We start from the raw sequence: 72,089 nt of genomic DNA, 5'->3' as shown, positions 1-72,089 counted from the left end.
AGTTCACTCATTCTTCCAGATTATAGTCTAGATTTGTATGTAGATAGTGAGACACATTTTTGTGTTGAGCAGTGTGCTCTAGGTTGTAAGCCTTCTTGGATGTGTAGGCCCCCATATTATGTAATATCTTTTCATATGGCCAGTGGATTGATATTGTGGGCCACAAATCCCACCATTGTTTTTCCTCTTTGAGGTTTTCCACATATAATTCTCTGTGTTATGGTGTTCATTTGTGTGATTGGCATATTAATTTCTTTACTTCTTTCAATCTTATATGTATCGATTTACGGGTTGGTGAATGCATGTTATAGTAAGGTTAAAATTGAACATTCTGGTAGAACACTGATTCATCCCCCCCCCCTCTCAATGTTCTTGGATTACAACCAAAGGTACCTATATAAATTGCTTGAATATGGAACAAGGCTACCCCATAAATTTTTTATGAATAGGCCTTCTCTATTAATTAAAAATATTAAAATACATATTCACAAAAAAGGCAGGGGATACAAGATCACCCCACAAGAGTCACATGACCAACGACCAGAGTCAAAAAATAAAGCTATTCATCAAAAAAATTCCTCAAGCAGCCAAAGTAGAGGTAGCCGAGGGAGGAGGATCAGGATCATCTTTATGCCCCAAACATTAGCGAGGTTAGGAGTCAGGTCTGGCATGGACCACCCATCTTCAGGATCTTTGTTAACTTCTCTTTCCTCCTGCCTAGGAGGTGAAATTGCCAGATCTAGGTGAGGAAACTTGGAGGGGGTGGTAGAAGGCCACTCAGAGCCATCACTAGCAGGAGGAGAAAAAGTCACAAGAGCAACAGAAGGCCACCCCGAGTTAGATGTGAGACCCTACCCCATGCCATCATAGCAATTCAATTATTTTCATGTTGGACCTATTATTGATACTACATTTTGATTCATTATGGACATAGATTTTATATGATTCAGTGTTTTGGATAACATTGATATGATTATGTCATTTACTTGATTTGTAGTACTTTGTTTTGATGCTAGAAAAATTATGGATGCATGCTCTATAAACGATTTAATTCCATGATGATTATGATGATGCCGTTTAGTATATTATTTTATGTGGATATTATTAGATAATTGGAAACTTGATTTTTATAAATGAAATTATATGTGATGTCTGAATTGTATTCTTTCCATATGATAATATTATATGTGATTTTTGGAATTACTAATGTGTAGGAAAATTATTCCACGTGACCCTGGAAACTACTTAGAGAATCAAGCCTAGACCTATGTGTGTTTGTGAAGCCAAGGGTTGTCTATTTGGAGAGATAATACCTCATTTGTAAATGTGTTTTAATTTGTAAATGTTATGCTTGGATGTGTGTTTAATTTGGAAATTGTTTAATTTATAAATTCCAAAAAAAAAGGGACATTTTCCATGTGTATTTTAGTGATGTGTAATTCTTTTTGTAGTGTCACTTGACACATGTGTTGTAGGATGAGTTGGCAATGACATGTCCCTTTGGAGAAAATTTGTTTTACCAATGCATATTTTTCAATTATCCTAGTATGGTCCCAAGAAAGTGTTGGATAGGGAGCCATTAGAAAGGTCAACTTAGGGTTGACCCGTAGGTAAACTTTGGGTAAATTTCTAGGGGGTTAAACTAACTCCTAGGGTCAAGTTAGGGGAATTTTTAGTGGGCCATATGATGTACCTATGGATGAAGGCCAAATTTAGCCATGTGTCCACTCCTTAGGGCCTGTTTAGCCACCCCAAAAATTGAGTTTCCCAAGTTGGCCGAATTTCAACTTTAGAGGAGGCTTCCTAGGTTAGACAACCCTCCTCATGAGTGACATTTCTCTTCCCCATTCCTTTTACCTTTTTTGAGGTGTCTTGGCTAGAGAGTTTTTAAGGTATTGGGAAGACCAACCAATGAACATCCTTCACCCTTCCCAAGTGGGTTGGAAAGAGTGAGGAGTGTCTTCTTAGGGAATAGTTTGGGAGGGAGAAGTTTGATCACCCACTCTCCATTTTGGAGACTTAGATTCTTGAGTAGTTTTTTTGGTAAGTTTTTGGAGGATTTTTGGCTAAGTCTTGAGAGGAAAAGATAGTGGATTTGGGTAGTTCTTCTACAAGATTCATCATCCCTTTTGGTAGATTTAAGGTTTGTTGTTTTTCTAGCTCTTGTATGTTGTTGTACATTTGAAAAGATTGCTTGTTATACTTGTTTTCATTGTTGATATCTTAGTGTGTTAGGAAGATGTTGAGTTCTTCCCTATGTGTTCTTTTATTTTTTTATTGTGATTTTTTTGAGTTTTGTTTTGGGAGTTTTCAAGGCCAAACTCACCCTTGGGAGGGAACAGTGGCCTTGGGGTGAAGGGTTGTTTGATATCCTATGAGTGTAGAGGCTCTCTTTAGAAGAGAGTGATTTACAAAGGGTTATGGGACCTTGGATAGTATTCTATTTATGCAATGGGGCTCATAAGGGGAGTTTGTTGGCTTGTATGCCTTGGGGGACATAAGGAATTATAGGGACAAGTTTGAAACTTGTGGATGTGTTTATTTTGTAGCCTTGCAATGGCATTATGTTCTACTTGCAAAATTCTCCTCTAGGTATATGGTCCACCTTCACCCCACTTGAAAAGTCACACAAGTGACATTGTTTATTCTTGGTATGGGAGTGTTAATGTTGTTATGATTTTTCTTGCTTGTATGTGTTTTGAATGTGTGTATCCCATCTAGCCTTGGTTCTCCTAGCTCGGGGTGGCTTCTTGTAAGCCTAGGTTGGGAGGTGAGCCTCCATGGTCACAACCTAAAAACTTTTTATTGCAGGTTTGCTTGGGAAAAGAATTGGAAGGGAAGTTGAAATAGTCCTATTGTTATTGTATTTTAGTTGTAGAAAAGAAAAATAAATTCTTATTGTATTTAGTTGCAGAAAGGAAAATGTAACTATTAGAATATTTTTTACCATGTAATAAAAATGTATTTTACATTTGAAGTATTTATATTTTTGCAAAAAGAAGAATTTGAGTTATTTCATTAATTCTGTTTATTGCTTGTGAAGGATAAAAATAAACTTGCTTTCTGTTTTTATTTAATAGTAAAATGAAAACCTGTTAAAAAGGAAAAATAGATGTAGCTTTAAGTTGTTTCATTTTGCTTTCATGTTATTCCCCAAGAAAAAAAGAAATGAAATCATCTAAATGTTAGTAGTGCAGTTTTTAATAAAAGAGGAGAAATATTTATTTTTGTCTTTTGTTAAACACCAAAAAATATTAGGCAACTTAGAAATGGTATTTAATCTTACAATGCATCTTGTTGTTAATAAACAAATGGATTTTAGAAGAGGTTAATTGTAGTTGTAAATAAAATCATTTCTGCTATATCTACTATTCTGTAAATACATTTATTGCTGTTGTATATATTTTTTAAATCTAGAGAAAAGCATGTGTAGTGGAAAATAGACTAATCTAGATATTATTATTTCATATCAAAAGAAAACTGCATGTTAATGAATGAAAATAAAAATTATCTATTATGTTATTTGAAATCAGCCTGTTAAAAAATCAACCTATTAAAGCTATTGAAATATAGATTTAATCATAGAAATATATTTATAAATAAATATATACTCAAATATATATATATATATATATATATATATATATATATATATATATATATATATATATATATATATATATATATATATATATATATATATATATATATATGCATACACATTATATCAAGTTTATGCCTGATGTTCTAAACTATACATCTAATCTATTGTTTCTTCTTAGTTAGATGATTAATAAATAGGTTCTTGTAATAAAAATGCTCAGGTACATATATACATACATACATACATACATATATACATATATACATACATACATATATATGTATATATATATATATATATATATATATATGTATGTATGTATGTATATATGTATATATATAACTTTGCTTCCAAACTATGAGAAAGGTGAATCATTAACAACAAACAATGGCAAAGGTAAAGCAAAGGTGAACTATGCTCATACATATGACAATGTTGTAAACGTAATTGTAGTTAAAGAAAAACAAAATCAAGAACATGCTCATGCTATCACAAGAAGCAAAGCCAAAGTTGTTTTGCCGAGTCCTACAATAAACACATCACCCAATAACAAACAATACAACCTAGTGGAGCTATATATATATATATATATATATATATATATAAACTATTGGATACATTATAATTTGGAAATGAAATATGCTACAAATTATAGTTTTGGCTCATTCTAGATAAATCTGTTGTTCTCAGATATATGTATATATACATATATATGTATATGATAGACAGAAAACCCTAACACAATTTTGGGTTAGGGTTAGTGTATATGGTGAAAATGGATAACAACAATGTTGAAAGACTAAATGAATTCAACCACAAAATGCTAGCCTAACAACAACAAAGATCCACCATAACTTATGAAGATTACCTAAGACAATGCAAATCAAATGAAATCACAAAGATTATACCATCACATGTTCAATAGGGTTTGGATCTCCATTCTTCCTATCTCCATTGATCTTGTTTGATATATTTGCTCTCAGATTTTATGTGCACAAGAGCTCAACAAAGAATGGAAATGTGGTTGCAAGTAGGATCACATATGAAAGTGCAAAAGGCATAGTGTAGCCAATTGATCAAGTAGTTAGGGTTGATAATGAAGGAAGTATCCTCTTATATAGAAGACACTATATGAAATGGAGGGATGAAATTGAGAGGTGTAAAAGATAAATGGTCAACTATGATTAGAGGGTAGGTAAAGGAAATAATAAAATAATGAGAGGGTAGGTAGTGTATGAATTAAGAGATGAATGACATGTGTCATAGGTAGAAAAGGTTAATGAATTAATTAAATAAATAAAGATTTATTTAATTAATAGAAGAAGTGGGATCAATTAAATAAATAAGATATTTATTTAATTTAGGAAAAAAGATAATTTAAATAAATAAATGTATTTATTTAAATGAAAAATAAGGCTAGAAGAGGATAAATGAATTAATTAAATAAATAAAGTTTTATTCAATTAATAGAAGAATTAGGCTAAAGTAATTAAATAAATAAAGATATTTATTTAATTAGACATGACAATTTTAGGTGTCTACATTTTGCCCCTCTTTGAGACAATGCAGCTTGTCATGTTGTTTCAAAGAAGATAATATGAACTGATACAAAGTTGCCCCAAGATGGGAATGATACGCCCCCTCGAGAGATTGGATGAAAATGTCTGAAAAGATCGCAGACAATCTCTCGATAAGAAAGAAAGGCTAGAAAGGACTGACCGGATAGAGTGATAGAGTCACGGGATAAAGAAGACTGACTCGAGAGACGAGGGCTAGGGATAGGGCTAGGGTAGTCTATAAGATAGACCATGAGGGCAAAATATCATCATTGTCATCCACACATCCAAGAGATCAGAGTGCAGAGAGAGAATAGAGCAGCAGCAGTCAGCAACAATGGCATTGGTTCACAGATTCGATCGTGTTCACTGATTTCAGAGGCCAGCAGATGCAGGAGAGCCGGTAAGTACCACAAAACCTCCTTGTACTTTGTTGCAATAAATGTTGTCATTAATGCATGCTAGGAAGTGCATTTAATGCACTTTTAGGTAATGTCAAAAAAATGTCAAAGATGTGTAGGTGTGTCTGCATTGGTGCCAGGCGCGTCTAGGTTGGATAGGCGCGTCTGTGTTTGTGCATTTATGTCTTCTAGGAAAAATCAGCAGTTCTGTGATGAACATACACTATCGATTGGATAAGTTGCTGAGAGGATACACTCAAGCAGGTCCTCTAGGGAAGACTAGAATAACAAATAGGGCTAGGATTGACAATTCTATGATAGAACATATGTTGCCATTTGGGAAACTACTCAAGAGGATACACTCAAGCAGAGGCCCTAGGATAGAATAGATCAAGGCACCTTGTGATGAACAGGGAGTACCAAGACATAGTACTTTGTGATGAAGAGTGAGTACCAATATGAGCAACACTTTGTGATGAATAGTGAGTGTCAAAATGAATAGCACTTTGCGGTGAAGAGGGAGTGCAAATATGAGAAGCACTTTGTGATGAACAGGGAGTGCAAAACATGTAGTACTTTGTGATGAATAGGAAGTACCACTAGGATAGATAGCAACAGTTTGTGATGAACAGTGAGTGTCACTAGGATAGAAGCAACACTTTGTGATGAACAGTGAGTGTCACTTTGACAGACATGATTGCTTTTTTTGACTGCAGGAGTACCTACCTATGTTGGAGTCACGGGAGAGATTCCCATCAACTCAGAGGTTACGACTAGAGATGACATTCGAGGATAGGGCTGCCATTGAGGTTATGGGTCTGAAATACATTTTGTATGTGCATGAGTTTTGGGCGAACATGGGTTTGTTGACTGCGCTGGTTGAGAGGTGGCAGTTAGAGACATGCACTTTTCATTTGCCTATGGGTGAGATGACAGTCACCTTAGAGGATGTGTATAGGATTTTCAGGATACCGATCGATGGAAAGTTGATACCCTATGATCGAGACAGAGACAAGGATGCACTGAAATGAGAGTTTTAGGATCTGGGACTAGAGACGTGGCTTGGGATACCATGACATGAATAGGATTGGCGCTACCATCAGTACTGGCATGAGTGATTGTAGGTCCCAGAGACAACTGAGAGGGGGGGATGAATCAGTTGTCTAATAAATTCAAACCAAAAACTTATTAACCAACTTAATGCCGGTAAATTAGTTAAGTATGCTGGTAGACAATGTTAACAGAAAATTGTTGTACCGATAAGAATTAATGCATGAAACATAAGCACAAAGTCATCCACAACACATGACACCAATATTTGTACGTGGAAACCCTGTAAGGGGAAAAACCACGGTGGGAAACCTTACCCATAATCAGATGATACTACTGCAGATAGTAAGTGTACAAGGAGGGGTCTACACATGCAGAAAGGCCAATAGCCTAGAGCTCACTGCTCAATCACAAATGGGAGTCACACTGACTATAGTTGGATGGTTAAATCCAATGAGAATGTACTGCACAAAATAGCGTCTTCATATGCTCGATTCAGTACTGGTGTAATGCTGATATGCTTCTACAAAAACCTAACTTCACCTTCAAATGATGTCTTCATGTATATCCCTACTTGATCTCGCATATACCCTTACTTAGATATTTTTTCGCATTCCACACTTGATCTTACAAATAAGATCTTACATTTATACCATACCCTAAGACCAATTTTAGTAGGTCGGCTCTACAGGATATTACAATAAAAACATTTTACAAACAATACAATATCCTATGCAATAACCGATTGAACATGTCGGCTTAATGCATTTACAACAATAATAAATCATCTCCATAGCGTGCCATGCTGATCTGGACAAGATAAACCTGCCGGTGTAACCCTAGATAACCTGGACCTATTTGCCAGTAAAAGCAAATATGCAAATGAGAATATACCAATGATTATTACTTCAAAGTAAAGTGTCCACATGACTTTTTCGACATTACCAAGTGCCTTCCATGTCAATGCAGGTATTGGTGAACATTATATCCTGCCGGTTAACCATATACTAGTAACTGTTTGCACAGTTTACTATTTGCTGGTGAATGTTGCTAGATCTCCAAAGTAGGTGTATTTAGCAGGTGTTGACATCAATGACAAAACCATACCAAAATACCAAGAATCTCCCCCTTTGGCATTGATGCCAACACAAGATGGAAAAACCATCAAATTGCCAAAACAGAAATGCCAAGTACAAAAACCAACAATCTCCATTTCTCCCCTTGGGAGTAATATGTGTTTATACCAATCTCTCATACCAATCTCTCCTCAAAAAGATAATGCATTTTTCATACATCTCTCCCTAATGTTTTTCCATATATCTCTCCCCCTTTGACATCAAATGCCAGAGTCACAAAAGGTCAAGTTCATACAAAATACCAACCAAGTCAATATACCAACTACTCCCCCTAGGAGGTAGCTTCCTCATCAAATACCAGAATAAAAGATTTGTCCATTTATTTCTACCGATTGATGACAATTATCAACTATCTAAGTCTCTACCGATGGAGGTAAGACTCCGAGCTGATCTCTGAGATACTCAAAAGTTTCCTTAGGCAAAGGTTTTGTGAAAATATCTACAAGCTGTTCTTTAGTATTCACATAAACCAGTTTTATCTCCTTTTCTTCAACTTTTTCCCATAGAAAATTCAGTTTGATAGAAACATGTTTTGTTTTAGAATGTAATATTGGATTCTTAGATATATCAATTGCTACAGTGTTATCACAATATATAGTAATAGGTTCCTTGCATTTTACCTTTATGTCTTTCAACATTTTCTTAAGCCAAAGTACCTGAGTGCAATTTGTTGATGTTGCAACATATTCTGATTCTGCTATTGATAAAGATGTACAACTCTGTTTCTTACTTAACCAAGAAACTAATCTTTTTCCAAGAAAGAATGCTCCTCTAGTGGTGCTTTTTCTATCATCCACATCTCTTGCCCAATTTGCATCTGTGTATGCATATAGATCAAAATTTTCATCTTTAGGATACCATAATCCAAGATTTGTTGTGCCTTGTAAGTACCGGAAAATCCTTTTTACTGTTGATTCATGATTTTCCCTAGGATTACTCTGAAATCTAGAAACTATACATACTGCATTCATAATATCAGGTCTGGTTTGTGTCAAATACAGTAAACCTCCTATCATAGATTTGGATCTAGTTGGATTAATAGGTGTAGATTCATCCCTTTGAGATAATTTGTCATTTGTAGTCATAGGTGTGCTTACCAGTTTAGAGTTCTCCATCCCAAATTTCTTAAGTAGTTCTTTCAAGTACCTAGATTGACTCAAAAATATGCCTTTATCAGTCTATAAAATCTGCAATCCTAAAAAGAATTTTATTTCTCCTATCATAGACATTTCAAATTCATGCTACATTTTAAAAGAAAATTCTTTGCATAATCCATCTTCTCCTCCAAAGATTATATCATCAACAAATACTTCCATAATCAAGATGTCATCATTAGTTACTTTGTAGTATAAATTGCTATCTGCATTTCCTTTAGTAAAACCAATCTTTAAAAGATACTTATCCAATCTTGCATACCAAGCTCTTGGAGCTTGTTTTAATCCATACAGAACTTTTCTTAATCTGCAAACCATATCATTGTCATCTGTCAAGGAAAATCCATCAGGTTGTTCAATATAGACCTCCTCTTCAAGATCTCCATTCAAGAATGCACATTTAATATCCATTTGATAAACTTTGTAATCCTTGTGAGCTGCAAAGGCCAAGAATAATCTAACTGCCTTAATTCTGGCTACTGGTGCACAGGTTTCATTGTAATCAACTCCTTCTTTCTGAGAATATCCCTTACACACTAGTCTTGCTTTATTTCTGACAACCTTACCTTCTTCATTGAGTTTGTTTCTAAATACCCATTTGGTTCCAATTACATTTTTGTTTTTAGGCCAGGGAACTAATGTCCAAGTATTATTTTTCTCAATTTGTCCTAATTCTTCTTCCATAGCTTTAATCCAAAATTTATCTTCACATGCCTCATTGATAGATAATGGTTCAATTTGAGAAATAAGACATACCTCTTCATTCACCAATCTTCCTCTTGTCATGACTCCTTTAAATTTGCTTCCAATTATCTGATCTTCAAAATGATTCAGTCTTACATACCAGGGTGTCTTAGTCTATTGTTGTTCTTCAATTACTGTGGAATCCTCTTATGATACCGGAGTAACTGGATCATCATTCTGTACCGGTGGATTTACTATTGGTTCATTTGTCATAATTTTTGTTACCGGTTCAGAGTCTATATACCTTGAAGTTCCTCTGAATTGTTCATCAATCTTTACATTTGTACTTTCAACAATTTTCTGTAATCTTTTATTAAAACATCTATAAGCTTTACTCTTAGATGAATAACCAAGAAATATTCCTTCATCACTTCTAGGATCAAACTTGCCAATATACTCATCTCTTCTAATATAACATTTACTTCCAAAAATTCTGAAATATTTAAGAGTGGGAGTATTACCAAACCATAGCTCATGAGGGGTCTTACCGGTTTCACCTTTGATGTGAACTTTGTTGAATGTATAGACAGCAGTGCTTACTGCCTCTCTCCAGTACACATGTGGTAGATTTGCTTCTGATAACATACTTCTTGCTGCATCCAAAATAGTTTTGTTTTTCCTTTCAACAACTCCATTCTGTTGTGGTGTCCGAGGGGCTGATAACTATCTTTTGATTCCATTTACTTCACAGAATGTATTAAAATCTCTAGATGTGAATTCTCCTCCTTGATCTGATCTTAAACATTTAATTTTCTTACCGATTTCATTTTCAACCATTTATTTGAATAGCTTGAACTTCCCAAGTGCTTCTATTTTTTCTCTGAGAAAAGTAACCCAACACATTCTAGAATAATCATCAATAATTAGCATGAAATATCTATCACCTTGTAAGCTTTTAGTTCTAGCTGGACCACATAAATCAATGTGAATTAAATCAAGAGCATTATTGGATTTTTCTGGAATACTTTTGAAACTAGCTCTAACTTGTTTTCCAAATTGACATTCCTTGCAAATTGTATTCTAAGGTTTCACTATTTTAGGTAGATCTCTAACTGCCTTAGAAGTACTGATTTTTATCATGCAATCAAAATTTACATGACATAGTATTTTATGCCATAGCCAACTTTCATCTGTATGTGCAATTAAGCATGCCTTTTCACTGTTATTCAAATGAAAGATATTACCTCTAGTCTGATTACCAGTTGCAATTTACAAACCAGTTCTATTCATGATTTTGCATTTTCCATTTTTAAATTGTAACTGAAAACCTTTCTCAACTAATTGACCAACACTTAAAAGATTATGTTTTAATCCTTCAACATAGTAGACATTGTCAGTGTTATGTTTACCATCAAGAGATATTGAATCCTTACCTTTGATTGAATAGGCTTTGTCATCTCTGAATCTTACTAAACCTCCATTGTATTCTTGAAAGTTCAAGAATTTACCTTTGTCTCCAGTCATGTGATGTGAGCATCCTGAGTCAATAATCCATTCATCCTTTGATTCAACTTTAGCTACTAGGTCTTGTTCTACCGGTCGAACAATAGGTACTAGTTGATCTTCTGTTATAGCAACAAAGACCCATCTGTTGTCTGCTGGATCCTCATTAGAATCATCAGTCACACCTTCATCAGCAATGTAACAAGATTTATGTTTGTTTTTCTTAAATCTGTATCTCTGATATTCAGGATTAGGTTTGTATGTCCTTCTAGCTTCTTCTCTTAGTCTAGCATGTCTATCAGGGCATCTTGAAGCCATATGACCAATCTTAATGTAGTTGAAACATTTAAAGGGTGCTTTACCTTCATACTTACTTCCAACTGCACCTTTTGGCATTTTTCTTGCAAATAGTGCTTCAAGTTCTTCAAGCTCTTCATTCTCCTTCCTCGTTTCTTCAAGTTCTCTTGCATAAAAGGCTCTCCAGTCTGATTTGTCGAAGGATGGAGTAGATGATGTTGATGCTTTGAAGGCCAAATTAGTTTTTATAGTAGCAATAGGACCAAATTCCTCAATTTCAAAACTTGAAAGTTTTCCAATCAATGTATCCCTAGTTACTGAGGTATTAGGCATTGTTCTCAACTCATTTATAGCAGTAACCTTCATTTTATATGCCCATGGAAAACCTCTTAATATTTTTGAAACAATCTCATCTTCACTCAAGGTTCCTTCACAACATTTGATACCCAAAACAATTTCATTTACTCTTTCCATAAAAGCAGAAATCCTTTCATCTTCTTCCATTTTCAAATGTTCATACCTGACTCGGAAGCTTTCAAGTTTTGCAATTTTGACTATGGAATCCCCTTCATTCAGTGTTTCCAAATGATCCCAAATAGCTTTTGCAGTGGATCTATCTGATAAACCCATGATTTGTTGATCTGATAATGCACTCAAAAGTGCTTCTCTTGCTTTGCAATCATTTTCTTCATCTTTGGCTAAAGTAATGGGAGCAGTCTGACCAGCTACAGCAGCAGTTTAACCATTCTTAGTAACTTTCCAGATGTCTTTACCAATGCAATTCAGATGTGTCTCCATTCTGATTTTCCATATCCCATAGTTGGTTCCATCAAGTTTAGGACTATCCTTTATGAAATAATTAGTAGACATTGGATCTCCTCAAGTTGTTAAACTTCTGCAAAAAGAGGACTAGGCTTTGATACCAATTGTAGGTCCTGGAGACAATAGAGAGGGGGGGGTGAATTAGTTGTCTAATAAATTCAAACCAAAAACTTATTAACCAACTTAATGCCGGTAAATTAGTTAAGTATGCCGATAGACAATGTTAATAGAAAATTGTTGTACTGGTAAGAATTAATGCATGAAACATAAGCACAAAGTCATCCACAACACATGACACCAATATTTGTATGTGGAAACCCTGTAAGGGGAAAAACCACGGTGGGAAACCTTACCCACAATCAGATGATACTACTGCAGATAGTAAGTGTACAAGGAGGGGTCTGCACATGCAGAAAGGTCAACAGCCTAGAGCTCACTGGTCAATCACAAATGGGAGTCACACTGACTATAGTTGGATGGTTAAATCCAATGAGAATGTACTGCACAAAATAGCATCTTCATATACTAGATTCAATACCGATATAATGCTGATATGCTTCTACAAAAACCTAACTTCACCTTCAAATGATGTCTTCGTGTATAGCTCTGCTTAATCTCACATATACCTTCACACAATTCTTTTTCGCATTCCCACATTCGATCTTACAATTAAGATCTTACATTTATACCATAACCTAAGACCAATTTTAGTAGGTCGGCTCTACAAGATCTTACATTTATACCATAACCTAAGACCAATTCTTGTTTCAAATCAGAATATACCAGTGATTATTACTTCAAAGTAAAGTGTCCACATGATGTCTTCGACATTACCAAGTGCCTTCCATGTCAATGCAGGTACCGGTGAACATTATATCCTGCCAGTTAACCATATACCAGTAACTATTTGCATAGTTTACTGTTTGCCGGTGAATGTTGCTGGATCTCCAAAGTAGGTGTATTTAGTAGGTGTTGACATCAATGACAAAACCATACCAAAATACCAACAGTGATCAATGGGTTCCTCTATTTGGATAGGGCAACACGAGGATTGGCTGTGTAGCCATATGTATTTTGACATCATTGTATCATGACACTTATGATTATATATATGAGATGATTCATCTTTGTGGCAGCTATATTCATGCATACCTATGTGATGTATGTTCTTATGTGATGCTTATGATATGGATGCAAATATGTACATGATGAAATGCAATATTTTTGTTCTTTTATGTTTTAAATATGTTATGCTAATGCAAATGTGAATGTATGAAATGTGGATGAATATGATAATGCAAATGACTATATACATGATGAGAATTTAAAATGTGCTAACATGTGTTGTGTGTAGGATGTGATGCAATTGTGATATATATATGTATGTATGAAATGCTTATATGTGGTAATGCAGGTGAAACTACATGAGATGCAAATGTTTTTGGTGTGTCATTATACTCAGTCATGTGATAGAAGGATACACGGAGTCAAGAAGGACAATGGAAGTCAATCAAGAAAGGGGGATGGAAGATAGAAGATATGAAAGTGAAAAGAGCTTCTTTTGTATTATCATCATTGAGCTTTATTATGGCAAGTAGGTTATGAAAATTGAAGCATATGTTCGACCCAGAAAGTCATTGTACCTGTTTGTATGGAGATAAGACAGTCGCAAACAAGGAATGCCTCAGTTCATACTAGACTCTCAGTGTCCTCATATCCTTGGACAAGTCAAAGCATTACTAAGAGACCATCCACAGACAGTAAAGAAAAATAGGTGACGATACCCCATCTTCGCCTTTCTAGTCAGAGACATCCTAGAGATAGAACCCCTAGTCAGAGACATCCCGGAAAAGCTAAAAGACATGTCACCAAAAAGATAAAATCAAAAGAAAACCAAGACTCGACACCAACATCCACTGTAGTCCTCAAGTTTAGTGTCTCTTGTCACTTGTATAAGTCTTATTTGATTGTGGTCACAATGTTTACTTTCACAAAAAGGATAGATAGCATAGAACCATAATATTGTCTGAGTTTGAAGAAAGATTTGATTTGTTGAAGCCCATTGTTGCTACTATACCTCATCTGAAACTAACTGAATCCATGCAACTGATACTTTATTGCGGAGAAGACAAAACTTTATTGTGGATTGGCGATGCAAGTGTTGCTTTATTGTGGATTGTGCACAGATAGACTGCAAAAAATTGGAAGAAACTGTACTCCTTGAAACATGTGATGCTCTCAGTTCCACACCCATCACTAGACGTAGGATTAGCCTTAGCCACAGATAGGAGCTGATTTATTATGGATGGAAAGGGTTGTGAAAAAGAATGTTTATTATGAATGGTGGACCAATCTTAGTTAGATCAATGACAAGCCATGATGGGAATGTTTAAAGTTTATTATGGATGAAGAGGTTGTGAGTGTGTGCAAAGTGAAAGGATGAAAATGGAATCCTGAAGGAGGGAGGAGCAATGTCTCTACGCATGGCGCTGGTGACCCAGTTTTCACCATGGTACTTGCCCAGGGTGCCACCAAAGTGGTTTTCACCATTGGATGAAATGTTTTTCTTTACTTTTTTGATTTTTTTGATTTTTTTGTATTTTTGAATTTTTATGATTTTTTTTGTATTTTTGTATTTTTGTATTTTTTTGTATTTTTGATTTTTTTTGATTTTTTTGTACTGTTGAATTGGGATACTTTGAAGAGCTATGTGTAAAACCTACGAAGGTGCATGCTATTGATAGGATCATCCAAAAGTTCACCCTCTATGGTTGAGAGGTGCATGGTTGAGAGTTGATATGGACCAGATCCATATGCTGCTGTGATGATGTAAGGACCAAGCCAGTTCGGTTCAAACTTGCCCTTCCTCCCTCTATCTTGCTGATTTTTAGGATTCTCTATGAGAAATAAGTCACCCACCTCAAAAGTGCGAGGCTGAACCTTATGATTGTAACTGCAACGCTCCTTGACTGAATGATGTGTAGCTTGAGTGACTATCTTCCTTGATAAAAGAACTGAGATAGAATTACTAGTGTGTGGACTACGCAGGCCCATATGCGTGTCACCTAAAGAAGTTTGGGCATCCCTGATAACAAAGTCCTTTGAGGAAGCTCCATTAAAGGTCCATGATGTATCACCAAAAGGGGATGGATGTGTGGAACAAGTGGATGAGTTATGAAGGCTTATGATTGCGAAAAGAAGTGAAAGTAGGATAGCATGATGGAGACTTAGGATCAACAAGTATTCTTTTTGACTTGAAATTTTATAACTTTTGCCCCCAGTTATTTTGATATTAGGGGATATCGACTCTTGCTCATTTTGCTTCATAGGATTTTTATCCTTGACTTTGATTTTTGCAGAGTCCAATAGCTTTTGATTTTGACTAAAAGATTTTTCTTTATTTTTGACTTTTAGATTTTTCTTTTCAAAGCTTGATTTGTCATCCCCAATGAGTAAGGGCTTTTCTAATTCTTGTTGATCCAAGTCTGGGAGAGGAGTGGAAATAGAATGAGTGGATGATATGGTAAATCTATGTGATTTCTCAAGAGGGCTGGCGATATGCTTAATAGATTCTTTGTTGGAACCACTCTTAGGACTATTGATCTCAAGAGATGCTTGCACCACTAGAGGAGATCTGCATTCAAACTTAGTAGCCACAACACTAGGTGGTTCATACCCAATTCCTTGGCATTGAAAATTGTTTATAGGTTGTTCCTATCGACTGAATACCTTAGGAGATAGTGGGAGTTGATCAACATGAAAGATATACTCACCACATTCCAAGTCTTTAAACTTGAACTTGTCTTTGATCTCTGCTTGTTTTGATGTAGAAGCTTTCAATGATTCTGGATCCACATAGGCTGATGAAGGAATAGCTTGTCGATTGACTGGAATTATTATTTTTGATCGAGGTTGCAGATTGTTGCAATATATGAATGGATTCGGATCACCTTTGACAGTCGCTTCAACTCCATTGTGTGTAAACTTGATACATTGATGATATGTAGATGGTACTGCGCCCATCTCATGAATCCAAGGACGTCCCAAGAGTATGTTGTATGTGAGATCTAGATCAAGGACCTGAAAAAACCACATCCTTTGTAACAGGCCCAACTTTGAGTGGCAAGGTGACTGTGCCTTTGGATGATCGCTCTTCATCATCATATGCCTTGATGGTAATTTTGTTTGTAGAATTCATAGCTTTATCTGAATATCCCAATTGTTTAATAGTGCTCAATGTACAAATGCTTAGACCTGCTCCTTCATCAATCAGGACTTGTTTTATTCGATGTTTATGTATGAAGGCTTCAATGTGTAAAGGTGCATTATGTGGTTGGCTCATGGAGGTGTTGTCAGCTTCTATGAATGTAAGGGAGTGTGGAACGGAAAGGTATCCCACAATGGCTTGAAATTGGTCCACGTTCAGATCAGTAGGGATAGAAGTGTCTCCCAAGATTTTGTCAAGAATGGCTTTATGTGCGAGGGATATGCATAAGAGATCAAGGATTGAGATAAGTGTGTGTGTCTTCCCTAACTGTTCTACAAGGTCATACTCAACTTTGGTTGATGAAGAAGCGGTGTTTTTAGTTGGAACACCTTGCAAAGTGAATTTACCTCGACGAGTTGTAACATTACATTCAAAGGTAGGTTTGGAAGAAGATTTGATGCCTTTTAGGATAATCTTGGGTCTTTGGGTAGAAGTCTCAGGTGTTTTGTCCTTGATGATAACGGTAGAGACATAATTGTCCATCGAAATGTGATTGACATTTGAATCATAGTTATAGGATGCTCTGGTATAGCTGGTCTTCTCATCTGTGGCTTTGGCTTTTCCCTTGTCATGTTTTGGGAATGGTTCCTTAAACATTTCATGTTCTTGATTGGATGAGTGTCCTTCAATCTCAATGTCACCTCTATCAATGAGATCTTGTGTGATGTCCTTCAGTCGATGACAATTTCCTATTTTATGCCCTTTGCTCCTATGAAATTCACAATATTCATCATCATTGCACCAATTTGGTTTGACCTTTGGCTCATATGGAGGAAAATCTGGAACTGTGATTACTTTGTTTGCCACTAGCTTCTTGAAAACTGACTCAAGTGGCTCTCCCAATGGGGTGTACTTCCTTCGTGATCTAGAAGTTGTTTGAGTATTTGAAAGGAAATACAAGAGCAAGGAAAGAAAAATAAAATCCAAGAAAGTTTATGATGAAGTAATTGTTACCAAGAGAAAAGCAAAAACCTTGGAGCATCACCCAAATGTGAAGAAGGAGGCACAAGAACTTTTGAAAGGGGAAAAGCAAAGAAAAACCCCTTGTGATATTATGAATGAGGCAATGCCTAAAATGAGCGAGAGAGAGAGAGAGCAAGAAGCTCTTTACAATATTGTCATTAAGAAGAAATGAGAGAGGAGACATCTCTTAAATAGAGATGAGGAGAGGAGTTACAAAGTAACTCCCAAATCTATGAATGCCACCATTCATAAAATGTGTGTGCCATGTGTCCACATCCTCTTATGGAGGAAATCTAATATTCCTTAATAAAGGAAAATAAAAGAAATGACTTGTCCTCACACATGTACTAGAGGACAAATTACATGTAGGAATTCCAAAGGAATATCCTAAACTAAATACAAATAAACCTAAGCTAAGTAAAGATTAAATATTCTAACACCCCCCCTTAAGCTTTACTTTGGGAGCTTACATCAAACCCTTCAATGGGTTGCAATCCAAGATTTTTACAATGAAATTGGAATTTTTCTTTACAAAGTGGCTTGGTCAAAATATCTGCAACTTGGTCTTCCCCCTTGCAATAGAGGAGTGAAACTTGCTTCTCTTCAATTTGTTCTCTAATAAAGTGGTGTTGGAGAGCAATGTGTTTTGTCCTTGCATGGAAAACTGGATTTTTAGCCAAGGCAATGGCACTTTGGTTGTCACAATACAATGGAGTTGGTTCGTGTTGAGGTAGACCCAAATCTTCAAGTAGTCTTCTAAGCCACAAGACTTCTTTGGAAGCATTAGTGCATCCTTTGTACTCAGCTTCAGTGGATCCAAGAGAGGTAGATTGTTTCTTTTTACTATTCCAAGAAATTGCTCCTGAACCAACAAAAAAACAATAACCACAAGTAGATTTCCCATCATTGGGATCTCCACCTAGATCAGAATCAGTAAAACCTTTTAAAGTAAAATTGGAATTTGCATCATAAAACAAACCTACATTAATAGCTTCTTCAGGAGTTTTATCCTTTAAGGCTTTGGTAGGTGTTCTATTAATTAAATAAGTTGCACAAGCCATAGCTTCAGCCCAAATCTTGTAATCCATATTTTTACCATTAAATAAACATCTAGCCATTTCATCAATTGTCCTATGCTTCCATTCTGCCAAACATTTTGATGGACAATTATGTCTCTACCGTTATCATCAAGGACAAAACACCTGAGACTTCTACCCAAAGACCCAAGATTATCCTAAAAGGCATCAAATCTTCTTCCAAATCTACCTTTGAATGTAATGTTACAACTCGTCAAGGTAAATTCACTTTGCAAGGTGTTCCAACTAAAAACACCGCTTCATGACTCGATACCAAGTTGTCCTTATACACATACGCAACATCATTATAGACCTCCTCCATATGAACATGTGTATGATCAATACCATCCATATATGCAACATGCTCCTCCTCCACCCAGTGGTTCAGGCATGGGGTATAGTCCAAGAAGTCGGTCTCCACCTAAGAAAAATTTGGAACAACAAATCAAGAACATACAAAATAAAATGGAGGACATAAATACACCAAAGCCAACATACACAATGAGAGACATATGTCCTTATCCATTTGACAAGAGCATTCAAATGCCTCCTTTTCCTACACACTTTGTGACGCCTAAGTTTGATAAGTATACAGGAAAAGGGGATCCTAAGGCACATATAAGACAGTTTTTCATAGCTTGCATTGAGGTAGCAGCAGAAGAGACATATTTGATGAGATTATTCCAACAAAGTTTAGGTGATCAAGCTATGGAATGGTTCCGTTCTGAGGAGTTTTATCCTTTAAGGCCTTGGTACTGAGTTTGGCGGTAAACCTTCCAAACTATGCACACTAAAAAAACCCAAAATCTTTGGTGGCAAGCCTTCCAAAGACACAAATTTAAACTAGAAAGAAGGAACTTTGGCGGCAAGCCTTCCAAAGCCCTTTTTTTAATAAAAAAACTAGAATAGAAGATTAAACCTGCAGGCAAACTTGTTAAGAAGTTTGAAAAAAAGTTAAAAATCTGAAACCAAAACCTGCACAATAGAAAATATTAGAAAAAGAACTTCTTCTCCTCTCAAGAATGCCTCCAACAAGGTGAACTCCACAGAATGGTAACCTTCATCAATGTCAACTTAAAACAAGGATTAGAAACCTGCTCTGATACCATGAAAGGAAATACAAGAGCAAGGAAAGAAAAATAAAATCCAAGAAAGTTTATGATGAAGTAATTGTTACCAAGAGAAAAGCAAAAACCTTGGAGCATCACCCAAATGTGAAGAAGGAGGCACAAGAACTTTTGAAAGGGGAAAAGCAAAGAAAAACCCCTTGTGATATTATGAATGAGGCAATGCCTAAAATGAGTGAGAGAGAGAGAGAGAGCAAGAAGCTCTTTACAATATTGTCATTAAGAAGAAATGAGAGAGGAGACATCTCTTCAATAGAGATGAGGAGAGGAGTTACAAAGTAACTCCCAAATCTATGAATTCCACCATTCATAAAATGTGTGTGCCATGTGTCCACATCATCTTATGGAGGAAATCTAATATTCCTTAATAAAGGAAAATAAAAGAAATGACTTGTCCTCACACATGTACTAGAGGACAAATTACATGTAGGAATTCCAAAGGAATATCCTAAACTAAATACAAATAAACCTAAGCTAAGTAAAGATTAAATATTCTAACAGTATTCACTTGATTGTTTGTAGAGCTTGATCTTGAAAAAATGATTTTGGGTTGCACTGTATTGGCATCAACAACACCATCATTAACTGTGTTCTTGTTTTTATTCCAAAATCTTGGCTTATGTTTTCCTTTAAATTCATCTTTGTTTTCCTTGAATATCTTAATGACTCCTTTTTCAATTAGGACCTTCTCTATTGCTAAGCCTTTTTCAATAACATCCTTGAAGGTGGACAAACAAGCTTTTCTCAGGTAATAACCAATGTCTTTGTTAACATTTTGGGTGAACATCTCTACCATTTGTTTTTGTGGAATTTCACAAGAGCATCTGCTGGCTATATTTCTCCATCTTTGCAAAAATGATAAAAAAGATTCTCCATCCTTTTGCTTGGTGTTGCACAAAGTAGTCACCGATATGTCTGTCTCTATGTTGTATGAGAAATATTGGATAAATGCCTTTTCTAGATCACCCCAAGACTTAATTCTAGGTGGAAGTTGGGAGAACCATTCCATAGCTTGATCACCTAAACTTTGTTGGAATAATCTCATCAAATATGTCTCTTCTGCTGCTACCTCAATGCAAGCTGTGAAAAACTGTCTTATATGTGCCTTAGGATCCCCTTTTCCTCTATACTTATCAAACTTAGGTGTCACAAAGTGTGTAGGAAAAGGAGGCATTTGAATGCTCTTGTCAAATGGATAAGGACATATGTCTCTCATTGTGTATGTTGGCATTGGTGTATTTATGTCCTCCATTTTATTTTGTATGTTCTTGATTTGTTGTTCCAAATTTTTCTTAGGTGGAGACTGACTTCTTGGACCATACCCCATGCCTGAACCACTGGGTGGAGGAGGAGCATGTTGCATATATGGATGGTATTGATCATACACATGTTCATATGGAGGAGGTCTATAATGATGTTGCATATGCGTATAAGGACCACTTGGTATAGAGTCATGGTGAGGGATGGAATATCTGCTTTGTCCATGTATACCATACTCTATAGGCATGTCATGAGTTTGTTCTAGTGTGTTGCCCCCAAATTTGATGTGGGGTTTCCTTGTGTCCAAATTTTGAGCATTCCTTTGAATATCGAATTGCTTTGGTGGTTGATCCTTAGCATTGGTATGTGATTGAGCATATTTTTCTGCATAAGACTTCCATAATGGTCTGCGAAGGTGAGTATCATATGCTTGACCATGTGTATGTGGGACCTTTGGTTTTTGAAACAAAGATGATGGTGATTCAGGCACCATATGTGGTCCTCTATTGCCTCCACTATTAGGTCTCCTTTGATCCATGTTGGAGTGAGATTGTTGCAATGGTCGATTTTCCATTATTTGAGACATGTCAAAATCATGAGGGATCTTGGCTCCACTTTGTGCCATCACTTGTAGAAAGTATTGTCTATCTCTCCTCATTATTTCCTCAACCAATCGATTAACATGAGGATTCATAATGGTGTCTTCCACTTCTACTGAATGTACGGAGTTGTTGTCCATATTGTCATTGTGTGTATCATTGTTGTTTGTAGTGTCCATGTTCTCAATATTTGGAATGTTTCTATAGGCATCCATGTCAGGTAATGTAGTATGATCAGAATTGAAAAAGACATCATTGTCATACTCATAAGAGCTCATGTTTGCAGACTCTTGAGCCTCTTTAGTTTCTCTCCTAGATTTTTTGGAATGGGTTTCAACCATGAACTAGGTATTGACCAAGATGTGTGAGACTAGATGAAAATGGAAAGAGTATGGAAGACAAAGAGTTGGATGGAATGTAAATGAATCTGAGGTTTACTTGCAATGTCCAAAGTGTAAGACCAAGTATGTATGTAGTAGAGTAGGTGTGGCTTCCAAAGAAATGATAGTTTCTCATGATGAGGTAAGTTGACCTTGACTCTAAATAAGACCAAATGAGACCCAAAGGTGATAGACCCTGATAAGGGACCACTTAGCAAAATGTTGTTGTATGTAATGTGTTGACAAAGTATGATGAGGACAAGCAAGTGACCTTTTGACTCAAGTTTAGACAAATGTGAATGTAATGTAAGGTGTAAAGCAATAATGGATTTTGTGAGACCCAAAGATAGGTTGAATGATAGATGAAAATGTAAAGAGATAGCCTAGGAAGCTCAAGAATGCTAAAACTGATTGCTCTTGTTTGCTGTACTGTAAATTTTTCCAATTTGTGAAGTTGTTTGTTGTGACCAAATCTAAATGTTTGACTATTTTTCATGACAAGAGGACACAGTGTTGATGAAGACTCAATGTTTGCAAGTGTTTAGATTCCAAAATGACTCAAAGACAAGTGTGTTGTTTGATGTAAAATTTGTTTTGCATACACTTGAAGACACAAAAGACACAATGTTTTAATGTTTGGTCTTGAATGTTTGATAGTTCAAAATAAGACAAGCACAATTCTTATGGTTAGCCAAGACAACAGTTGTTGATCCCACATGGAGTTTCCCTCAAGGCTACGCTATTCAAAGCGGATACTTAGATGCTTGACCCCACTGGCTCCACCCTTGGCACTCACTTCTCGGGGCAACCAAGCATTAGTTCCCATGAAAACTCCCCGTGGTGAACTTTGTATCTCTACTAAGAACCGTATGTGTGTGGACCGCTACTAGAGGTCCGACCTCCTGCCCCAACAACTAGAAGGATTTTGGCTTCTAAAACAAAAAGGTGCTAGTAAGGGCATTCGCTCATGTGGCCATATATGCAGCACTTTCAGCTCTGTAAATACAGAAGGCTCCTAGCCAGTAGGGTTTATGCCCTACAAATGATCAAATAAATTTGATCAAATGGGTTTATGGGGAGACATAGTGTCGGTATGAACTAATCAGCACATGTTATCCATAGTTTTCACCATGGATACAGTTATTTATAGTGGTTTGGAAGAAGATGGATTTTCTTTTGCTACCACTTGGGTCGTTCTCTCCTCACTAGTAGTCCTAATGACCACACGGGGAGACAGGCCCTCTAAAGATGAAACAAAAATAGCCTATTGCTCAAGACAAAAAAGACAATGGTTCAATTTTACTGCACCAATTGAAGTGTTTGCTAGTCTATGAGAACAAGGCACACAATAAAGATAAAAAACCCTTGCCAAGGTCCTGCAACAAAGATCTATTAGTAGTTTGGATTGTTTCAAATGATCACCCCTTCCTGCAAGCACACAACTTAGGTAAATTTTAGATCCAAAAGACTTTGTGAAATAGGGGCCTTCAACAATGCATTTTGTTGACCAATTCAAAGATCTGATTCATCATAAAAAAAATACCACCTGTAAAATTTCAAGAAATTTCCAGAAATGTAAGAAAATCCAAAAAATTTGCTAATTTGCTCCAAAAATTAATTTTTTATGAAAATCATAAAAAATTCATATAAAATGCAAAATTGATCCAAAAATTCTGCAAGTTTTACTAGAGAGTCCTGATGGTCTTCCAAACCTACATAAAAAATTTTATGCAACAAATCCAAGTAGTTTGTGAGATATGAGTAAAATAATGCAAAACCCTAATTTTCAAAGATCCGATTGTTGAGGAATGATTTTGCATCACATTTAAATTCACAAAAAATAGATCCTATGTATAATTCTGAGATATTTCTAAAAATGTAAGAAAATCCAAAAAATTTGCTAATTTGCTCTCAAAATTAATTTTTTATGAAAAATCATAAAAAATTCATATAAAATGAAAATTTGATCCAAAAAATCTGAAATTTTTTTGAACACTTCTGATAATTTTCTTGACATGAAAAAACATTTTATGCCAAAATTCAAATCCGTTTGTGAGATCTGATCAAAATAAGGAAAAACCCTAATTTTTAAAGATCCAATTTTTTAGGAAATATTTTGCATCAAAATTAAAATCACAAAGAATAGATCCTCTGTATAATTATGAGAGATTTCCAAAAATGTAATAAAATCTGAAAAATTTGCTCATTTTCTCTCAAAATTAAATTTTTATGAAAATTCATAAAAACGTCATAGAAAATTAAAATATGCTCCAATAGATCTGAATTTTTCTTTGCAAGCTCTTGATACTATCTTCAACCTACAAAAAACATTTGGTGCAAAATTTCCAAGCCATTTGTGAGATATGATCAAATCTCTCCAAGATCTTGATTTTGTGTCCAAAACCCTAGCTGCACAAGGTTATTCTCCAAATTGTTTTACAAAACAGCAATATAGGGTTAGAGAAACCTACAAAAAAACACAGATCTAACAAAAATCCATGTCCCAAAGGGTGTGCCAAAATGTATATGGTGAAAATGGATAACAACAATGTTGAAATACTAAATGAATTCAACCACAAAACACTAGCCTAACAACAACAAAGATCCACCATAACATATGAAGATTACCTAAGACAATGCAATTCAAATGAAATCACAAAGATTATACCATCACATGTTCAATAGGGTTTGGATCTCCATTCTTCCTATCTCCATTGATCTTGTTTGATATATTTTCTCTTAGATTTTATGTGCACAAGAGCTCAACAAAGAATGGAAATGTGGTTGCAAGTAGGATCGCATATGAAAGTGCAAAAGGCATAGTGTAGTCAATTGATCAAGTAGTTAGGGTTGATAATGAAGGAAGTATCCTCTTATATAGAAGACACTATATGAAATGGAGGGATGAAATTGAGAGGTGTAAAAGATAAATGGTCAGCTATGATTAGAGGGTAGGTAAAGGAAATACTAAAATAATGAGAGGGTAGGTAGTGTATGAATTAAGAGATGAATGACATGTGTCATAGGTAGAAAAGATTAATGAATTAATTAAATAAATAAAGATTTATTTAATTAATAGAAGAAGTGGGATCAATTAAATAAATAAGATATTTATTTAATTTAGGAAAAAAGATAATTTAAATAAATAAATGTATTTATTTAAATGAGAAATAAGGCTAGAAGAGGATAAATGAATTAATTAAATAAATAAAGTTTTATTCAATTAATAGAAGAATTAGGCTAAAGTAATTAAATAAATAAAGATATTTATTTAATTAGACATGACAATTTTAGGTGTCTACAATTAGAAATTGGAGATTGTTAGAAATGAAATCTAGGTTAAGTTATAGATAAACAATTCTAGTTAGGGTTTGTGATAAAATATTAATAAAATGAAATGAGGGGGATATTCTTTTTAAAATTTGAAAAAATAATTACCCCCTCCATCTATCTATAGCCAATATGTAGGACTAATTAACCCCTAATATTGACTAGGGTAAAATTAGTTTTTAATATAGACTTTATTTAGGAAAATATGAGTAAGTATACACACACACACACACACATATATATAATTCTCACATATATTTAAATATGGTTGTTGGGTTAAAAATATTTTGGGAATTTTTATTAATGGAATTTATTAAATGCATCATGTAAAATTTTAACCTATGAGGTCATTGTTGACCAAATATTTAATACTTGAGATTTAAATATCTAAGGGGATTTAAATTCGACTTTAATATAAAATGAAATTATTAATTTAATATTATATCTGATTTGGTTAACTCTATTAATTTAAATTACAAGATGTTTTCACGTTTTGCTCAATTAATTATTTTTAATATGAGTTGACATTATTTTTATTGTCTTGAGCATATTAATACTTTTGAGATGATTAATGTCTCTTGAATAATTGTTGGAGAAATTTTAATTAGCGGATATTAATTAATTTAGTTTAATTAATTAAGTAGTGACGACCATTTTTAGGGAATAATTAGTCTACTCTAAATGTTGACACTATATTGATGGAGTTGATTAAACCAACTTTAGGAAACCATTTTATTTAATCCTGAGTTAACCTTTAGTTAAGACAAAACTTATTTATTCCATTTTAAATGTAGATTATTTAATGTATTTATGTTGTTTTAAAAAATAATTTGTTGTTCCGTTTTTTTCCCAAAAGTTTGGGCATGATAGTAGAGCCACAACATGGAGGAGAAATTGAGCGACACCTCCATGCATCGTCTCTCCTACCAGAGGAGTAGCGAGGAGCTTGGGACAACGGGGTCTAAGAGCAACGAGCAGAGGAACTATGGTCACGGGGTAGAGTGAGGTCAGCAAAGATAGAATGCAACGACACTCTGGAAACCACACAAGGGGTGTTTCCCTAGTGCTAGAGGAGTTCCTATAAGTGGCCCACCTCTAGAGCCACTTTGTCAGCTTGTACCTGAATCTACATTAACACATTATTACAAATGCAAGCTTTAGCATAAAGTGAGACATTAATATCGAAAAAGTTGTGAGTAAAAGAACTGCATTTCTATACTTCCAAAGAGTGAATAGGATCTCCATTCTAATAGCATGCCATATCTGGGAAAATTTGAAGGGGATTCTAGGCAAATCGCCTAGAAGAGCCATATGCCAAGAAAAGGGCTCAGGCCAAAAAGGCCAAAAGAAATCATGGATCTAGCTCCAGTATTGTTGAGCTCTTCTAGAGAACCAAAAAATGTGCATAAAATATTTTGGGTGACCACAAAAAGGGCACCGAGGATCAGGAACCCCCAAATGCTTAAGTATAGAACCCAAAGGAAACCCTGGAAAAAGAAAACACCAAGTAAAGTGTGCAATCTTGGGTTCAGTGGTGGCGAACTAGACAACAAGAAACTTGAATCTCTAGGAAGTCTGAGAAGACTACAAGTGCCACCGCTAGTTGACAATATGGACCATAGGCAAATGAGGAACCAACTAGAGATAACCCATTTTGGGTTTGTAGCTAGTGAAAGGAGTCCAAGGATACCACTTCCAATCTTTCCACCAACATCTGATAGACTGAATGCCAAACTTATGTAACAAATTTGAGGGTAAGGCCAAAACTAGAAGGTCATAAGTCTATTGATCTGGTCAAGATAGATAAAACTGGACCTAGAGGTCCTCCCATGACTAGAGGTTCATAGAAGCTCTGGAAAAAAGATCCTTAGGTGTTCTAATGCCATGTTTATGAAAATGTAGAGCACTAACACCCTATATTTTGGCCATTTGTAACCCTTGCACCTGAAAAAGAGGTGACCACCAGAGGTTGTGCTGATTCATGGATATCCTATCATGAAAACCATCACCTACCAATAGAAGCCAAGGCTTGAGAGCTTCCCAAGCACGCCAGATGCTTTTAACCACAAAAGTACCTTGGATCTGAACAACATCTTTCATAATGAGCAGGGTTTGAAAACCAATCCCCTTCCAAGCTAGCCTGTTGGCAAAAAATCTTGAAGAAATACAATGTCGAAGAAGAATTTTCCAGGCCTCATCACTAGATAAAGCTCTAATAATCTATTTAGCACATAAGGAAAGCCCTTGTTTTTGGGTATAAATAAGGTTGAGCCCTCTAGACTCCTTGGGAAGACAACAATACTCTCAAGCGACCTTGTGGAAGCCTTGATGGTCAGACTTAGAGGCCCAAAGAAAAGCCCGCAGAAGTCTTTCCAACTTCATGTAAGAGGCCTTAGAAGGATCCCAACATGAGGAATAATAGACATGGGTGGCAGCCAAAACCTTAGAACAAATTTGGAATTTACCAGCTAGAGAGAGAGGCTTGGTAATCTAGTAGGCCAACTTTTTCTCAATCCTGGCTAAAACAATATTCCAAAGATCCACAGGTGAAGCTTGAAAGGCAAAGGGAATGCCTAGAAAGTGAAACATTTCTCCATGATGAAGCCATTTTCAATCATATTGAAGAGTCCAAGGTGGGGTGAGAAGAAAAGATTGCCTATAACATTGCGTCTTGTGCCATTGAATGGCCAAACCAGAAGCCAAGCAAAAGGTGTTCAGACATTGATGAGTAGCCAAATTGTCTTCTTCCTCAATGAGAGTGAGGAAGAAATCATCCACAAAATGGCCATTGACAAGTTGAGAAGGTGACTTAGGCAGGGAGATACCACAAAAATGCCTAGCAGAGATAACATTAGCAAGTAAGTAACCAAACCCTTCCACCACAAGACTGTCGACCATTAATGGTGATACAGGTTGAGGCATCTTCGAATAACATCTGGACAGATTGAATAAATCTGGGACTGAAGCCAAGGTCTTTGAGAATAGACAAGATAAATGGCCACTCAAAGTGATCATATGCCTTATAGAAGTCAATCTTAAGAAAGATTTCCCACTGTTTAGAGCATCTGGCCCAGTCCATCCCTTCCCAAACAACAAAATATTATCCAGAATAAACCTAAACTTGATAAATCTAGTCTACTTCAGACGAACAACAAGAGGCAGGAGATGATGAATCTTGAGAGACAAGGCTTTGGCAATGATCTTGTAAGAGACATTTAGAAAGTTAATAGGCCTCCAATTGCAAATGTCCTTTGGATTCCCGGCCTTAGGGATAAACTTGAAGTTACCTCGGTTAATCATCTTTCCCAGGGATTGGCAATGAAAAGATTCCAGATAGACCTTATGGAGGTCAAGACCAACACAAGGCCAAAGAGATTTGTAGAATTCATAGGGGAAGTCATCACACCCAGGGGCTTTATCATCTACCATAGAAAAAACAACTTCCTTGAGATCATCAATGGTCAGTAAGAGATCACAGAAGGCCTGCTGAGACTCAGAAAGCCATTTGGGAACAAAAACTAAACAATCTTGGAAATCTTGGGCTTTGGCCAGAGAGTCTCCCTGTGCTTTGAACACCTTCTCATAGTGACAGACAAAAGCTTGTATAATATCAAGCATCTCGGTGAGAAAAGTTTGCCCCCCTTTGAAAAATTCCAGGAAAAATTCCTTGGAGGCCCTATTGCCCACCTTGAGCCAATGTAACTTGGCTTTGATTTGAGCTCCTCTAGCAAAATGGCTATCTACAACTTGTTTATGATGGCAGAGCTGGGATAAGCAAAGTTGCAGGTTAGAATCAAAAGATTCAAGGCCAGATCTTCTGTAGCAGCACATAGATGTTTGGTGGTCACGTCATATGACCACCTATGATACATGGCAAGTTGTCTACCATAAATGCATTGAAACCTCGCAGAGCAGGTAATGGCATCATGCTACCATGAAATCCAACTAGTGTGATGATGAGACCTTGGCTCTAAATTCCAAACCCTTTGAATGTGGGCCACCATGGTTTGATGATGCAAGAGAGATGTGCTGAGGTAGAACTGTGTTTTAGAAGGACATTGCCTAGATGGCTACCATTAAATGCTAAACTTTATGGGGAAGTGATCAAACAACATCCCATCAATAAGAGGATGATGAGCAAATCTTGATCTTTAGAAAAAGAAAAAAAAGCTTATGTAGTTATCATAGCATGATCAAGCCTTTTAAGAATTCCTGTTAGAGACAGCTTTGAAATTAGACCAAGTGTTTCAGACCCCACTAGGGCGGTGATGGTTGGTGTTGGGGTAAAAAAGACTTAACTTATTATGCATATAGTACCAAGCTTCCCACTCACTAGTTGTCCACCGAAAAGGCAAAATTTTGTCCTTATCCATTGCCACCTCAACCATATTGAAGTCCCCACACATGACCCACGTTGCAGGTGGCAGATTATCAGTAATCCAATGCCATAGGCATGATCTATCAACCGCACCATTGGGAGAATAAACATTAATGATCCCAATGGAATGATTATCAATTGATAGCAAAACCCAGATGATGCATTGCATGGGATCAAAACCATGAGAAATGAATGCAGAGAGCCAATGAGGTGAAATGAGTGTAGCAACTCCACCTTGACCAACTTCATGCTTGGAAGCAAAAACAAGGCTATCCGACCAAATAACACAACATACAGTATTGAGCATGAAACCAACAATTTTGACTTCCTAGAGGTAGAGAACATCCAAGCCTACTACACGTTGATGAGTATCTTGAATAGAATACTTTCTGGTGAGGTCTATGAGACCTCGAACATTCCATGAGATGTAATCCATTAAAAAACTTGCATATCTTCCTTGTCCCCAAGAGAAGAAAAGCTATTGCGCAAAAAATATGAATCCCCACCAGAAGTAACTCATCATTTTTCTAAACCACCATCTACAATCTCAGCATGCCCAGAAGGGCTGCGAGAGCGGCACTAAGAGTATGGAGAAGAAATCGTAGACGCAGCCTGAGGAGTGCAAACATAAGGTGGTCTAGCGACACCCTCAGGAGAGTCCTTCCCCTGCTGGTCAGGGTTTGAAACCAAAGTAGAAACTGCTTGGGTAGATGGTATCTGCATAGGAGGTTTTTCCATCAGCTAAGAACTGGAACCGATGGGAGTCTTTTGGGCGGAATCCACAAAGTTTTTACCTTTGTGAACTACAATGATCCATTCATCCTTCTTAGCTCCTTCCATAGGTCGAGAGTCAGACTCCTTAATAGGGGGTCTTATTTTTGGAACAACCAAGGAACAATCCTTGAGCTTGTGTTTCACTGACTGACACTAATAAAAAGTGTTGGGAAGGTTCAAATAAATCACCTTCTAGATGAAGGTATTGCCTCCCAGTTGGATATCAATAGTTTATTTCAGGTCGTGTGAAAGGTCGACCTCAATGCAAACCCTCTTTTGAGGGTGAGCATTAAAAAATCAGTCTGGATCAAGGCAAACAACTTTGCCAATAGACTAAGAAATGGTTTGCATGAGAGGCCAACAAGGCATAGGAAGACTAGGGAACTAAACCCAGACCAAGACCCACAATATTTTGTCATCTGAGACAGAAAAGTTGCAAGACTAGCTTTGGAAAACCAGGAGGGAAGACCAAATGGTCCATGGCCCATGAGAGAGGATAGCCTCAACATGGGAAGGGTTCGAAAAGAGAAACAAAAAGAAACCCTTCGTGAGACTTTGGATGCCATAGAGTTGGACTCCATGAGGAGACCAGGCTTTGGTGACCCAATCACGAAGCATGCTTACCCCATAACTTAGATTTTACAAAAATATTGGAAATAGATCCAAATAAACCTAATGGTAACAATGGTGGACATAAACATGAGTGTAATATCCCTGAGTTACCTTCATCCCTCTTTCAAAAACTCAACATACCTAATCCATATGCTCATGCCAGCTATACTAAACAAACCTATTAATAATCTCGTGCACATAATTTTCAAGGCTAAAGGAATACCAAATTTTATACTCAATAGAAAGATGATACTCAAGGTCATAATCATGATAATTCATATGCTAGAAGATCACATGTTATATATGAATACCATACCCAAGAGCATGATTATAATACCAATTATATACATGTCCATGATACATACACTCATCGAAGGCCTAGTGCACCTCATCAAAATCACATGTCAGGTGGCTCATATAACAATTTCATCCCTCCACCACCTAAAGACATATATGACCAATATCAGCCTTACATGCAATATGTCTCTCCTCCTTTTGGTTGCTTAGGCATAGGGATAGTTCAAAGAAACAAGGCAAAACCTAGTAATTATTTGCAACAATTTATTAAGGAACTACAACAACAAATGAAAAGTAAGTGAATGCTTATAAAGAATTACACAATTCAACACATTTGTCCTTATCCTTTCGATAAAATAATACCTATGCTACCTTTTCCACCACACTTTGTCATACCTAAATTTGATAAATATAAAGGAAAAGGAGACCCAAAGGAACATATTAGAGATTTTTTCATGGTTTGCATAGAGGTTGTTGGCAAACATTATCATTGATATCAACTAGAATTGTAGATGAGTTGTAGAAAAAATGGTTGCAAAGAAACAAAAAGGGTTGAATTCATGTCATTTAGGGTTGGATTATTGTTCTACATTGGTCTCTCATAATGTTGAATCCATAGAGTTTGATATAGTCTTTCTGCAGGTTGAATCACTTGTTTGATGGTTTTTGGCAAGATAGTCCTTTGGTCTCAACAACATCTGATTGTTCGTAGTGATATGTTTTTATTCTTAGCGACATAGCTCTATGTTCGTTGTAACTTTGTGTTTCGATAAGATAGACCTCGACTTGTGAAGATCCCTTAAATCCTGGCAAATTGGTGCCCCGCCATCCCATGACATAAGGATGAAAGAAAAGTAACCCTATTGTTGGAATCCAAGAACACTGAGATGGGGGTGAGTCAATGTTCAAACGGTAAATGAATTTATGAACTTACTGTTAACAAAAAATAAAATTAAAGTGCATAAACCAAACAACACATAAAGAAGAAATACCATAACACCAATATTTATATGTGGAAAACCTTGTAAAGGGAAAAACCACAGTGGGGTTGATACCCATAATAGCTATATACTTGATCAAGGTATACAAATATTACATAGAGGGGATTCCACATTCAATCAAGCTCATTGCTTAGAGCTCACTACTCAAACAGAAGTCTCATTGACTTACACAAAATTACACAATGATTTCATAAAAAAGTGAAATTATAGGATGAATCTCACAATGCTAGATAAGTTCCGTTTAAAGCTCTTTCAACCTCCTCTAAACTGGTTTACTGATACTCTATTTTTCTTTGTTCTCCTACTGGTTGGGACTGTGCACATGAAACTGGGCATAAAAGGTCTCACTCGCTGACCAAAACGCATACCATCAATCTCTAACTAATTCACATCACAAATCACATAACCACTAATATGAAATCTATTGCTAAATGATCTCTCTTAAATACCCTTGTAACTTGTTTAACATGTGGGCCTCAAGATGAAATAAAATAAACTTGTCAGCTTCCAGATCACAAAGTATGATATGCATTATCCCGATGATCATATCTGACGTCAGCCTACACGTTACCATAAATTCCACAAGTGATTTTACCAGGGTCCCAAAATACCTTAACCGGATTCTCTACTTAACCGGGTCCCAAAATACCTTAACCGGATTCTATACTTAACCAGGTCCCAAATATTCCTTACCAGTACCAAGACTAACCCGTTAACAAGAATAAAGAAAAGTGTGTGTATACTTCTTGGCCCAATCTATTCAAAATGATAAGACAATGAATCCAGATGAGAAATACCAACACCTAAAGATGAGTTGTCATTAATGACAACCCTAAATGTAGTTCACCTTACCAGATGAGTGTCAATTGCCAACAATCTCCCCCTTTGGCATTGATGGAAACACTCAAGTGAAAAATGATATCATCTCTGAATTTTCTCCCCCTTACCTGTACATTCATGCAGTTATATATATCTAGTGTACTCCCCCTATGATATACATCCATTTTTCAATGTACTCCCTCCCTTTGACATTAATAACAAAGCGGGGTGCCCAGCAAATATATTATACAGCTATATACATACTAGTTCCTATACATGCTTCAAAATGCAAGCATATAAAGTCTTCAAAAATGAAAAGTATGTGTCTCAACCCTGCCTTAGAGAATCAATAATAGAGGTGAATCCATTCAAGTGACTAGCATGATATTCTATGGCCTAGGATTCAGTGGGATCATCCTGCTGCATGTTAGATATACACTCTGTCTTGTGAAATAGCAGGTTACCAAGTCAGGGATCAATAAAATTACTGAGCTTTGTATATCTCCTTATTATGTTGTCCCTTTCCTTCTCTAATCTCAAAATCTGATCCATAACTGCCAAAATTAGACCTTCTAAAGAACTTGTCAAATTTGTTAGCAGATTATAGGAGTTTGAAATTTGGAGCAAGTGATCTTTACAATCCAAAATTTTCTTGTCTATGGAAGTTGTAAGCTTAGAAAAATCTAGACAAGTCTTGTATACCTTTCCTCCTTCTGCTAACGCATCATCAATAGATTGTAAGCAAGTTTTAAGTTTTCCCTTCTCTAACGCAATCATCACTAAAAATGTCTACTTCCAGGCCTTAACAAATTTGTCTTTAGCCTCAGTTACATAAATCTTAACCAAAGAAACATATTGCTTAGGGATGTATTCAATTAACTCTTGTAATTTACTGGATGAGCTTGCACTCTCCTTACCTTGGAATTCCAGTACACGTTGGTTCAAAATTCAAAAGTATTCTAAATTAATTCTCTATCCCTAGACTCTTCCTATGCCAATTCTTGAGTTGCTTGAGCCCTGAAGTGTTGTGGTGGCCAAAATTTTCTCTATGAGAGACATTAAATGATAAGGCTTGTCAAAACTGATAGAAAATTGCGGCATTTTCCCTTTAGCTAGGGATGAAGTATCAATTGCCAAACTAGAAGGGAAGACTGACTCTGTCTATTTTGCTATGTCAGTTGGTGACTTATCCTCTGTAGCCTTTACCTCATATGTATCGGTGTCTTCGCCACTTGGTGCCTCACTCACTGTTAGTACATCATCTAAGACCTTATTCTTTGTACCTTTGTCCTTCTCAACCTCTGTGTCTACATCTTGTACATGGGATTCTGGAGCATTTTGAGTATCCTCAGTACCAAAATTTGACCTATTATTCAGTTGTTTAGTAACAGAAGGAGTTCTAACTGGTGGATCTGTATTTACATTATGTTCATCTATTTTTACTGATTCCTTGTCCCCTGGTAATTGTATATTATGTGATTGAACAAAACTAGGACTTAAATCATATCCAAGACTCAAAATGATTCTAACCCATATGTTATTAATCTGATGTTTAGGATTGAATTCAATTGAACCTATCTTATTAATTAAATCTGGAATCTTTGGTGGAGTTATTGATGGACATAGATTGAGCAATTTTGTTTCCTTTATTTTCTAGTCCAAATTTTGTGCATGTAATTTTTTGACCTCTAACTTATCATACAATTCCCTGGGCAAAATTTTCTCTAACTCTATCAAAGTCCTACTAAAAGAATCAAGATATAAAACAATTGCCTCCTCTAACTGCTTCTTGTCTTTATCATGAAAATCATCATAGAATGTAGAAATTTTATCCAAATTACCATCATTAATGATTTGATCAATAATGTCTTGAGCATCTAACTTCTTCTTACTGATTCTTCTCTTTGTTTTTGGTTTAGATTGCTCATTTTCCTTATGCTTCCACTTATGTACGATTGTGATTTTGGGAGTCTTTTGGGGAGGCTCCATCTCAAGTTGTTTCTTTTCTTCTTCCTTCTTTTCTCTCACAACCCTTGAAAAACCACCTTTCTTCTTTGGATCTTGTTTGATCTCTTCATCAGATTCAGTCTCCTCAAAAGATATAGTCATGTATTGCCTAGCCAGTTTTTGTTTCCTCTTCACTGATTCCTTCAGCTTAGGGCTGGCAGGCTCATCAGATGGTGCTTCTAGTTGTTTTGATGACTCTGTTGTAACTGGGACCACATTAGGAGTGGCTTGAGCTTCCTTCTTTTCTTCTCTCTCCTCCTTCTTCTTTTTCTTCATCTCTTCCTTTCTCTGGGCTTCAAGGATTCTAACTTTTTGTTCAATTTTAGCCTTGTCATGACCCTCACTGATTAATGTCTCAGCTACAACCCTTGTCATCTTCATTCTTATGGTGGGTGCAATTTGATCCTAATGGAATTTTAAACCCTTCTCATGAGCTATGCCAAATTTTTCTTCTTTCTCATCAACTGGAGCTTTCAATAAATGTTGTGCATAAGCATCCAATGTAGCCTCATCCACTTCATATCCCATCAACATGATCCACACTGTTCTAGGCTAGACTGCTTCCATCATACATTCATCTTTATTAACCATAAAACAAATAGTATCTTTATATTTTTCTACAATTTCCTTTGGAATTTCTTCTTGGAAAGTTTTGAAAAATGGCCATAGATTAGCCTTTTGTTGTTTGTCACCTTGTTGATCTAATACTTGAGCTATTTGAGTAGCTACCAGTCTATCAAAGGCACATTGAATCTTCCCATATCCCGATATCATATTCAAAAAATAAAATGTCAAGCATATGATGAAAAAACCATACTAGAATGTATTCTTCGTAGCTTGCTTTATTTTCTAGAGATTGGTCATTAACTCCTTCATCATCACCCTACACAAGCCATAATGTGCATCTTCATTCACCATCTGATATGCAATGAGGATGTTGGTTCTAGAGACAAATTTCAGCTGGTTAGACTGATAAAATTTATAACCAATTACAATTGCTGCAAATTTTACATCAATATCTCTAATATCATCAACACTCATCGATCTACCATCGAAGGTGGCACCGATGAGTTTGTAGAGTTTCGTGTTAGAAAGTTTTGACCTAGGCCCTGGCAAACCTCTGGCCTTATGAAGGCATCTGATATTCTTGATGACTTCTTTAGTAATTTAATATGGCCAGTCCAACCATATGAATTCCCCATGAATTGGGTAAGACCATTCCTCTTCAAATATGCATATTCCACCTTCAATTGATTGTCAGTGATCAGGTGCTTAATAAATACATAGGACATTTCATAACTCTCTATTTCCTCAATGTCGCAATGGATGTATCCCCTAATGTCTTTAGTGTGAATAACACAATGGAAAACACTCAAAAATTCTCCCGAAAGCTCATCCAAAAGAGATTTAAAAGGATGCTTCTTAAATTCCAGACGAGGGTGGTTCTTAATTTCCCCTACCAGAGGAGTATCACCATTTGATGATGATGCCATGATAAATATCTAGGGTTTTTGCAAATGGTAAATACCTTAAGATCTTGCCAGATGATGAAATGCTTCCTGAATGTAGATGCTCACACAAATCACCTTTGGACTATTGAAATGCCTTAGAAATCACTCTTCAGAATGCTCGATCGCTATGTGAATAAATTGTTGGCAAATTCACACTCCAATGAGAAATTATAGGTGATTGAAGGTATTGTCATTGATGGCAACCTTACAATCATGTGATACTGGTAGGAAAGCATAGGCACCAGCATCGGCACCGGCAGACTCTACACCGGCATACAGATCACCAGCACCCTGGCTGACAAGAATTTTGTATAAATGTATTTTGTAATTAATTGTAAAATCTTTTGTAAGCCAACATGGCTGATTGTAATAAGACTCATATATGTATGAGATCATTGTAGATCATTTATATATGATATAATGTGAAGTATGAAAAGAAGGTAGCAGACCTAATGTGCAAACCATTAGGATAAGGGTTTATGTATATTGCAGAGCTTGAACTGGTACTAAATCTAGCATAGTAGATGTTGATCTGAAGCAGTACAAGACATTGGATTTGTATAATCCAATTTTGTAATTCAGTGTGACTTATTTTGTAATTGAGCAATGAGCTCTAGGCACTTGGCCTTCTTGCATGTGTAGGCCCCTATTTTAAAAAGTAATATTCCCTTATTGGCCAGTAAGTGAATATTGTGGGTCACAAATCCCACTGAGGTTTTTCCCACACTGGGTTTCCTCATTAAAATATTGTGTTATGGTGTTCTTTTCATGTTTTGGTTGTTGTTCTTATTTGCTGCATTATTTCTGGTTAACCAATACACATTTTTAATATGCTTTTCATGTTATAAGTCAAGAAAATTATTTCACCAGTCAGATACTGATTCACCCCCCCTCTCAGTATCTTTGGGAATCCTAACAATTGGTATCAGAGCCTGGTCCTCTATTTTCAAAAGCCTAACAACTTGAGGAAGATCTTGACACCGATATAGATGGAAAACTTGAGAAAGCAATTGGAAACAACTCTTTTAGACTATGATGCAGAAAAAGTAAAGAATATCAAACTTGAGGATGATCTAAAGGCTGCTCAGGATATTAATCAAGGACTTCAAGAAAATCACTATAGCAAGGAATAAAAGAAGAGAACTTTGTGAAAAGATGTAGAATGAGGAAGATGAAAAGGAAACTATTAATGATCCGGTGAACCAACAAACAAGATAACTATACAATGAAGAATGAGATGCAAGATATCACTATGAGATTTTGTCAATAAATTGAAGATAGAAAGAAGAATGAAGATGATTTGGCTAGAAGATTAAATGATGCTGGAAATGAAAACACAAGACTCAGTCATGAAAATGATATGTTGAAAACAGACTTGATGCATACACAAAATGACAGAACTGAACTCATGAGACAAAAATGAATCTTGGAGAATGAACTGACTGCTACAAATCAACACAAGGATAAATTCAACAAAAGTTGTTGTTGACATGCTGAAGAATCAAAAACCTAATGGTGATACAAATGGCCTTGGCTTTGAAGTTGGTGCAAGCTCTGGTACTGCAAACAATCATGATCATAGCAAATCTGTAAGACAACCTAATGCTTACAAATTCAATGGGAAATTATTTAACTGTAACAAGTATGGTCATCAAGAAAATCACTGTAGATCTAGAAATTATCAGAATGCTAATACACCCATCGATCAATGTTCTAAATGCAACAAAGTTGGTCATAATTCAAAAAATTCTACAATGAGTGTAAGATGTTATGTTTGTGGAATATTTGGACACCTATCTAATCAATGCAGATCACATACTGGCATAGGATATGGGAAAGATATTCAGAAAAAACAATGTGACTTGTTATGCTTGTTACAAAATTGGACATATTGCAAAATTTTGTAGAAGCAAGACCCCATCGGCAAATAACAAAGGTCCTAGTTTGAAAGGTAAAGAAAAGGTTGAAGAGGTAAAGCAAGAATTCTCAAAACAATGGATCAGAAAGTCAGATCAGAATGTTGATGGGAATACTCCTCCACCGGTAGAATAGAGTAACACTCCATCAGCAGGAGACTCTTCATCTAATTGAAGGAAAATCCTTTGGGGGTTTAGCAACAAATTGAAAGACATGCTATTATACCCTCAGTTGATGGTGAGAAGTTGAATTACTTCTTTACCAGAAGATGAGTTAAGTTCTGACTTAACCGGAAAGCATTAAATGTGGTAGTTGGAGAAAATAATATTATAAAGCAAGTGTTTTGGCTCTTTTTTATTCACCGAGCATTCAAATCTTTTAGAGTGCGAAAATTTCTGAGTGAAGGCATCCTTAGCAAAGAAGAGAAGCAGTTCATCCAAGAACTCACCCCTAAGGCAGATTGAGGTATTTATAAACATGGCATCCTCCTCTGTTCCTGAATTTATAGAAAACCCTACTATAATTGAGGTTATCAAGCGCCCTAGACCTGTATTCAAGCTTGTTCCCAAAATAGATAAGAAAGATGATAACATAGGTGCATTCTCTCAAATTCCTAAAGGAGTAGTATATACTGAAGATCCTAGAATATACATACACTATCATATAGAGGAATTAGGAGGTGATGAAATCAAAAAAATGTATAGAACTATGATTTGTGATGAAAATGACAATATCAAACCATAACACAAGGTAGTAGAAACCCTAGGTTTTCTGGATATTCTTAGTATTCCTGATTTTCCTAAAGATGTGATAATAATAGTCCTAAGAAGAGTCCATGGTGAATTCTTCTGGTTGGATTCAATTCATAAGATCACCAAAGAAGTTGTTAAAGCAGTAACAGGGTTACCTTCCTTCAATAGCAGACCTGACAGAACTAAAAGGGTCCCGAATGACATAGTGATGGATCTAACCAGCGCAACATTTGACAAAAAGTCTCTAAGGGTAAATGATGTGATGGAAATCAATGTCAAATTTATCAGTATGATTTTAGGCTGCAAAGCTACACATGCAAATAGGTTAAACTCAGTATCTAGCCTATGTATTAAAAGTGCATATGACATGGTTAGCGATAATGCTAGAATAGATGTGTGTGAATGGCTCAAAGATGAATTGATAGACAATCTGAAATAGATCAAAGGAGATAAGAAAGGAACCTTTAGATTTGGAAATTTGCTTGTATGTTTAATGTTGTACATTACTAAGCAAGTACGCGGTATTGGTAGAAAAGATTTTGGCTTTGATATACCGGTAGGAAAGCAACTATTGGATCTATTAAACAACATGGGAGAAAACAAAGAGAAACATAAATAAACATTTTCAAGCACTGAAGGCTCGAATGAAGACAAGAATAAGACTATCATAGGAAATTGTAGATAAATATCAAAAGGAAATATGCTTTGTAATTAAAAAGGATGAAATCTGGATGGAGGCAATTGTCCCTAGGACTATCTGGATAACTGAAATGGGATATGAAATAGATGATAACATTATTGAAACTTATGCAAAAGCCCTCCTTGAAGCACCAAAAGAACCCTCTGAGAAAGTCTTTGGCAGTGCTGAAATAATAGAAAGTGGTATTCAGTCTAGGAAAAGAGTCAAGAAAGTTGAACAGACAGTAAGGAAAGGCACTAGATAGGCAAAATCACTTAAGGAAGATGTATTGAAGCAAACTAGTATCAAAGAAAGTGAGTTTGAAGGACTTCAACTGGAAACTCATCTTTCACCAGTTGCAACTTCCTCTGAGAGTGATATGTTGGCGGTATTCAAAAGGGTAGAAAGGAAAAGAAAACCCTCACCGGTACCCTCACCCACTCCTAGAAAAACAAGACAAAAGCAACAGGTAGTGAGGCCTCTAGTTAAGAAGCTAACTCCTAAGAAGAAGAAGAAGAAGGTAAAACAAGATATTTCTCCACTAGATAAACTCCTTAGTGAAATAACAGAAGATGGCAAGTTGAAAAACATTAGCAAACTCTACAACATACTTTCCACTGATGACAAAGAAAGCATAGAAAATAGTTTAATTTTACATTTGGATATATACAAGAAATTTTTAATGGAAATTGTTGATGAAATCCCCAACAATTTGTATAGAAGACTTGAAGCTAGAAGGGTAGCCATTGTTGAGCTAGACAAGAAGATAAAAATTGAAAAATTACTTGCAGTGCATCCAGTAAACTCACCTGATGAGATAGACAAATTAATCAGTGAGGCTAACTGGATAGTATTTTCAACTCCTCACCGGCATGTAGCACTAATGGTAGGAAGAGTGAATGAGATAACCTAAGAAACTGCAGACCAATGGGACACATTCTTTGTGGAAAAAGAAAAACAAGAAGAGATACTAAGACCTAAGACCATCAGGGTATACCAAAAGGACAAGGATAAGGGGAAAGGTAAGGTAGGTGGACCTCCAAGCCTAAAGATAACTGATAACTTACCCCCACCTCCTTCGAATACTCCACCGGTAGAAACTACAGATAATCAACTGGCTACTGAGAGTATGGAGACTCCTCAAGAGGATACAAATCCTAAGTCTAAAATTTTGTACACTATGAATATAGACACACAAGAAGTAAATGTTATGGTTGAAAGAGAAACCACTGAGGATAAAAAGAAATATGTGTCTATTGAGCCATTGGCTGCAGATGTTGAGGTTGAGGTCAATGATACTGTAAACATAAGCACAAAAAAACCTACTCAACAAGAGAAACTGACATAAGACACCACTGTTAAAACATTAGAAGAACCGGTAGATAAAACTAAAAAATAATCAAGAGAACCAGTAATAGACAGTGCAGAGGTACAAACTGAGAAACTGGAAGTGCATATAGAGACTACATCTGAGAAACCGATAGTTGAGAGCTCAGATAAACCTTCTGAGACACAGATGGAGAAACCTTCTGAGACACTGATGGAGAAACCAGAACTGAAACAGGTTCAGACACAGGTTCAGACCGAGACAGTGCCACCGGCTAAAACTGAAAAGCCTAAACCTTTTCTAATAGAAATGCAAACACAAACTAACCTACCAAAGGTCGAAACAAGCAAGGTTATCACTACAACTGGCAGCATGGATATTGTGAAAACAATTGGGCAAACATCTAGTACTTCAATAATAGAATTTCGGCCTACAAATGTGATAGAGGTCTTACTAGACTCAATAAAGAAAATCACAAAATGTAATGCACAAGCCTATAAGGCTATCAATGACACAATTCCTATTCTCAAATTTGTAGCACCCAAGTGCAATGTGGATAATAAAGATTCTTTAAGTCAACTAGACACATTGTCTAAATTCATCACCGACAATATTTTGACAGTTGATCAAATAAATGAAGACACATTCAAAGAGAGGATGATTAAGGAGAAAGAGAAATTCTTTGAGGAAATAGTGAAGAAAAATAAGGATCAAACATAAACCTTATTACCGGCACTAAGATAAACAATTTTGGATTTTAAGAAAATGTACAGGGATATTTGCAAAACTGACATCTTGACACAGGACATAGATTCGGAGATCAGCAAAACACAAACTAAGATTAACAATATTGTTGACAATCTAATAGGCACATTCGTTTCATTTTGGAAATAGAAAAGAAAATTGTAGATCTTGAAGAGAAAATTGAGAAGTTAGAAAAGGATAAAGAGAGAATAAAGGATAAGGCAAAGAGCTTAAAATGTAAACTTGGTCCTAAACTAGATTACCTCATTTCTTTGAGAAAAGAAATTTCTGAGGCTTTGGTTCCCAGACTTAAGACATCGGAAGAGAAAATGCACATACTCACCGGTATAGTTCAGAGAAAACAAGATGCATTACAGGATAGCAAAAGATTCAACGACAGCTTAAATTTGGTTTTGGCAGATATTTTCCAGATGGTAACCCACCAGTTACAAAAATCTAGGCAGGAACCACACTCCACTGATAGCGAATGACAACTTTTGTCATTGATGTCAAAGGGGGAGTAGTGCAATGAGAAAAATGATCAGAACAGGACATCATCAGCTCAGGGGGAACATACATTTTTGGGCACATAGTTTTGGTAAGACAATTTTGGCATATTCTTTTTGGACATCATTTTGGACACTTTTTTATTTTTCTCATGAGTGTTGCCATCAATGCCAAAGGGGGAGATTGTTGGTAAATGCACACTCCAATGAGAAATTATAGGTGAATGAAGGTATTGTCATTGATGGCAACCTTACAATCATGTGATACTGGAAGGCAAGCACAGGCACCGGCACCGGTAGACTCTACACTGGCATATAGATCACCGGCACCCTAGCCGATAGGAATTTTGTATAAATGTATTTTGTAATTAATTGTAAAATCTTTTGTAAGCCGACATGGCTTATTGTAATATGACTCATATATGTATGAGATCATTGTAGATCATTTATATATGATATAATGTGAAGTATGAAAAGAAGGTAATAGACCTAATGTGTGAACTATAAGATAAGGGTTTATGTATATTGTAGAGCTTAAACCGGTACTGAATCTAGCATAGTAGATGTTGATCTGAAGTAGTACAAGACATTGGATTTGTATAATCCAATTTTGTAAGTCAGTGCGACTTCTTTTGTAATTGAGTAGTGAGCTCTAGGCACTTGGCCTTCCTGCATGTGCAGACCCCTATTGTAAACAGTAATATTCCCTTATTGGCGAGTAAGTGAATATTGTGGGTCACAAATCCCACCGAGGTTTTTCCCACACTGGGTTTCCTAGTTAAAATATTGTGTTATGGTGTGCTTTTCATGTTGTGGTTGTTGTTCTTATTTGCTGCATTATTTCTGGTTTATCGGTACATAGTTTTAATATGCTTTCCATGTTATAAGTCAAGAAAATTATTTCACCGGTCAGATGCTAATTCATCCCCCCTCTCAGTATCTTTAGGAATCCTAACATAAATGACTTAACTTTTTCCCTTTTATTGCCATTAACCCTAATTTTCCACTATCATAAATGCTATTGGAGAATCTAACCAGATCACATAATCTGCATATAGGTTCTGATAAATACTTTAAATTGCCTGAGTATCCATCTATAATCAAAATTCCCTAACTACAGACCTAATCTATGGTTTTTGCATGATCTTCAATGCTTTTCCTACCCCTAAGGTAGAGTGTCTTAGTTACCAGATGAAGTTCTTGCATCTAGTGCAGGACTATATGACTCTATCAGTTGATTTGTCAGTGGAGTATCTGACTTCCTAACCCATTTTCTCTCATGTTGCTTTTTGATATCTTCAACCTTTGTCTTTCCTTCTCATCTGAATTTCCATCAGCTACTGGTAGATTTTTACTTCTGCAATACTTAGCAATATGTCCAATCTTGTTGCATGCATAACAAACAACATTGTTCTTCTGAATTCCTTTGTTGTACCCTTGATTTCCTTGATTTCCTTTTGATCTGCATTAGTTAGCCATATGTCCAATTCTACTACATGCATGACATCTGACATTTCCAAGATTGGTGAATGATGCATTATTCTGATTATTCACATTTTTGTAGTGACTTGCTATATGAACATATTTATTGCAAACAAAGCATGTATCATTGAATTTGTGAGCATTAGGTTGTCTTACTGGTGATTTTTGGTTCATGTTGTTGGTATTATTCTTCTTCTGACCAGATGATTGATCTTGTTGTGTACTACTAGAGATTTCTCCTACTTCATATCCAAGACCTCTCTTGTCATTAGCATCTCTCTAGCTCTTCAACAATTCATCAAGTCTTATAGAGCTAGCTTTGAACTTGTCTTTGTACTCATTTACAGTGGCTAAATCATCTCTCATGATTATGATTTGTCTCTCAAGTTCCTGTTTATTATTTTGGGACTGAATCAACTCAAGTTTCAACATGTCATTCTCATGTATCAATCTCTTGCATTCATCTAATCTATCCTTCAATGCTTGAGCTAGGTTTTCTTCATTCTTCTTCCTATCTTCAATGTCCTTACACATTTGTTGGCTTGATGATGATTGTAATGTATTCATCACTTGTTGTCATTGATGGAATACTCTCTCACACACATATTATTATATTGACTACCAGTGTAACTTCAATTGTTTACATTGTTAACTGGTATGTTAGAGGTTAATCCCTAATCGGTACTTTGTGTCAACCGATATGTACATAAGAAACAGCCTATGGTTATACTAAGTTGACATCAAGATGAAGATAAAGATGGAGATCAAGCAGAGATTCAACGAAAATGGTTCTTATGTTTTATTCAAACTAGTATTGATTGTTCCAACTGGTATTTGGTCATTTTTGTGATGAGTTATGATCACTTGTCTAGATACATTGCACCTAGGAAATTGTGTATTGATTTCCTTGGACTGACATAAGATTTGAATGTCTTTTTAAAGACATATTAGTGAATCATTTGACAGAGATGTTATGTTAATGATGGTATGCATGAAGAGTAAAAGTTTATATTGAAGAGCGATACGTGTTAAGATAAAGAGTGTGTTGAAGAGTAGTGTTGAATGTATTACAAGGATCCGATCAAGCAAGTATTATGATACTCAGAATAGATCAAACCATTCTTGTTGTTTTGTAACCATTATAGTATAATCAAATCCCTTAATTGGGTAAGCTCTAACAAGCTTCAATGTACAAATCCTCTAACAAGGTGATCCATTAGTTTGGATTTTGAAATCCTCCACTCAGGTTACTCCTAACAGGGTACTACTCTTAACAGGGTATAGGCTTCTAATCAAGCTTTCAGATCCCTAAGAAGATTTGCTCTTAGCAGAGCACTTTGTAGACCTTAACAGGTCAGTTATCTATTACTGCAGATAGTTAACTTGTGAGTTCCATCTCACCGTGGTTTTTACCTATTTGGGTTTTCCGCATATAAATACTTGTTTTATGGTGGATGCTTTAATTTTTTTGGATGTTGTTATATCATTTTGGATTACATGCATTATGTTTAAAAGCTTTGTTAAGTTCATCTACCAGTTAGTGTTTAAAGTAGTTTCATTTTTGGTGTCACTGATTCACCCCCCCTCTCAGTGCTTTTCAAGTCCATCAATTGGTATCAGAGCCTAACTTCTTTAAATCCTAACTGCTAAGAAGGGAGCCTTGAAACCACCATGGGGGACATGAGCTACTTCAAGATGGATAGAGAACTAGAAGAAAGCATAAAAGAGCTTGAAAACCTAAGGGTCAAACTAAAAGTTTCTCAAGTCAAAAGGAGAGAGCTAATTGAACAATTGTTAGAGATATCTGATAATAGTTCTTTAGATGAAGCCAATATTGACTCTTTAGCAGAGGAAGTTGAAAAGTTAAACAGTGAGAAACTGAATCTAAGGAGAGAGATAGAAGGTCTCACTATCCACATGAGTCAGGAACTGGAATCTAGAAGAGCTATTGAAGATCTTATCAAGGAAAGAGATCAAGAGATTACAAAGAACAAATGAGAAAATGCCACTATGCATGAGCATTTGATTGTTGAAAGAGAAGAAAAGGAGAACTTTCAGCTAGATCTTGAACTTGCATCATCTCTGAAAGAGAACGTGACAAAGCATAAGGAAGATCTCACAAAACAACTTACTGAAGCCAATGAGAAACTGGAGAAGTTCATCAAGAGTTCTACCATTCTAGAAGAACAAATTCAATCACAAAGAATGAAGGGTGATGTCTCTGGACTTGGTTTTCATACAACTAAAAAAGGTGAATCCTTTGGTACAAAGAGAAACAATCCTAAGAGCAAATCTTCTCCTAAGATCAATAAGCCTACCGGTAAGGTCTTTAAACCTCTTTCTTTTGTTTGCCATAAACCTGGTCACACTGCAAATGTTTGTAGAGACAAACCTAATAGAAATGCAAGATACAATACTAATGCTAGGTATGTGTCCAAGAAACTTGAAGGCCATTGCTTCACATGTGGAATGTATGGACATAGATCTGTTGAGTGTAGATACGGAGCAAACAATCCTGTACCACACATGCATCCAAGACCAAATGGTGACTGAATGAGGAGCTTTAACAGCCAGGTAAACCTGAACTGGCAAAGATCTTATAGCAACCAGTTTAGTCCATTTGAGATGGAAAAGGTAACAAATGTTATTTGCACCATCTGTAATAACTTTGGTCATGTGGCTATGAACTGTAGAAGAAGAACAAGAAGAGGAAATGCAGGACCTTGGAGATCATCTAGTATGTCCTATTATCACTGTAACAAACCAGGGCACTTAGCAAAATTATGGAGATCCAAAAATAGCAAGCTGGTCAACTCTTATAAAGATTAGAAGGGAAAGAAGAAAGTTAATGTTGAAGAAACTAGAGAGGAAATGAATTGAATTTGGAAGAAGAAACGTGATGAGTCACCTGAAGAAGAAATTGTTCCTTCACCTAGTGAAGAGAAACCTACACCAGTGACTTAAGCCTTTTTAATATGGCTAAGGGGAGCTTAATGGTAAAACATCTCCAAACCTCTTGTGAAAAATGAGTGCCAAAAGAATTTTGAAACATGAAATTTTGGTAACTTTTTGTTAACATGTTATCAACCGATTTTCCACTTGAGTGGTGAAATTAGGGTTTGTAACCCTAATGGGCGAGCAATTATTGCAGTAGGTAAAAAGGATAAAAGTGAGTTTTACTTTGTCATTTTTACCCTAACTCATTCGAGAAAGAAATTTGGAGCGCTTGCTGAGGTGAGTAAGATTGTTTTGTTGTTAATTACTGAATTGTTTTGCAATTGTGAAATTAAGTTTAATTGAAGGTTGCAGAAGGTCGAACTGGTGTGCACTTGGGCATTTCAACTGATAAATGCGGAAACATACATGAAACAAGGTATTTCTTTGAACATACTACTTCGAATCTTGTTCATCTAGAATGTCATCTACTTCAAAATATTTAGAGAGGTTGATGATCACTTCTGAGCCTATGGAAGCTCAAAAGGCAGATAAGATTTTGTCATATAATGCATTATCACAAATTCTGAGTGGAGTTTTGGTCAAAGGTGATTTATCTAGTTATATTGACTACAAGTTAGAAGACTTAGGGTCTCTATACATCTACACATAGTTGAAATCACTTTGCGATAAGAATAGCAAGATTAAGACACAGTATGCTAGGATTTTTGAAAAGGGTTTTCATAATGCCTCTTATTTTCTTGAGGATTTCAAAGAAGCACATATCATAATAATTTTGAGTAGAGCTCATGGATAAAACATGTACTTAGAAAGGACTCACACAATTAAAAAGGATGCCATTCAGGCTGTGACTAGCTATTTCTCAACCGGTGAAGTACTTGAGCTAAGGAAAATTCTAAAGGATATTGTCTTCAAATTAATCGGTTCTACATCTGATGGGCATTCTTTTTCTATCAACAATATTAAGGACCCTATAGTAAAACTAGAAGCAATGGTGATAGGCTACCAATTATTTTACTCCAGTAGACTTAACAGTACTCCATCTGCAACAGTTCACACAGCTCACAGAATGATTGTTGATAATGCAAATATGATCTCTATGAAGCTATCAGGAAACAATTGTTTTTGAATTTGCAATCTATCAAGAAGGATAGCAGTCTAAAATTCAAGTATGGTCATATGTTAGTTGGTCTATTCTTTTACTTTCATAACTTTCTACCAAGGATTGGAGACATTGAGTGGTCAAAGGACTCATTGGTCTCGACTCAAATAAAAAACAACATCAAGGTTGTACAAAATACTTTCCATGCTTCCCTGAATAGGTATTTCAATGAGTTCCAAAAGAAGATGAGTATGAGAATGAGGCTACCGGAAGATGTGGTAAAACACTTTGAGAAGGATATAATCTTCACCGTTACCACTAACTTTTACTTAATGCAAGCAATTGAGCCAAGAGAAGAAGAAATGGAAGACATGAGTTATGAGGTTAACCATGATCTATTGGTTGGTTATGCTAATACCCTATTAGCATCACCTATAGACAAGAAGAAGGTAAAATTGGACAATGTGGTAGTCCAAGAAGCATCTGAACAAACTAGTACTACACCTGTCAAAAGTACAAAAGGAAAGAATAAAAAGTCTAATGAAGAATCTCCAGCAACAAAGAGTACTAGGGTTACCAGGAGTGTCCTAACCTAAAATGAACTGGAACCCAAAGTATATACTAAGAAGGAGACAAAGAAGAGAGACAGGAAATTGATTTTGCAACCAAAGTCTGAGGGAACAGATTCTGATGAAGAACCAAAGAAAGAAAAGGAAACCGACAGAATATACAAGAAGGTAAAGGTAGTGCCAAAGGCAACTACACCTATTGATATAGCTGGTTACAAACTGGATACCCATTTTGAAAGAACAATGAAGACACTAGGGAGGAATAGGTTTGACAATGTCAAAGAATATTTTGATTCCTTCACTGAAGATGAGAAATAGCAAGTGATTCAATAGGTAATCACTCATTTGTGTCATTATAGTAGATTTCTACAGGATCTGTAAAAGGTTATTTCAGTCTCTTTATATAATATTCTTTTAGATAAATGGAAGGATGCTATAAAATTGGAAAAATAAATTATTGATGAAATATTTGTACAATATTTTCCCAATTTATCTACAAATGGAATTAGTGCTTTAGTTGATCAGTACAAAGCACATTTTTCTTTTAAAGAAAGAATATTGAATCTTCTTAATGGTAAAAGGGCAATTCTTGAAACTGAGACACATCAGATAACTTGTGGAATCAAAAAGATGGAAGAACTCATCCATTCTTCTAGGAATAAGGATACAGAAGAGATAGTTGATGATGTTAATAGACCGGAAATGGATGAAGAGGAGATTATTCAACCTGATGAGGTCTATCCTCTCAAGAAGAAGGATGATTCCATTATTCTTGTTGATGATGATGTTCAAAACATAGTGGACCTATCTAGAGACAACACTACACCAGATATGGAGCCTCCAACAATCAATAATGTATAGGTCACACTAGTTGAGAAACCAGATACTCAACTAAAAATGGACAATCCACCGACAATAGAATAACTGGAGAAACCCCAATCTCCACTAGTCATTCAAGAAATTCAGAAGGAGCCTACTGAAAATGTTGCCACACAATCACCTGAAACTATTGTCACACAACAAGAAATAGAGAAGAATACAAAGAAAGTTATCATTAAGGTTGTATCCCCTGAATCGGCCAAACAGAAACAACTTGAAGAAGATGATGATGATTTTCTAAGCATCTTAGGACCCATCGATATGAACAATTTAAGGGCATAAAAAATGATGAAGATTGCTAATGTTATGCAATCTAGGGAGCACAAGAAGAGATTGAAACAACAAAGGGTTTAAGTAGAGACAATTCAGACTACAGTAGAAATTTTGTCTGGTCTACTACCAGAAACATTTATAGCACATCTTTCGACACCCATTAGCAAACTTGGTCAGTTAGTTGTAGATGCATCTAATCAAATCAAGTCACTAGAAGATGCTACTCAACTGTATGCTGAAAAGAGCCACAAGAAGAAATATGGAGATAAACTGGCAAAGGATATTGATAGTATCAAAATGGCTCTATCTCACAATAAAATTCTATTGAGTAAAGCTATTGAAATAGGAGGAAAGTATCTTGCTTCTACCTCCAATGTTACTTTTTTTTATTCTGACGTTTCAAAAAGTCAAGTTGAAACAGAGCAAGAAATGGAAAGGATATGCAAGGTATAAGTCCCACTCTAGGATTCCATCCAGGCCTTTAGCATGTTTGTAGATGATTTGCATAACAGACTAGACAACTATGATAATGAGAAGGCAAAGAGACTCTGATCTCTTAAAGAACTCAAAAGTCTGCTCACATCACAAGTAGACATTCTTCAAAGAGCCTACTCCAATACAAAAGCTATTATTGCAACCTTTGAAACCTGCACACTGGACTCCATGGAAGAATTTCATTCCCAGCTGACGTCTATATTCGAGTATACTGCAAACATACTGCAATCATGGGAAAATGCTTTGTCGTAGATGAAGAAGAGCTTCAATGCTATTTTTATGAGATTAGCTAATGCATGAACTTTTTTTTAAGTTAGTGTTATATATGTTGAACACTTTGATACAAATTTTCTATATATATATGTATATATTTTATCTTTTCAATTTGGCATTGTTGTCAAAGGGGGAGTAGAAATATGTTTGTGTTTTTTTGAAAATTTTGTATTTATGCATGCATTAAGGGGGAGTATGAGTATATGTGTAAATTTTTTGTGTATGCACACTTAGCGGTATTACTGTAAAAATTTCTAAGTGTTGCCATTAATGCCAAAGGGGGAGATTGTTGGCTTGATGATGATTGTAATGTATTCATCACTTGTTGTCATTGATGAAACACTCTCACACACACATATGATTATATTGACTACTGGTGTAACTTCAATTGTTTCCACTATTAACTGGTACTTTGTGTCAACTAGTATGTACATAAGAAACAACCTGTGGTTATACTAAGTCAGCATCAAGATGAAGATAAAGATGGAGATCAAATGGAGATTCAAGGACAAAGGTTCATATATTTTATTCAAGCTGGTATTGATTGTTCCAACCAGTATTTGGTCATTTTTGTGATGATTTATGATCACTTGTCTAGATACACTGCACCTAGGAAATTGTGTTTTGATTTTCTTGGACCAACATAAGATTTGAATGTCTATTTAAAGACATATTAGTGAATCATTTGAGAGAGATGTTATGTTAATGATGGTATGCATGAAGAGTGAAAGTTTTTATTGAAGAAAAATAAGTGTTAAGATAAAGAGTGTGTTGAAGAGAAGTGTTGAATGTACTTAGAAGGATCTAATCAAGTAAGTATTGTGATACTTAGAACAAATCAAACCATTCTTGTTGTTTTGTAACATTATAGCATAATCAAATCCCTTAATTAGGTAAGATCTAACAAGCTTCAATGTACAAATCCTCTAACAAGGTGATCCATTAGTTTGGATTCTGAAATCCTCCACCGAGGTTACTCCTAACAGGGTACTACTCTTAACAGGGTATAAGCTTCTAATCAAGCTTTGGGATCTCTAACAAGATTCACTCCTAGTAGAGAAATTTGTAGACCTGAACTAGTCAGTAATCTATTACTACAGATAGTTAACTTGTGAGTTCCATCTCACCGTGGTTTTTATCTATTTGGGTTTTCCACATATAAACACTTGTGTTATGGTGGATGCTTTACTTTTTATAGATGTTGTTATATCATTTTGGATTACATGCATTATGTTTAAAAGATTTGTTAAGTTCATCTACTAGTTAGTGTTTAAAGTAGTTTGGTTTTTGGTGTCACTGATTCACCCCATGCTCTCAGTGATTTTCAAGTCCATCAACATTATCATAATTAGGGCTTGTATTTCATTCTTCAAGGTAGTATTTGTTGGCATTATGTGAACTGGTATGAGGACATAATGATATTGTATGTTGTCATTGATGTCAATATGTGATATGAAGAGAGAACCGGCATATGTGAGAACCGGTATATATACCAAAGTAAAGCAGTATATATGTTCAAGGTGAACCGGCATGACAAGGTGAACCGGCATGTAGTCATGGGAACTGGCACATGGAAGCATTGTATGACTACTGGTTGGTAGGTAGTTTCCACTTTAGGATTTTCGGTTGGAGTATCTTAAGCCTATGTGAGTCAATCGGTGATCTTTATGTGATGAAGTTAACATGATAATGAAGAATAGATAGTGTTGCCACGTAAGCCTTGTGCACGTGAAGGATCTTGCATAAAGAAGAGTGTTCCTATCTACCTCAGGAATGTGTGAAGTCTGTAAATGGTGATAACATGTGATGGGTTATCAGCCGCCATGAAATCGGTGGAAAATGAATGATGGAGAATGTCTTGAGATTGGATCAAGACTGTTGCATTCAATATAGTATGATCAACGGTCAGGATTGAACCGTTTGAATTCCTTAACCTAACAGGTCTAGGGTTTAGGGTTTATGCTACCGACCTGTCTGTTGTCCTATAAGGTCGATGTTGTGATTCTTTTGGAGTTTGTTTGCAAAAGTTGTGTGTGTGTATCTAAGAGAAGAGGTACGTGATTCTTGCCAGACCAGAGGAGAGAAGTCATATTTGCAGAGTGTAAGTGCAGAAGGTGAAGAGGAGCTTAAGTAGATCTGTATTGGCATTGAGTGCTATTATTAGGTCATTGATATACCTATTGATCTTTAACTATTTCAACAGTTGTGAAATCCCCTAATAGGGTAGCCTTAACCAGCTTGTTGAAAATCTTCTAACAGGGTAACTTGAAGCTACTGAGTCATTGATATCCTTTAGCTATTGAGTTCTTGAAATCCTCTAACAAGGTACCCTTAACAGGGTTTAACCCTTAATCAGGTATTGTAGCCATCCCTTAACTGGGTGAACCCTAACAAGATCGGTTCCTAACAGAACCTATTGTATCTGTCTTTAACTAGAGAAGGCTCCTAATAGAGCGGACTTCCAAAGAGTTCAAAAACAAACTTGTGGGTATTCATCCCCACCGTGGTTTTTCCCAGTTGGGTTTCCATGTGAAAAATACATTTGTCATGTGTGATGTTATGATTGTTTTCTGATTAAGTGGTGATGCATGTTGATCTTGCTGTAATATGTACATCTTTGATGGTAGATTTCATGTTCATGCATTAGAGTGAAATGGGAATGAAAAGTTAGATTATATGAGAAGATAAGTGTCAACCGGTCTTTGCTCTTCTTAGTTACATTGGGTTTTGCTAGTTGAACTCTATTGAAGGACCGGTGTTGTTGTTTGTCTGTCAGTGCATAAGTGGTAGTTGACAAATCAATTTAAGGTTGAGTTTTTGCCTGTACTGATTCACCCCCCCCTTTCAGTACTAGTTTGGTACTATTCGTTCATCATTAAGTTATTAGTATTCTCCTAAATGAGTTTTTGACTTTGATCTTTTAATGCATCTTCCTCATCACTACTCTAATTTTGGAGTTAATCACAGATTTCCTTCCTCTTGGCTTGAAAAGTTGATAGCTTTCCTTGGAATGAAATGATGCATTCTTAGGCTTTGCTCAATTCATTCTTCTATTTATTGTTTTCCACTTGCTCATTATCAATATCATCAAGAGCAAGTTGAAGTTGTTGCTGCAAACTGGTTTCCATTGATTCCAAGTTCTGGATCTTGCTTAAGTTATTGAACTTCTTCTGAGGAACTAGGATCTAATACCAATTTTTGGAATCCAAGAGCATTGAGAGGGGGGCATGAATCAGTGTTCTAATGATAAATGAGTTTTTGAACTTATTGTTTATGAACCGGTTAACAAAAAATAAAATTAAAGTGCATAAACCAAACAACACATAAAGAAGCAATACCATAACACCAATATTTATACGTGGAAAACCTTGTAAAGGGAAAAACCATAGTGGGGCTGAAACCCACAATATCTATATACTTGATCAAGGTATACAAATATTACATAGAGGGGATTGCACATGCAGTTAGGCTCACCGCCCAGAGCTCACTGCTCAAATAGAAGTCTCACTGACTTACACAATATTACATAATGATTTCATATAGAAGTGAACTTAAAGGATGCATCTGACCATGATGGATAAGTTCTAGTTAAATCTCTGTCAACCTCCTCTGAACCAGTTTACTGATACTTTGTTCTGCTCTGTTATGCTACTGGTTGGGACTATGCACATGAAATTATGCACAAAAGCTTCCACTCATTGATCAAATTGCATACCATCAATCTTTGATTGATTCATATCACAAATTGCATAACCACTAATATGAAATCCATCGCTAAATGATCTCCCTTAAATACCGTTGTAACTTGTTCAACTTGTCAACCTCAAGATGAAATAAAATAAACTTGTTAGCTTCCAGATCACAAATTATGATATGCATTATCTCGATGATCATATCTGATGTTGGCATACACGTTACTATAAATTCCACAAGTGATTTTACTGTGGTCCCAAAATAACTTAACCAGGTTCTATACTTAATCGAGACCCAAATATATGTTACGAGTACCAAGACTAACTAGTTAACAAGAATAAAGCAAAGTGTGTGTATATTGGTTTGCCCAATCTATGCAAAATGATAAGACAATGAATCCAAATGAGAAATACCAACACTTGAAGATGAGTTGCCATAAATGACAACCCTAAATGTAGTTTACCTTACCAGATGAGTTTCAATAGCCAACACTATTGGCATATGCACACTCCAATGAGACATTGTAGGTGATTGAAGGTTTTGTCATTGATGGCAACCTTACAATCCTATGGCACCGACAAGGCATTACACCAACACTAACAAGATTAGACTCTACACTGGCACTCAGACCACCGGCACCGATAGAGAAAGGAAGCATACCGGCACAAAGGCCGACAAGATTTTTGTTATATTGTATTTTGTTTATTATTGTAAAATCTTTGTAAGCCAACCTGGCATCATTGTAAAATGACTCTTATATAAGAGAGATCATTGTAGAACATTTGAAAGTAAGAAAGAAGATCATATTTAGGCAAAATAAGGTAGACCTATTATGTGAATTATAGGTTAAGGGTTTATGTAAGAAGCAGAGCAGAAACCGGTACTGGATCTAGCATTATAGATGCTATTCTGAAGCAGTACAAGATATTGGATTTGTATAATCCATCATTGTAAGTTAGTGAGACTTCCCATTGAACAGTGAGCTCTAGGCTGTTGGCCTTCTTGCATGTGCAGGCCCCTCTTGTAGTAGTAATATGCTCTTATTGGCCAGTAAGTGAATATTGTGGGTCACAAATCCCACTGAGGCTTTTCCCACATCGGGTTTCCTCGTTAAATCATTATGTTATGGTGTGTTTTTCATGTGGTTTCTTTTACTTTTGTTTATTGCATTATTTCTTGCATACCAGTACATTGCTATAATATGTTCTACATGTTTTAAGTTAAGAAATTCAATTCACCAGTTAGATACTGATTCACCCCCCCTCTCAGTATTTGTGGGAATCCTAACAATTGGTATTAGATCCTGGTCCTCTATTTTCAGAAGCCTAACAGCTTGAGGAAGATCTTGACACCAGTAGATATGGAAAATATGATGAAACAATTAGAAGCAGCTCTTTCAGACTATGATACAGAGAAACTGAAAAATATCAAACTAGAAGATGATCTAAAGGAAGTCGGGATATCATTCAGGCACTTCAATAAAATCTTACCATTTCAAGAAACAAGAGAAGAGAACTTTGTGAAAAGATTGAAAATGAGAATGATGAAAAGGAATCACTTAATGATATGATAAACAAGTTGAAACAAGAGAACATGACAACAAAGAATGAGATGTAGGATATGACTATGAGATTTTGTAAAGAAATTGAAGATAGAAAGAAGAATGAAGAAGATTTGACCAGAAGACTAAGTGATGCTGTTGTCTTCAAAATATGATTCCCTTTAACATCCTCAAAATAATATGTTTTAAAGCTTGGTGCAGAAGAGATATCAAAGATAAGGAAATTCTCAAGACAACATATGACAAGGTTTGATTAGACCTTCTACACTTTGGGCTTACTCAGAGCCCAGGTGGGTATACCTTTGTGAATTAAATCCACGCTTTCAAAAATAAACCCACAACAAACTAGTCCAGAAAACCAGTGGGTCTATTCACCTTGAAATCAACTGAAAACAAAGAATGGAAATTGTACTTATGTTCAACATTTTTGATCAACAAAAGTATGAAATAAACAACTTCAATTTAATACCAGTGCCTTATCCAAGGTCACAGAGTCATCTAAACTCAAATAAGACTCCTCAAATAGAACATTTTTTATGCTTCCCGTCGACTTGGTTTCTATCAATCCTTGTATATGCCTGACACTTACAAGAACTCAAGCGTTATAAACCAAGCTATGGTCATCAGAATTCAAAGTTCATTCCAGAGAGTTTACTAGTATGAGTGATCCCCGCCTCTTTAATTTCCCTCCTAAAAAGAAAAGCTAACGAACACTTATACTAAAATTGCTTTGCAATTCCATTCAAACAGAACAACCTTGGATTATTTAAAATGAAAACAGTAAACAAATTTGTGAACAAACTTGAAGACAACATAGAGCTTTACTCAAAACCAATGGTCTGTATATTGATATTTAGTTCAAAAAGTATTACAAGAAATTTTGATTCTCCATTAAACTTAGAAAAGCTCAGATAAATTTCTGCAGTGTTTTCTTACAATTTTTTGTGATCTCTCATCCTCTAGTCCTGGTATCCATTTATAACAACATGGATGCACAAAGCTTCGAACTTCTCGAGGAGAGTTTGTTACAATCATTTCTTTCAAAATAAAGAGGTTACAAGCTTTTCGCAAAAGCAGTTACAAGCTCTTTTCAGCCTCTGCAGTTACTTCAACATGTTGTTCGGTTGCAACCTCTTCTGTCTTTTCAGGGGCGCTCTCCAACTGTTCTGGATCCTGGGTGGCATATTTAGTTGCCCACTCACTATATATCTCTTCTGTCAGCCATGAAAAATTAATCACGTCATCTTTAATTTTAGTCAACCTTTTCCAAGAATTCCTCAGTTTGTTGACTTCTGAATTAAGAAAACCATAATGTGACTTAATTTTTTCTATCTCTTGTATTGTCACAACAAAGAAAGAAGTATCATCAAGATCAATGATTCCTTTAACTCTTGCTGACAATTTGGCTTCTATCTCCTTAAGCCATATCTACTTGTCTTTTAACTGATCTTGATTAGCAAAAATTCCTGGGAGCAACTCAAAAATTTGATCAGTGTATTCCTTCTTGCACAAATTAACCCTTCTATCCACATTATCCACCTCTGCTGCCAACTGCATTAAGACTTTAGTGACATCAGAAGTGGATTTGATAATGGGATTGGCTCTTGCTTCATCATAGGATACACACATGAACTCTAGATCTTGCTCCCTAGGCCTCCATCTGTCAAAAATGGGTGTCAAAATGGCCTTATCTCTCCTCAGCTCATTCCATATTTCCATAATTTTTCCCACATTATTGTAGAGCAATGAGAGATTTATTGTATCTACAAAACTGGAGACTATGGCCCTTACTTTCTCCTCACATTTTCCTGCATACAAGGCCTGAGCCTGTTTCAGGTTTTCTAGTTCTTGGGGAGTGATCTCAATCATTTGAGAGCTGGAGGGTGCTGGAGATGGTGGAAGCTCAATGATAGGGCTAGTAGGTGGAGGTCTTGCAGGAGAAGAGGAAATCATCAGTGTTGAAGACTCACCTTGTTGGTATTGTCCCATCAACTGGCTCTGCAATTTAGCAATGATGCTATCTTTACCTCTTACCTTCTCCTTGGCACTATTATAGGCCTTTAAAACTGTTTCCAACTTAATTTGGAGGGCCTCTTTTTCTTTAGCTTCCTTCTCTACCACTGTAACACTAAATTTTCCAGTTTCTAACACAGTGCTAGCAGCCTCTACTACCCCTGTACTCTGCACTATCTTTACCATCATTCCGCCAAGGTAACTTCACCCTGGGGTGTCTTTGCCTTTCTTGCTCTCATTTCTCTTGAGAGACCACATGACTAATGCAACATTATCCTTATTGAAAGTAACCCCTTCCATGGGTTTAGTCTCTTTTCTTACTGCATCTAATACCAGGGCATCTGCAATATCCCACTCTGGTAAGATAAGCACTCCAGCTTGTGCTACCATATCTCTTCCCTGCTCAGGGGTGATGGTTTTGAATTCTTCCATCATCTCTTGTTTTATTTCTTCTTCCACTGAGGCTAGATCTTTATTGGGCTGCTCAGCCTTTCTTGTCTCACATCTAGCATTATATCTATCTATATGTTGTTTCCAAATGAATTGCATAAATGCTTCCGATGTGACAAAATTGTCATCAGCTAGAAAGGCACTACTTGCCTTTTTTATCTCAGGATCCCACTCCTAGCCTTTAAGTTCAGTGGATCCATTTCAGCAACAATGGGTTCTTCTGGCATCCCTTCCTCCACTTCATCATAGGTGTATGCAATTTCCCCTAAACTACCCAACTGCAAGACATGTTCAGCTGCTGCTTGTTCATCTCCTATATGTATAGGGGATTGGGATGGGGAATATAAACGTGTATCTGATTGCACTTCCTTCCCCACCCTTTGCTTCTTTGGGCTGTCTTGGATGTCAATGACATCTTGTATCTTCCTCTTTCCTTTGGATGTAGAGGGCTCCCCTGTTGTAGGCACCAGCACACTGTAACCTGATTTCTTATGCAGTGTGTAATCACCAGGAGGAATTGCTTTGCTGGAAGTTAACCTACTTAGGATCATTCTGGCCTTTTTAGGGTTGCTCTTAATCACAGCTTCCCTCTTCTCCTTCAGTTTTTGCATCACATCCTCAAAACAAACAATCAAAAACTTTATTTTCTCTTCTAGTGGGAAGAAGCTAGACAATGGGTCGTAGCTAGCATCAAACTGATGCACAAAATTCAAGGCTTTATTATAAGCCACCCACTTTTCTTTCCTTAGCTCCTGCTCATCTAGATCAAACTCATTTCTGATGAGGTCTTTAGGAAACTGGAATTGATGAGGCCTACCTCTGCATGCTACCTTCTTCCTAAACACACCATTGAAGAAGTCCTCTGGATCAGCACACCTGGACACTGCAGTGGACAAATGATAGGGTTTGAGGAAATCCTCAAAGCAGTTCCAGCCTCCCTTCGTTATTACAAATTGGTGGGCTATGGTAGCTGCAGGGAAAATAGTCCCTTTACCTCTGCCTGTCAACTCTGCTTCTTGTAGGCCACCAATTTGCCTAAGGATCTCCGCTATTCCCACTTTGAGAGGGACCTCATAAGGTAACAAAAATGGAGTGCCCCTGAAACCAAAAACTCTGAAAACTGTGGAGACTGGATATAAATAAATGTCACCCCAGTTATGAACAATTTTTATATTCTCTGCGAATTCTTTTGGCCTTATGAATTCAAGAAGAACCTTGGGGACTCTTGGGTTATCAGAGCAGAGGAGAGTCCTTATTTTGGATGCAAAATATTTATCAAACTTCAAAAAACTAGCATCCTCTCTGTCCCATGACAACACAGTACTCCATAATTGTACTGGCATTTTTTCTCCTTCCTTCTCCTTAACTAGGTCTAGTCCACTGGCAAAATAATCACCACCTTTGAAGAGAAAAAGGTGCATTAGGAGTGAATACCATTGGAAAGGTCTGTCCACCCTTCCTTTCTTTATTCCTTTCAACCCTCCATGGATAGCATCGACAATGAAAGAGGCATAATCAAATGTGATAGCAAGAGAAGGATTCAAAATCTGGGCAATCATTAGCAAGTAATGATTCGGCATATTTGTTTCAGCATCTTCTCCTAGAACTTGACAAAGTGCCCAATACATTCCTTTAGCCCTCAGGGTAAACATACTTAATGAGAAGGGCTCTTGTGTGTTGGGTCCTACAACTGTTAACCCTCCTATTTTCACAAAAAGTTCTTTGAGAAGCCCATTCCTTAGATGACTCCTCTGTGCACCATAAATTTGGGCTAATGATGTAAAATTTATAGGTTCTAGGAAGTTTGTGAACTCATTAAGCCCAATTGCCATCCTAAACTCTTCAGCATTAATTTCAACAAGGGTTTTCCCATTTGCATCCTGGATGCATCTTGTGACTGGATCATAATTTAACGCCATTTGGGTTAGCAGGTCTGTATCCATGAATACCCCTGGGACTACTAATTTTCCAACATCCAGTTCCCAGATACTATTTTGTGGGGCAGGAGAATTTCACATTCCGAATCCCACTTTAAATAACCCCAACCCAGACAGTCCAACCTGTGGGTCTCTCAACCAATTGCCCTTGTCATATAATCCTTCTCCTATTTTTAGACGGGGAGCCCTGGGCACTAACTCTTTAGCCTTTGATGCCTGATTAGTTGACAACGTCAACTGTTCTAAAAAATCATCACATACACTTCTTTCTAAATAGTTAACCTTGCCGGAGAATTCCCTTTTAGGAGCCATTTTGTAAATGCAAGAAATAAATGCCACTCTTAAACAACTCTGCGAAGAATTAATTATCTATTTTAGAACACTGCACAAGAATTGCTACACAAAAATACAAGAGAACCTATTCTTTGCTTGAAGGAATTTGCTCTGCATATCAGGAAAATAACTCTGCGTCTGCTCTTCTGCAAAATCCTTTAAAAGATATCTTTACCCGGTTGTTAGGAAATCAAATATTTGTACTCAGGGCCTTAACTATAACATTGATTCCGCATGCTTCGGCCGTCCCTTCGAAATTGAATTCATACAAGAATTCATATTTTTCGCTCCAACGGGTCACAATATTCCTACAAGTGCTTCATTTTGTTCTTTCGCAACTTCGTGAGGCATAACTATTGGGCAGCTTAGTCCTGCAAAATAACACCAATCGTTCAATCAAAAGAAACTTGATCAAGCGTTAGATTAACTGACGGCTTTGCCTTTTCTCTGGGTCCCACTTTTCTATTGGCTACATAATACCACATGGTGGCTAATCATTGGCCTTGAAATCCCCTTCGCATCCCACTTGATACTGGCCGTGTGTCTTTCTTTTATACCGATGGTTCCACCTTGGCAGGCCCACACTTTCTTCTTAGACCACGTGTCATCATGACACGTGGACGGTTCTTGTTCACTCTCGCTATTTCGCGGGCATAAAGAGTGAGCACCTTACCCTTGCGAAATAGCACGGACCATTGGATCATCTCATAAATTGATCGGCATTTAATCCTCTAAAAGGCTCTCAGGAGGGGTGGGGCCGCTGACTCATCGTGAACACCTGGCGCCTTGTCACTTCCAGCGCTATTTTTTCGCTTTGTCATTTGCCAAAAGAAAACCACGGGGCCCCACTTTCGTCTCAACAGCTGCATCCTCCAGGTCATCATCATGACATGTGGACGGTTCTCATTCACTCTCGCTATTTCGCGGGCATAAAGAGTGAGCACCTTACCCTTACGAAATAGCGCGGATCGTTGGATCATCTCATAAATTGATCAGCATTTAATCCTCTGAAAAGGCTCTCAGGAGGGGTGGGCCCGCTGACTATTCATGAACACCTGGCATCCAGTCACCTTTGGAGCTGATTTGTCATTCTGTCATTTTCCAAAAGAAAACCACTGGGCTCTAGGTGTTATTAAGAGCTGTGCCCGCCAGGTCATATCTACCTGCGACATGACTCACCTCTGGGGCCCGCTTTTTAGCTTTTAACCCTGACCCGCTGACTGTTGTGACTTGTGCCACGTGCCACCATTTTACTCGCTGTCAACGACCAGCTGGATCATCAATGTGGCATGCCATATGGTTTTTACTATTTTGTGGGGTATAAACTATGCGCAACTTCACCTAGTGAAATAATGCGAGCCATGGATCCATCCGCGAGATGCGCACTAGTTACTAGGCCCGACAACTTTAGAAGAAAAACATACAAGGCATAAAATTTTTGATTAATCAACATAACCGCCTAGGCAAACAACAAGGGGGAACACTTCCTACGACCCCACGACCCATTACTTAAGTGAATAAAGTAACGGAAGATTAGAAACTAGAGGGTTTAAAACAAATACGATAGGATCTAAAATCAAAAACCCTTAAACCCTTAAAGTCTAGAACAAAGCTGAAGCACTTGGAATTACACCCTATTTGAAAAATTCAACTACCATAGCCAATCATGGGAAAAGAAAAACCCAATTTTAATCAGTGATAACAGCGGCTCTGACTGGGGATGGTTGATTGCGAGATCAACACAAGAAAACTCAGAAACTTTGGAGAAACAGACCAAAACACAGACCAAAACCAGAAAAGCAGGAAAGAAAACAAAATATGTACAAACAAAGGACCTACCATGCATGGACATTAAGAGAAATAATGCTTCAGAAATTGTCCATGCACTAGAAATTCCTGCATTTCATCATCCATATTCTTCAAGAAATATGAATCCTTACCATTTAGGTCACAAACCACAAAAGGGCCAATCCATAGTGATTCAAATTTTTTATGCTTTCCTTTATCCTGTCCTTTTGCATTCCACTGAAGAACCATGTCATCAATTTGAAACTTCCTTAGTGATGTCCTTTTATCAAAAAGATACTTTGACTACAACTGGATCTTCTGATTTTTCTTATGGGCAGAAGTCCTAAGCTCCTCCATTTCTACAATTTGGATCATTCGGTTTTCCATTGGTTCAGATACCTCCATGTCCTCATTCTGCAAAAACTTATACACTGGGAATAGGTTATTTACTGGCAGTCTGGCTTGGGTACCATAAACCAGCTCAAAAGGTGACATTCCAATGGATTTTTTAACTGTTATTCTATCTGCCCACAGAGCTAACTTCAACTTTTGATCCCAAGATCTTTTATTTTCCTCTAGGATTTTCTTGATGATATTCAACAGGCTTTTATTGTTGGATTTTGCTTGTCCATTCCCCTGAGGGTGATAAGGTGATGAGTATGACATGAGTATACCATGACTATTGCAAAAGCCTACAAATTCTTCTGATCTAAAACACATAGCATTATCCATTACCAATTTTGCAGGTGTTCCAAATCTAGTCACAATACTATCCATCAGGAAATCAATGACAATTTTACTAGTAGCTCTTCTTGTAGGGATGGCTTCTATCCATTTGGTGAAATAATCAATGGCCACTATGATCCATCCATGACCTTTCCCTAGCTTCTCAACAATTTCTCCAATAAAATCAATGCCCCACTGGACAAAAGGAGCTTCCACAGAGACTGGATTTAGGGGTAAGGCTCCTTCATACTTGAGCTTGGAGGAGAATCTTTGATAGGGATCACATCTCTGAACATATGCATGGGTATCTTTAAATAAGGTGGGCCAATAATACCCAGCCTGTATTATCTTACCAGCAGTGGTCTTAGCAGAATAGTGACCTCCACATACTCCATCATGCATTTCAATCAACACCTGTTTAGCTTGAAATTCATCCAAACACATTAGTAACTCTCCATCTCTTTTTCTCCAGAAAAGATCACCCTTAATGAGCACATACTTTTGGGACTTAAGTTTCAAAGTTCTTTTCTGATTGTATATCATTTCTTTTGGGAGTATATCACCTCTCAACACTTGGATTATCTCTATGTACCAGGGTTGCCTTTCAATACTAGTGACCAAAACATCTTTAACCTCAACATTGTGTATTTCTACATTCATGAGATTTGACTCAGTCATGAGCTTAGCCAAGCCTAAACCTCTCACCAATTTGGTGATCTTTATCTCCAAGTTGAACTCCTGAATTCTATTAATCCATCTGCATCTCTTCCCAATAACCTCAGACTGAGACAAAATATCTTTAACTGCAGCGTGTGGGACATAGGCAATAATGTTTGCATTAACTAAATATGGCCTAAAAGCCTTAACAGCTTTAACTAGGGCATAAGCTTGTTTCTCCATGGTTTCATATTTTAGTTCTGTTGCTTGCAAAGATTTACTGTAGAAGGCTATGGGATGTTCATATCCTTCATTGTCCTTTTGTAATAGTACTGCAGCCACCGTGTGATATAAAGCAAAAGAAAATAGAGAAAAAGGCTTACTATAATCAGGGGATTTCAACACTGGTGCCTCCTGGATTGCCTTCTTAATCTCATCAAAATCTTTTGAAGCTTCTTGATCCCAATGAAACTTTGTGTCCTTCTTAAGCAATTTGACAATAGGTTTCACTATCTCTGCAAAGTTTGCAATGAATCTCCTGACAAAATTTATTTTACCTAAAAAGGATTGGATACCTTTCACATTTTTAGGTTTAGACACCCTATTGATTGCTTCAATTCTCTCAGGGTCTATTCTTACCCCTTCCTAGGAAACTATGTGTCCCAATAAATTTCCTTTAGTGACCCCAAAATGACATTTCTTGGGATTCAGTGATACACCAAATTCCAGGGCTTTATCGAACACCTTCTCTAGATGTCCACAATGATCATCAGCTTTCTTAGAGAAACAAGTTAAATCATCTTGATAAACCACCATGATGATGTTTATGAATTCTTTAAAAGCTACATCCATAGCTCTCTGAAATGTAGCTCCTGCATTTTTTAATCCAAATGGCATTCTCACATATACATAGGTTCCCCATGGAGTAGTGAAAGCTGTTTTAAACTATTTAGACTCCTTTACTAGCACTTGATTATATCCTGAGAAACCATCCATCATGGATAAAAGATCACAACCTGTCACTCTTTGTAGCATTGCTTCCATATTTGGGGATGAGTAATTATCTTTTAGGGAAGCAACATTCAGATTCCTAAAATCTACACATAATCTGATATCTCCATTCTTCTTCCTTACTGGGACCAGATTAGAGACCCATGAAGAATGCCTTATTGGTTTGATAATCCCCCCTTCTCTCAATTTGATCAACTCTTGTTGCATTTTAGTTTCTAATAAGGGGTTGATAGGTCTCTGTTTCTGTCTGAAAGGCTTAGCATCTGGAAGTAAAGGAACTTCATGCTAAAATAGATCTTGTCTATACGCCTTTAGGTCTTCATAAGACCAAGGAAAGACATGCTTATACCTTTTCAATAAATTGATAAGGTTAGTCCTAACATGAGGGGGTAATTTCTTTCCAATATATACCAACTTAGGGAATGATTCTGTCCCCAAGTTTACCTCCTCCAACTCTTCTAACTTGGTGGTAGATTGTTGGTGTAAACGACTATCATTATAACTAAACATGCTCTCTAGCTCCACCAACCCTTTAGGTATCTCATTGGTTTCCAACTGGACAACATCATTTCCAAACTTTGTCTCTCTATTATCTACCACTTCCACCAATGCATTACAATCAATCTTTTGTCTATCATAATCATCAACACATTGGATAAACCTAAGAATGTCTTCATCATCAGCAAAAACTTGCCAATTGTACGCATTATCAGGGATAGCAGGCCTAGATTTTATTTACACAGTGGAAATACCGGTTAGCGTTGCATCATCACTTTTCAAAGCAACATTAGCTAGGAAATCTACCATAATATTTTTTGCTCGCTCTATCCAATTAATAGAAAATGCATCAAAATGCTCAATAACATCCCAAATAGCATGCTTATACTGCTTCAATCTATCATTCTTGGATGCATATTTAGATCTCACCTGAGAGACAACCAATTCTGAATCCCCCATTACTTTCAACAGTTGAATTCCATGCCTTTTTGCAACCTCAAGTCCTAGTAACAGAGCTTCATACTCTGCAGTATTATTTGTGCACTGGAATGCCAATAAGAATGAGTATTTTAAAGTTATACCTGACGGGGACACAAATAGAAACCCTGCTCCAGATCCTTCTTTGGAGCAAGCTCCATCAAAATACATCTGCCATAACCCATACTGTTGTGCTTGTAGCTCGACTACAATTGGGTCAGTATTCTTCAATTGAGGTGAAATTGGTTGAAGTCTGAAGTTATCTAAATCTACATCAATCATACAATTAATCATACTAGGGTCCACATTTTCAATTACCTTACGAGCTCGTGGCTCTCTGTATAGTTTGACCTGATTACCACCAATAGGAATAGTAGCATAAGACAAGTTCAGTTGAACATTTCCCCCTACTGCTGCTGCCCACTGCTTGGAAAGTAACATACCATAGTGGGGTTTAGTATCAGTAACAATAACATCCATTTTGTAAGTGGCTTCAGGAAATGCTGCTATTTTTACTTCTACATCTTTCATTGTACCTATCACAGGTACTTCTCTGTTATCCATGGCATAGCATTTCCCATACACAGTGGTTATTGATAACCCTAATTCTTTCATAACACCATAGGGCATTACATTAGGAGCTGCTCCTGAATCTATCATGCAATTTTTAATCAATCGGTTATTGACTAACAAAGTAACATAGAAGGGATCCACATGAGAAGGCTCTTGAGTGATAGTGGTTCCAACATAAACCTCTAGGGTTTGGAACTCTTGATCCTTTCCAACTTTTGCTAAACTAGTGGGTAATACTGTGTCACTATCAGATATACCAGAGAATAAAGACAAAGTTGCATCCTTATGTTCTTTAATCTTTAGCAATTCTATTAATGGAACAGTGACTTTCATTTGAGTTAAAGCTTGGGCCATATCAAATGTAGAATTATTACATTTTTTAGTATTAACCTTAACTTTTTCTATTTTGAATTGACTGGTCCTTTTCATGGTCTCTGCTCTTTGTACATCACCAACATTTTTGTCATCTATTCCTTTAGGTAAATCTTTAACTGGTTCCTCTTTCTCTTGACTAACCTTGGGAATAGTAGTAGCACTGCTTGATGCCCCCTTTTTTGTGACTTTTTTTACAAACATAGACCCTTGCTCACCCTGATCAGTATATCTCTTGGTGCTTCTCAGATTATAGTTGTGTTTTGCTTTGGCAATTGCAGCCTTAGTGAGATTTCTGACTTCTTCATCACTAGGCCTCCTAAGATGAACTTCTTCATCTTCAATTGTTACCACATTCATTATAGGATGCCAACCTAAGGCTAACTGTCCCTGCATTAACTTTTCATTGTCCAGCACATCACTGCATTCACTTTGCATAGATTCCTCATCAATTTATATGATGGTTTCAAACATATTAATGTCAGGCTCTGCTTTTGGTCTCATAGATTCTTCCAGAGCTTGAGCCACTGCACACTGATGAGGGGAATGTGGTCCATCACAAGCAATACACCAGGGAGAATTTTCTATATTGTGAACAGTTTTCCTTTTCAAGGGATCCAGTGTGTCTTGACTTTGGGTAATTTTGGGCTTCTCCATTTGGGGTTTACCATCCTTCCAATTGGTATTATAGGGCATATCATGTAATCTAGGGGGTCTATCTTGCCAGTTATAATGAGGTTTATCATTTTTGTTTACCTTAGCAGTCAAATCTTTCATAGCAGTGACCAATTTCTCTATTTTATCATCCTCCTTAGCAACTTTATTAGGTTGCTGTTTGGTTTCTTGCCACAATCTGCCATCTGTCCTTCTTCCTAATTTTCCAGATGCTTTTCTATTTCTTTCTACATTTATGGTAATTCTAAAAGCATCCCTCAGGTTATGAGGATTTTTATCTCTCAAGATATAGGCCATTTTGGAATCAAATGCATTGTAATATGTATTAAGACACATGTTAACATCTAGCCTCATCACTTGATACAATCTGTGCATAGCTTTCTGGAATCTGGCATTGAAATCAGTGACTATTTCATTTTCAGATTTTCTAATATTGTTGAACTCATTCAGCATGAAACTCACATTAGTCTTGTCACCATACTGTTCTTGGAAGCAATTTTTAAAATCTTCCCATGAACCTATGCTATTTACTGGAAGAACTCTATACCAATCTCTTGCATCATCAACCAGGGATTGAACAAATAGTTTCATAATAACATCTTCATTTGTTATCTCATAATCATTTATTAAATCCCCAAAAGATTTCAGATGTTCCTCAGCACTAATTGCATTTTTCCTAGCAAATTTATGGAGTCTGTCTCTTAACTCAGTGGGAACATGATTTGGATATCCTGGGATCCCATCAAAAAACAATTGTCTATATTGTTCCAAATTGATGGGCCTTCTTTGAAAAGGGGTAATAGCACTATTATTTCCCATGGTCATTCTAGCTTTTGGGATTGGAGATTGAGGTACTGGGGTACACTGTTTACTCACAGGTAGTTGGCTTACTGAGGCAATATTGGCCTGTACTACAGGTTGAGCATTAACCTGAGGAAATGAAATGTGTTGGGGATTAGGCTTGCTAAGATCTTTTGATGGGAATGTAATAGGGGGAGCCTTTAAGTAGTTAATCTTTCTTTTTACTTCCTGATTCGCTGCTTCTAACTTAGCCTTTTCCAATTCCATTTGGAGGTCTTCCTTTTCCTTCCTCATCCTTTCCATCTCTCTCTCATGTGCTAGAATCCTATGAGAAATCTTTTCTGCAGTTTTAGATTCTACTTCATCATCTACCCATTTCTGTTTTCCTTTGTCTAAATTAGCTTTAGGAGGCTGGGAGTCATTAAATACTTCCCTAATTGGCTGGGCTACCGACTTACAAGCTTGACTAGTTTTAGGGATTAGGATTTCCCTAATCACAGGGCCTTCCTCATCACTTTTTTCTTTTTCCTTAGCAAGCATTTCAAGATCAGCTATCTGTCTAAGAAGCCTATCTCTTTCCATTAATTTGGCTTTAACTTCCTTCTCCTTATTTGCCTCCTTTTGGGCTCTTAGGGAGATTAAAGGATGGACTCTTTTGTTTAGATCTTCAATCTCTTGAGATATCTTATCCTCATCAGGGAAGTTTTCTTCAGAGTCTGATGCATTAATTTGATCTATGTTAATTAGACTAATGTTCCCATCTATTGTCCTAGGAACAGAGTGCCTAATTGCATCTGAACTGGTTCTATCTTTTGCAGAAACACTAGCATGAGATAAATCTTGATTTAAAATAGGTGCATCATCAATATTTCCAAATAATCCTGAATGGAAACCTAAAATATCATGCTCTGAATCTCTAGAAGATGAATTAGACTTTGCATAGATAGGTCAATCAGGCATCTTACCAGTATTATTGTTTTTCTGCACCCATGCAGCATTCGATGGCTCATGCAACACAGATCTCTTCTGGCCTCTTCTTGACTGTTCTGGCAGACCTTCTTGCAGAGTTTCACGAGGATGTTTCTTCATGAATGATCTTGTGTTCTTTGTCCCTTGCATCTCGCTTGTCTTCCTTTTAGAAAATTTGTATCTCACAAAGACTGGTTCAATAGTAACAGAGTCGCCACCCACAAAACTATGGGAAAAAATGAAAACAAACAGTCTTACCCACAAACACACAACAATTCTCTTTACAAGTCTCAGCACAGATCTGTATTTATATCTTTGTTATAACTCTCCCCAGCAGAGTCGCCACTTTTGTTGTCTTCAAAATCTGATTCCCTTTAACATCCTCAAAATAATATGTTTTAAAGCTTGGTGCAGAAGAGATATCAAAGATAAGGAAATTCTCAAGACAACATATGACAAGGTTTGATTAGACCTTCTACACTTTGGGCTTACTCAGAGCCTAGGTGGGTATACCTTTGTGAATTAAATCCATGCTTTCAAAAATAAACCCACAACAAACCAGTCCAGAAAATCAGTGGGTCTATTCACCTCAACTGAAAACAAAGAATGGAAATTGTACTTATGTTCAACATTTTTGATCAACAAAAGTATGCAATAAACAACTTCAATTTAATACCAGTGCCTTATCCAAGGTCGCAGAGTCATCTAAACTCAAATAAGACTCCTCAAACAAAACATTTTTTATGCTTCCCGTCGACTTGGTTTCTATCAATCCTTGTATATGCCTGACACCTACAAGAACTCAAGCGTTATAAACCAAGCTATGGTCATCAAAATTCAAAGTTCATTCCAGAGAGTTTACTAGTATGAGTGATCCCCGCCTCTTTAATTTCCCTCCTAAAAAGAAAAGCTAACGAACACTTATACTAAAATTGCTTTGCAATTCCATTCAAACAGAACAACCCTGGATTATTCAGAATGAAAACAGTAAACAAACTTGCGAACAAACTTGAAGACAACACAGAACTTTACTCAAAACCGATGGTCTGTATATTGATATTTAGTTCAAAAAGTATTACAAGAAATTTTGATTCTCCATTAAACTTAGAAAAGCTCAGATAAATTTCTGCAGCGTTTTCTTATAATTTTTTGCGATCCCTCATCCTCTAGTCCTGGTATCCATTTATAACAACATGGATGTACAAAGCTTCAGACTTTTCGAGGAGAGTTTGTTACAATCATTTCTTTCAAAATAAAGAGGTTACAAGCTTTTTGCAAAAGCAGTTACAAGCACTTTTCAGCCTCTGCAGTTACTTCAACATGTTGTTCGATTGCAACCTCTTCTGTCTTTTTAGGGGTGCTCTCCAACTGTTTCGGATCCTGGGTGGCATATTTAGTTGCCCACTCACTATATATCTCTTCTGTCGGCCATGAAAAATTAATCACATCAACTTTAATTTCAGTCAACCTTTTCCAAGAATTCCTCAGTTTATTGACTTCTGAATTAAGAAAACCATAATGTGACTTAACTTTTTCTATCTCTTGTATTGTCACAACAAAGAAAGAAGTATCATCAAGATCAATGATTCCTTTAACTCTTGTTGACAATTTGGCTTCTATCTCCTTAAGCCATATCTGCTTGTCTTTTAACTGATCCTGATTAGCAAAAATTCTTGGGAGTAACTCAAAAACTTGATCAGTGTATTCCTTCTTGCACAAATTAACCATCCTATCCACATTATCCACCTCTGCTGCCAATTGCATTAAGACTTTAGCGACATCAGAAGTGGATTTGATAATGGGATTGGCTCTTGCTTCATCACAGGATACACACATGAACTCTAGATCTTGCTCCCTAGGCCTCCATCTGTCAAAAATGGGTGTCAAAATAGCCTTATCTCTCCTTAGCTCATTCCATATTTCCATAATTTTTCCCACATTATTGTAGAGCAATGAGAGATTTATTGTATCTGCAAAACTGGAGACTATGGCCCTTACTTTCTCCTCACATTTTCCTGCATACAAGGCCTGAGCCTGTTTCAGGTTTTCTAGTTCTTGGGGAGTGATCTCAATCATTTGAGAGCTGGAGGGTGCTGGAGATGGTGGAAGTTCAATGATAGGGCTAGTAGGTGGAGGTCTTGCAGGAGAAGAGGAAATCATCAGTGCTAAAGACTCACCTTGTTGGTATTGTCCCATCAACTGGCTCTGCAATTTAGCCATGATGCTATCTTTAACACTGTTATAGGCCTTTAAAACTGTTTCCAACTTAATTTGGAGGGCTTTTTTTTCTTTAGCTTCCTTCTCTGCCACTGCAACACTGAATTTCACAGTTTCTAACACAGTGCTAGCAGCCTCTACTACCCCTGTACTCTGTACTCTCTTTACCATCATTCCGCCAAGGTAACTTGACCTTGGGGTGTCTTTGCCTTTCTTGCTCTCATTTCTCTTGAGAGACCACATGACTAATGCAGCATTATCCTTATTGAAAGTAACCCCTTCCATGGGTTTAGTCTTTTTTCTTACTACATCTAATACCAGGGCATCTGCAATATCCCACTCTGGTAAAATAAGCACTCCAGCTTGTGCTACCATATCTCTTCCCTGTTCAGGGGTGATGGTTTTGAATTCTTCCATCATCTCTTGTTTTATTTCTTCTTCCACTAAGGCTGGATTTTTATTGGGCTACTCAGCCTTTCTTGTCTCACATCTAGCATTCTATCTATCTATACGCTATTTCCAAAAGAATTGCATAAATGCTTCCGATGTGACAAAATTGTCATCAGCTAGAAAGGCACTACTTGCCTATTTTATCTCAGGATCCCACTCCTGGCCTTTAATTTCAGTGGAGGTGATGTCCATTTCAGCATCAATGGGTTCTTCTGGCATCCCTTCCTCCACTTCATCATAGGTGTATGCAATTTCCCCTAAACTACCCAACTGCAAGAGGTGTTCAGCTGCTGCTTGTTCATCTCCTATATGGATAGGGGATTGGGA

General features: G+C 36.5%; 1 protein-coding gene across 1 annotated transcript; it reads right to left on the bottom strand.

The window, feature by feature from the left end:
• Positions 1-34,251: 34,251 nt before the first annotated feature.
• LOC131874434 (uncharacterized) lies at positions 34,252-35,478 on the bottom strand. The gene is made up of 2 exons (XM_059217812.1): positions 34,793-35,478; positions 34,252-34,615 (listed from the first exon to the last, which is right to left on the bottom strand). The coding sequence occupies exons 1-2, from the start codon at positions 35,476-35,478 to the stop codon at positions 34,252-34,254; spliced, it is 1,050 nt and encodes a 349-aa protein (XP_059073795.1).
• Positions 35,479-72,089: the final 36,611 nt, after the last annotated feature.

The sequence above is a fragment of the Cryptomeria japonica genome, chromosome 3 (genome assembly GCF_030272615.1).
Source record: "Cryptomeria japonica chromosome 3, Sugi_1.0, whole genome shotgun sequence".
Lineage (NCBI taxonomy): Eukaryota > Viridiplantae > Streptophyta > Pinopsida > Cupressales > Cupressaceae > Cryptomeria > Cryptomeria japonica.
The sequence above is the reverse complement of the archived record's forward strand: the minus strand, read 5'-3'. Positions and strand labels throughout refer to the sequence as shown.

Excerpts from the sequence above, each read along its gene's own strand:
- LOC131874434 (XM_059217812.1), bottom strand. The coding sequence starts at position 35,478 with ATGAAGATGACAAGGGTTGTAGCTGAGACATTAATCAGTGAGGGTCAT. Across the intron at positions 34,616-34,792 it reads AAAATTTTGCCCAGGGAATT|AATCATTTTGAGTCTTGGAT; the intron begins GTATGATAAGTT and ends CATATGGGTTAG.